This window comes from Balearica regulorum, chromosome 2 (assembly GCF_011004875.1).
Source record: "Balearica regulorum gibbericeps isolate bBalReg1 chromosome 2, bBalReg1.pri, whole genome shotgun sequence".
NCBI classification, from domain to species: domain Eukaryota; kingdom Metazoa; phylum Chordata; class Aves; order Gruiformes; family Gruidae; genus Balearica; species Balearica regulorum.
Genome location: NC_046185.1, coordinates 155,129,041 through 155,201,129, shown reverse-complemented (window position 1 = coordinate 155,201,129; position 72,089 = coordinate 155,129,041). Strand labels below are relative to the sequence as shown.

Genomic DNA, 72,089 nt, shown 5'->3' with positions numbered 1-72,089 from the left:
CCACTACGGCTGTAGGGGCCTGCTAGAACAGTGCTGCAGTGTAGAGAAACTCAACAAACAGAAAACAATAGCAACATCTTCAATCGCCAGTTGGCTAAAAGAAGAAAATCAGTTTAATTTTGGACTTCTTGTAACAGAAACCTAAATTTTTTTAATTGAAAATAAGCAAAAATATTGGATTTTTTTTCCCTATGAGAAGATAATTTTTACATAATATTTCAATTATTTATGCATCTTTGCAGCATCTTTGAATTCACACCTAGAATGCTGTGACTGTCACTGTATTCTAGGCTCCCCATAAGGCCACATGTGCTATCATCTTTTAATAAGAAGAACTGTAGTAATAAAGTTGAACATACATTCTCACCCTTGCTAATGGAAAAACTGTAATTTCTCTAAGAAAATTGAAATAACACAATACCTTTGCGGACAGTTTTAACTATTCAAAGAACCCTTGCCCCCACAAATACCTTATCCTCTTTGCAAAGCAATACAGTTATTGTAAATGACATGGCTTTACTGAGTGTTATCAAGATCCCCAAATACTGTACAAATGTTACATTAACTCAGCGTGGTAATTAATGAATGTATTTATGAAGTACTATTCTTCTAAAATGAATGATGATTGGGGTGCTGTAAGGCAAGTTTCTGAAACAGATTTTAAAATTAGCCAGATTGCTTCGGGGAGAGAAGAATAGCAGTCCAGCAAAGTTCCCACCAACTGGAAGAGGAGAAACATAGCCCCCATTTTTAAGAAGGGAAAAAAGGAAGACCCAGGGAACTACAGGCCGGTCAGTCTCACCTCTGTGCCTGGCAAGATTATGGAGCAGACCTTCCTGGAGACTATGCTCAGGCACATGGAAAAGAAGGAGGTGATTGGTGACAGCCAACACAGCTTCACTAGGGGCAAATCATGCCTGACAGATTTGGTGTGCTTCTATGATGGGGTTACAGCATTGGTGGACAAGGGAAGTGTAACTGACGTCATCTACCTGGACTCGTGCAAGGCATTTGACACTGTCCCGCACGACATCCTTGTCTCTAAATTGGAGAGACATGGATTCGATGGATGGATCACTCGGTGGATAAGGAACTGGCTGGATGGTCGCACTCAAAGAGTTGTGGTCAACGGCTTAATGTCCAAGAGGAGAACAGTGACGAGTGGCGTTCCTCAGGGATTGGTACTGGGACCGGCACTGTTCAACATCTTTGTTGGTGACATGGACAATGGGATCGAGTGCACCCTCAGCAAGTTTGCCAATGACACCAAGCTGTGTGTTGTGGTCGACATGCTGGAGGGAAGGGATGCCATCCAAAGAGACCTTGACAGGCTGGAGAGGTGGGCCCATGCGAACCGCATGAAGTTCAACAAGGCCAAGTGCCAGGTCCTGCACATGAGTCAGCGCAATCCCAAGCACAACTACAGGCTGGGCGAGGAATGGATTGAAAGCAGCCCTGAGGAGAAGGACTTGGGGGTATTGATTGATGAGAAGCTCAACATGAGCCGGCAGTGTGCGCTTGCAGACCAGAAAGCCAACAGTGTCCTGGGCTGCATCAAAAGAGGTGTGACCAGCAGGTCGAGGGAGGTGATCCTGCCCCTCTACTCTGCTCTTGTGAGACCCCACCTGCAGTACTGCATCCAGCTCTGGGGGCCCCAGTACGGGAGAGACATGGAGCTGTTGGAGCAAGTCCAGAGGAGGGCCACAAAGCTGATCGGGGGCTGGAGCACCTCTCCTATGAGGACAGGCTGAGAGAGTTGGGGTTGTTCAGCCTGGAGAAGAGAAGGCTCTGGGGAGACCTAATTGTGCCTTTCCAGCATCTGAAGGGGGCCTACAGGAAAACTGGTGAGGGACTGTTTATGAGGGAGTGTAGTGACAGGACAAGGGGTAATGGGTTCAAGCTGAAGGAGGGTCAATTTAGATGAGATGTTAGAAAGAAATTCTTTACTGTTAGAGTGGTGAGGCACTGGAACAGGTTGCCCAGAGAGGTTGTGGATGCCCCCTCCCTGGAAGTGTTTAAGGCCAGGTTGAATGGGGCTTTGGGCAACCTGGTCTAGTGGAGGGTGTCCCTGCCCATGGCAGGGGGGTTGGAACTAGATGATCTTTGAGGTCCCTTCCAACCCAAATCATTCTATGATTCTATGAATAGTGGAACATTCCCCTCTTTCCACTCCAGGGAATGTTCCAGTCACACTTGGCACTCTGGAGCTGCCAAGGTTTCTGCTTTTGGGACCAAAAAAAAAAAAAAAAAAGACAAAAAAATTAAAAATCAATTATTAATGAATACAAAAAGGCAAAAAGCAAAAAGAAGCTTGTTGCACCTTTTCAAAAAATAAGAGCAAAGAGAGGAATTCTGATTAAAAAACAATTCCAAGTGGAATCATCATTTTTTTTATTGACCACTATGACAGATGTGTACAAAGCCGTTTAACAGTAAGTCTCCCAAAACTGTCACAAAAGAGGTAAGTATCACTTGCAGAGGTAAGTTAATATATTGCAGGACTGTGGTCATGAAGGTTATGCCATCAGCTACAGAAATCTTGTCTGCAGAGGGTATTATATCAATTGTCTTGTTTTCTTTATTAGCTTCATGCAAATATGAAAACAGAGACTGCTGATCCAGAGCTACAAAGACCCATCACTTTCCCAAATGTGCAATAAAACCTACTTTAATTAATTTTATTGTCTGTCTCCTAGAGACAGGACGAAAAGGTTAGAAAAATGTGGGCACCTCTAGTTAAAGAGGCATTTGCATGTACACAGGGAGCAACACAACTTGATAACTACTGCCTCAGTGAGCTCGAATCAGCCAGAAATGGAGCTGTGCCCACTCGTATTGCTGCAAGCCGTATTAACTAGTGTCAGTGCAGAAGAGTGACAGCCACAGGTAGTGCTGATTGGGAAGGAGCAAAAGTAGACTGTGGATTTGGGATCCACTTACTACATTTTAAAGTAATTATTCTTCAGTGAAGACATCATCTTCAAAATTATCTTCCCTTCAGTGGGATTCACTTTGCCTCCCCTCCACTGAAGACAGCGGTGGGTGGTAAAATTTTTGGGAGCTGTTTTGGTCTATTAACAAACAGAATGAAAAAGAAATATCACAAATGAGAAATCTAATTTCCACAGACTATGCTGCTGGTGACAAATTCATTCTAAGAGGTGCGAAGCTATTGATACTCATGCAGAGACACTCAAAGGAGAGCTGGCCAATCAGTGTGATTAAAGTGGATAAAGCAGGTAAGTAGCCATTACTTTATCAGTAATCATTGGTGTAAACAGCAGGAGGAAAGGACAATGCTTAGAACAGGAAAATAAAGAAAAGAGGACTCATGGAAAGAAATTACATAACTGACAGTTTTTAAATACTTCTTAGTGAGGTTTTTTTGCTGGTCAAAACTCAGCTGCAGATTCATGTGGGTGCTGATTAATATACATGTATACATAAATGTCATGGTTCTTATAATATGCACCTCAAATCGTGGGTTACAACAATTTAAAGGTGGTTCCATGACAATCTCCACCCCTGGTCCCTTTGAACCAGACCATCAGGTTTAACATTGCAATGACCTCCTCCCCTTGCCCCTGCTCCAGCTTGGACTTATCCACAGAGTGCAGTCCCTTAGGGGTGTACCTGCTCCAGCTCGTGCCTTGCTTATGAGCCACAGTGTCTCCAGGGGTGTACCTGCTGTGGCATAGACTTGTCCACAGCCATAGTTGCTTTGAGATGCACCTGTTCTAGTGTGGCCTTACCCACAGCCACAGTACCTTCAGAAGTATATCTGCTTCAACATGGCCTTACCCATGTCTGCAGTCCCTCCAGAGGTGTACCTGCTCTATCATGGGCTTATCCATGGCCACACGCTTTGAAGTGCAGCATGACCTCATGCACAGCCACTGATGCTTCAAGATGTACCTGCTGTGGCACAGACATAACCACAGCCACAGATGCTTCGAGATATACCTGCTCTGGTGTGGACTTATTCATGGCCACAGACACTTTGAAGTGTCCTGCTCCCACGTGGAATCATCCACAGGTCACAAGCAAGCCCCATGGCAAGCACAGGACCCTGCCAACTAATAGCTAAACAGCAATAGCAGCTATAAATCCAATCTAGCACATTCCAATCAAACCTGTCATTATCTCAAACCCTTCAAGCCCCACGTTGGACACGAAAAAGGACTGTTGTGGTATTGCCCCAGCTGGCAGCTGAGCCCCACGCAGCCGCTCACTCACTCTCCCCTCAGCAGGATGGGGAAGAGAATCAGAAGAGTAAAAGTGAGAAAACTCATGGGTTGAGATAAAGACAGTTTAATAGGTAAAGCAAAAACCATGCACACAAGCAAAGCAAAACCAGGAATTCATTCATCACTTCCCATGGCAGGCAGGTGTTCAGCCATCTCCAGGACATCAGGGCTCCATCGCACATAACAGTGACTTGGGAAGACAAACGTCATCACTCCAAATGTGTCCCCTTCCTTCTTCTTCCCACAGCTTTATAGGCTGAGCATGACGTCACATGGTATGGGATATTCCTTTGGTCAGTTGGGGACAGCTCTTCCGGGCTGTGCCCTCTCCCAACTCCTTGTGCACCCCCAGCCACTCGCTGGTGGGGTGGGGTGAGAAGCAGAAAAGGCCTTGGCTCTGTGTAAGCACTGCTCAGCAGGAACGAAAACATCCCTGTGTTACGAACACTGTTTTGGTCACAAATTCAAAACATAGACATAGTTGCTATGAAGAAAATTAACTCTATCCCATCCAAAACCAGAACAACAAAGTACCCCTTTTGTTAATGTACGTGAATATTTCCTAAACTCAGTGGCAGAGGTTCGATCATATGTGTCATTTCAAAATGAGAAAAATATTATTGAAAGAATCAATAACTTCAAAGTTAATTCATAACTTTTCAAAGGATATTACTAGTAAGTTTTCTTTTATTCTTGTTGATGTGATGTTCTAGTCTCCTCTTGCAACTTCCTCTAAGTCTTGATCTCTGAGTAGAAGATCATGATGTGTATCTATGGTTTGCATAAAACAGAAGCTAAATTATTACAGATTCATAGAATAGTTTGGGTTGGAAGGGACCTTTAAATGTCATCTAGTCCAACATCCCTGCAATGAGCAGGTATGTTGTGTTGGTTTTGCGTGGCAAGGTTTTGGTAGTGGGGGGGGGTCTAGAGGGGTGGCTTCTGTGAGAAGCTGCTAGAAGCTTCCCCTGTGTCTGACAGAGCCAATGCCAGCTGGCTCCAAGATGGACCCGCCGCTGGCCAAGGCCAAGCCAATCAGCGCCTCTGTGATAATGTATTTAAGGAGGAGAAAAAAACAGTTAGAGAGAGCTTTTGCAGCCGGAGAGAGGAGAGAGAAGATGTAAGAAACTCTGCAGACACCAAGGTCAGTGGAGAAGGAGGGGCAGGAGGTGCTCCAGGCGCCGGAGCAGAGATCCCCCTGCAGCCCGTGGTGAAGACCATGGTGAAGCAGGCTGTCCCCCTGCAGCCCATGGAGGGGGGATGAGGGGGTGTAGAGATTCCACCTGCAGCCTGTGGAGGACCCCACGCCAGAGCAGGTGGAGGCACCTGAAGGAGGCTGTGACCCCGTGGGAAGCCCACGCTGGAGCAAGTTCCTGGCAGGACCTGTGGACCCGTGGAGAGAGGAGCCCATGCCAGAGCAGGTTTGCTGGCAGGACTTGTGACCCCGTGGGGGACCCACGCTGGAGCAGTTTGCTCCTGAAGGTCTGCACCCCATGGAAGGGACCCACGCTGGAGCAGTTCGTGAAGGACTGTAGCTCGTGGGAGAGACTCATGTTGGAGAAGTTCGTGAAGGGCTGTCTCCCGTGAGAGGGACTCCATGCTGGAGCAGGGGAACAATGAGAGGAGTCCTCCCCCTGAGGATGAAGAAGTGGCAGAAACACCGCGTGAGGAACTGACCGTAACCCCCATTCCCCGTCCCCCTGTGCTGCTCGGGGGGGGGGGCGGAGGTTGAACCCAGGAGTGAAATTGAGCCCGGGAAGATGGGAGGGGTGGGGGGAGGTGTTTTAGGATTTGATTTTATTTCTCATTCCTCTACTCTGTTTTGCTTAGTAATAAATTAGATGAATTCCCTCTCTAAGTTCAGTCTGTTTTGCTCATGACAATAATTAGTGAGTGATCTCTCCCTGTCCTTATCTCGACCCATAAGCTTTTCACTTTTTCTTCCCTGTCTAGAGAAGGAGGAGAGTGATAGAGCGGCTCTGGTGGGCACCTGGCCCCCAGCCAGGGTCAACCTACCACATATGTCTTCAACTAGATCAGGTTGCTCAGACCCCTGTCCAACCTGACCTTGAATGTTTCCAGGGTGGGGGCATCTACCACGTCTCTGGGCAACCTGTTCCAGTGCCTCGCCACCCTCATTGTAAAAAATTTCTTCCTTACATCTAGTCTAAATCTAACTTCTTTTAGTTTAAAACCATTATCCCTCTTCCTATCGCAACGGGGTCTGCTAAAAAGTTTGTCCCTCTCCAGTTTTCCTGCAGGCCCCTTTAGGTACTGGCAGGCTGCAGTAAGGTTTCCCCGCAGCCCTTCTCTTCTCCAGGCTGAACAACCCCAACTCTCTCAGCCTGTCCTCATAGGAGAGGTGCTCCAGCCCTCTGATCAGCTTCGTGTCCCTCCTCTGGACTTGCTCCAACAGCTCCATGTCTCTCCCGTACTGGGGCCCCCAGAGCTGGATGCAGTACTGCAGGTGGGGTCTCACAAGAGTGGAGTAGAGGGGCAGGATCACCTCCCTCGACCTGCTGGTCACACCTCTTTTGATGCAGCCCAGGACACTGTTGGCTTTCTGGGCTGCAAGCACACACTGCTGGGTCATCTACCGATACCCCCAAGTCCTTCTCCTCAGGGCTGCTCTCAACCCCTTTATCCCCCAGCCTATATTGATAATGGGGGTTGCCCCGACCCAGGTGCAGGACTTTATCTGGCCTATCTCTTAGATGAACTCAAATAAAGATGAACTTTATGAATAAAGAAAAAGGACAAGTAAAGTTTGGTAGTAACAGTACTGATTGATTGGTTCAGTCACATGGTTTGAATGTCACACTCTTCCACTAATCACCAGTTTAAAAAAAAATGTAAGCAGATGAAGAAACAAAAAGTGATTTGGTCTATTGATTTTCATGCTGAACCACAGTGGGAAAAAGGACCAGGTAAATTCCCTAACTCAAAAAGAATCAACTTTTCTTGTATGGAAGAGATTTATTTATTGAAAAAAATGAAATAAATCATGAAGATAAAATAGCAGATCTTCAGACAGTGTTAGATGTTGACTTCAAGAGAACTTACAACTAAGGACTTTAGTGAAAAAGTCCTGTTCTTTCTCCATTTTAATGAATTTGATATTATTCAATATTTATTTTTGCCTTTGAATGGTCCCCTACAAATAAATCAGCTACCTGTAAATGAAAGCAAGTTATCACATAGCTGAAACATTAGAAAACATGAAGATTAAAGTAGGATACCTAAACAAGGGTCACAACAAGGTCATTGTGTGCTGTGCCATACAGCAATTTCTGCTGCTATGTTGGTCCACACTTATTCTTGTGACTTGTTCCAGTAATTTTACTGGAAATACATGTGAAGCAAGAAATACGTTTGAGAGTCTGTAAGAATTGCAAAGGATGTCATGTAGTGATTAGAAACAATCTTTTCTATCTCCAATTAGCCAGATACAATATTTTAGCATATTCTGAACAGGACTGTATTTGGCAATATGCGTAGCCTGTTTGAAATGTCTCAACAAGTCTCCAGTACCAAGCCTGAGAAATGATAAAAATCTCCCACAAAATTATTTATCTGTACTGCACAGACTGAAGAAAGCTTTGTCCTTTTTATTTGGGACAGTTTAATCAGATGTCTTTGAATATGCTGGATAGAATAAAGTAAGCTTAATAAACATGCACTGGCTGAAAACTTCTTTGTAATAGCTCAATATTTGTTTCCCTTTCTTTTCTTAATGCCTTTGAAAGAAACCATTTGAAGCTCTGTGGTGTCTGAACTTCTCCTGCACTGAAGTGCGTATAGAGATGAGAAGAAAAACCAAGCTGACTATTGTGATCATGCTTTTCTTTTTGGCTTGAGAGATAAGGCTCCACAAAAATCTGCCATGTGGTACTGAATTTAAGAAGATGAGCAAAGCAATGGCATGAAGCTTCAGGCTTTCAATAATGCTCCTATATTTATATGAAGATACAATAATAGTAAGGAAAAAGTCTCTGCCCCAGTAGAAAATAGAGAGACTAATACTGTACCACTGAGTACAATGGGAGTTTTGTTATTTACCTCAGCAGAATCAGAATATAGCACAGAGAATTCTATACTATACTAAGTTCAGTAAACTCAGATATGAAAGTTAAAAAGACACTCAGTGCCAATGCCTCTAATGCTCACATATTGAGATTCGGTAGGTTTTTATACCACTTTTCCCATTATCTCTACTGTTTAAAAATCTAAACTAAGCAAAAAATAGACAGGCCTTGGATTTTTTTCAAATGAACCAGATTCTGATTTTGCTTACATTTATTAAGTCATTCCCGAGCATGACTTCACTAAATAGTTTTACCTACATTTTTTTAAAAATTGCCTAATATATGTACATATATTTGCACACATATATGCACATATATACACATATAGCTTTATTTATATAGAGAGATATACATATACATAAATACATATTGAAAGTGACATTGTTTTACACATGTTGCCTGCCTTTTAAGTTTTTTAACCTGTGATACAGTCCTGTGATACAGTGTGAAATTGTCCAGGCAGCCAGGGATTAGGTTAGGAAAGCCAAAGCGCTGATAGAAATTAGTCTGGCCGGGGACATCAAGAGCAACAAGAAAAGCTTCTATAGGTATGTCAGAGATAAAAGGAAGACCAGGGAAAATGTGGGCCCTCTCCAGAAGGAAACAGGATACCTGGTTACCCAGGATATGGAGAAGGCTGAGGTACTCAATGACATTTTTCCTCTGTCTTCACCAGTAAGTGTTCTAGCCACACTGCCCAGGTCACAGAAGGCAAAGGCAGGGACTGGGAGAATGAAGAATCACCCACTCCAGGAGAAGATCAGGTTCGAGAATATCAAAGGAACCTGAAGGTGCACAAGTCCATGGGACCTGATGAGATGTATCCACAGGTCCTGACAAAACTGGCGGATGAAGTGGTTAAGCCACTCTCCATCATATTTGAGAAGTCCTGGCAGTCTGGCGAAGTTCCCACCAACTGGAAAAGGGGAAACATAACCCCCATTTTTAAAAAGGGAAAAAAGAAGAACCAGGAAACTACAGGCGGGTCAGTCTCACCTCTGTGCCCGACAAGATCATGGAACAGATCCTCCTGGAAATTATGCTCAGGCACATGGAAAATAAGGAGGTGATTGGTGACAGCCAACATGGCTTCACTAAGGGTAAATTGTGTCTGACAAATTTGGTGTCCTTCTATGATGGGGTTACAGCATTGGTGGATAAGGGAAGAATGACAGACATCATCTACCTGGACTCGTGCAAGGCATTTGACACTGTCCCGCACGACATCCTTGTCTCTAAATTGGAGAGACATGGATTTGGCAGATGGAACGCTCAGTGGATAAGGAATTGGCTGGATCGTCGCACTAAAAGGGTTGCGGACAACAACACGGTCCCTGACCATGGCAGGTGGCTTGGAACTAGATCATCTTTGAGGTCCCTTCCAACCCAAACCATTCTATGATTCTATGAGTCACAGGCAGTATTTGAGAAATAAACATGTTCTAGCTATAAAAAGATGTTAGTTTTCAGATCTCAATGAATATTTTAACAATTTAATAATTCATGTAAGCAGTCAATGAGTCATCAGCAATTTTTTTCTACATTGTTTGAATGATTTTGGTCAATCCAGGGATGGAAAGCATGCTAGAAAGGGCTAAATTACAATGTAGAACAATTTGAACTCAAAGCACTTTTCAGTTCTGTATGTTGTCTTAAAAATTCAACCTAAGAAATAAAGCAATAAAATATTATTAAACAATACATAATTTAAAATTCTTCTTTATAAGCATTCTATCAACTTTCAATTACCACTGTATGACTCATTTTTTGTTTTAATGCAAATTGATACTGCAAAACACACATTGGTTTTAATGTTTCTTCTCAAAATTATGGGAGAAGAGTATGTGAATAATATAGTAATAGAAAGGGGTAGTGTTATTTTTCCAGTTAATAAACCCGTTTTGTTTAGCTACTCCTTAAGATTTCTAACTTTAGATGTATTTCCTGAAATACAGAAAAATGTTTGGGGCTGGGCCTGTCCCCTCTGCCGACCGGTTGCCGTGCTCCTGCCTGGCCCCATGGACACATTTCTCCCCATGCGTTGTTCATGAACTGCTTGCTTCTTGTTACTTCTTATTTGTGGCCATCACAGATGCACGACACCAGTGCTCCTTTGTGCCTGGATGACAAACTGTAAACCAAGCAAAGTTTGTCATTAAATAAGGGGAGAAAATAAATATTAAATATGTCCTTCTTGCACATGAATTTTGGTGTACAGCCACTGTCCACACGGAGAATTGCCTCAAGTAGTTACTTGAATAAAAAGCCATTGGGAAAATAATGTGAAAATAAGTACAAAGAAGAGCAACCCAGGTAGCTGAACCTGAACTACTCTTTGAAGTGCACCAGAGCCTCCACTCTGCAAAGGAGGGTGGCACTGACACAGGAGCAGCACTCACAGGCCAGTAGCTCATGTACCAAAGAGCATCTGTCCCAAGGGCAGCCGGTCGCTGGCAGGTGACTGCTGCTTTTTTATAATGCATGTTAGTACAAGATATATTGAGTATACCACTGCAGGTTCTCAAGTTCTGTCTCTGCTCACAGAATTGCTTTCTGTATCTACAAAGAAAGAAAGTATAGTTTGACTGCCAAGATATGTAAGATGTTCGGTATATAAGGAATATTTTTTACCTCCATCCACGTTGGCATTTTACACACAGGAGTTTTGGAACAAGACTCCTTTTTAGAAGGGAATATCCAGTGACTATTTACAAGGAAAAGAGAATGTTTGCTAAACTTGTTTTCAAATATTTTTAATGAGGCTACATAAACCACTCATGTTTTCAGCAAGGCAAATATATCTGATGGTACACAGAATTTATAAACACTGAAAATGATCAGGAAATTCCAAACTGAAAGAAACATGCATTTCTTTGCAGGTGAAGCCAAAAAAGTAAGTTTTAGGCATGTTTATAGTACCCTCTGATGGAAATAGGAAGCATTACAACTCCTCCACAACATTTATTTCGTTAACTGTAAAGACAGCAAAGATACATTTTGGTACCTTTTGTAACTTCATACACAGCTGAAATAAAAATTGTTTTAAAAAGGCTTAGAAGCTTTGTGTACACACAAACACAAAGCTTAACCAACAGAATAACCTCTTAGTTTCCTCAAGAAAACAAACAAAACACAATATGAGTTCTTTCCATCTAATCAAGGAGAATCCTACCCAAAGAGACATAATTTTGTTCTTTTCATTTTATACCATACCTATCTTTATTTCTGTTTCATAAGAATTAGAAAAAACACAGTATTTTTAACATTCTGTTTATTAGATTAGCTATCAGTATTCATTCCATTTGTTTGTTCAGATGCATCATTAATATCCCTCAAAACACAGGTCAAAATTGCAAAATGTCAAGGGATTTTTATGAAAATGTAAATGAAAAATATCAGAGAATTAGCTTTAACAATCAGTGCTACTTTTAAGCTTTAAAATCAGAGGAAACTTGCCATCGTGTCTTTTTTCCTTCTCACTGACTCAAAAAACACTTCAAAATTAACTTTCATCACTAATTGGCAGGTCATTGAGAAAGTATTTTACATACTGACATTAGAAGGGTGAATATTTTTGAACTCTGACTAAAACTCCATTTTGGTGTTTAGCAAAGCTTTCTTTGGAAGAAACAGTCAGTGCATTACTTTTTCCTTGGTTGTGGCAGATAGGCCCTATTCTACAAAGCATTCAACTATTGCCTAAATCTTCTTTCTCTAGGGAAATAAAAAGATGACTAAATGTCACTAAACCACTGAGAGTTACAAGCAAACAGAAACTTTAAACACATTGCTAATTGTTGTTGAATTAGGGATGTGTTATATTTATGACAAACAATAAATATCTGAAATTTTTTAATCCAGTTCAAGACTAGTTAGAGTGAAGAAAATTGTTTGGTTTTGATTCAAGCTCATACTGCTTCCAAAAAGCAGTTATAGTTATTACATTGGGAAATGTACATCTATTTACCCACAAGACACTAAGAGAAAGCAAAACCCATGTATTTTACTCACATTCACATATTTTAGCTTCATAGTGGGCAATCATCTGAATTGAAAGAATGACTTTCATACCATCAGATGTCAGCCTTTAGGGTGAGACTTCAAATAAACTGAAGATAACAGTTTTAGTGTTGTGGCCACAACTACATACGGTGGGCCAGGATGTCCTTCCTACTCTTGCCTGAGAAATAGTGAAGAAAATCTATTTCAGGATTTTCTAAAGGTATTGACTGCATGACTGAGATGATCTAACAGCTCACTACTGTTTAGTATAGTAATTTGGCTGATGTTTCAGTAAGCAGATACACCAAAATGACTGCTTTTAAATTGCCATGTGTTGGTTTTCTGCTTTTCCGCTGACTTAGTGAGCAGACTCTGCTCCTCCAGGAACCTGACAAGCACCAGGAATAGCGCAAGAGAAGTGGAAGTCTGTGCTTAAGAGTAGAGGAGAGGGCAGTAGCCAGGCACTAGCACAGGAGCGAGCTGTTAGTTCAGCCAAAACACATTGTTAAATTCACCCTAACAGAGAATTGCCCATCAGCATATATTCACCTCCATGTCTATATCGCAAAGATTACACTGCAAGATCTATGGGAGGAAAGATCAATCAAAATATACATCCTACATGCTCACCTAATCCCTTTGTAGGTCAGCAGAAAAAGGGAAAGGCACTGAAGATTTACTTTATGTTATTAAGCACAGTTCCGTGAAAAATACCGTGACAGAAAATAAAGAAGTAGGTGAGTGAACAAGTTCTTTAGGAAGTGGTCAGCAAAACTGCATTAACAGGAGCAGCTATATTAGAATTAATGAAAACTGAGTGTGCAGAAACCCTGGGAGCTCTGGAGTTCCTAGAAAAGGTAGAACTGTGACTTCATTCAGTCAAGCTCAAGTCATTTTATCTTGGTTATGAGTTCATCACCATAGAATGTACATGTCTGGAAAATTAAATGAAAGAGATACATCCTCTGTGGGAGGGCTTGTAAAGACCTTAGCAGAGCTAACCCACTGAAATCTATGAGTATAAATATTTGGAAAGGCTCATCATTTTCAGTTATACGCTAGGTACATCAGAAAAGGGGTTACTGTATCGAAAAGTCACCTAGGCTAGAGAATAGACCTGTTGCTTCTCTTCCATATTTCAGTTATGAATGTGTGTGGAAGGCACAATTATCAGTGAAGCTTCATTACGCTAGATCCTGTACAAACACATCATGTACATGAAGAATGTGAAGCATTGATAAACAAGATATAATACACTTGCGACAAAGGAAGCTTATTCCCCATTTTACAGATAGGGGAATAAAGTAGACAGTTTGAATGATTTGTTCAAGGTTGCAAACGGTATCTGTGGCGAACCTAGGAATTTTATCATAAATTCATGAGAATCATTAAAATTAATCTTATGTTACAGTTTATTACCAACATGTTATACAGGTAATTCCTTTTATCATAGTAAATTCTTTTCATGTTGCAGTTCTACTATGAGTAAGAATAAAGGAAGCGTTCCTAATGAGCTTGATAGGATTTAGATCAGTCTTCTGAAAAGTCCACAAGTAACAACATACTCTCTTAATGTCACAGATTGCTAGAGAAGTTTCATTGCCATGTATTTAAAGTACAATCTAAATAATGGATAAGGGCACGAGTAGTTCTAAGACTGCTTGTTAAAAGACAAATGTTCATAGGCATTTACAGTGGAGAACTTATTTTTATCAAAGTGATTAACAGGTGTGCTGCTTCTAAGATAAGTGCCACATTTCATAATATATCCCTTAAAACTTTCATTTAATGTACAGTGCATAAAATCAAACTTAATACATACCATTACAGTGCATTGCCCTGGATCCTGGTGTTGGTATGCTCCCATAACCGGCATCCTCCAGTTCCTACCATAAAAGCCAGTTAAAACTATCTTGGAGAAAAAGTCACATAACACTTCAACTTTTACAACTCAGAAGTCAAAAGATGATTACTTATTTATCTGAACAAAAAAATCAGTTTTAGCTGTCCAACTAACAAGTGACATTTTTGATCTCCTAAGATCAAAGTGAGAAAATTCTAGGTCAAGGCTTTTAGACTGGATGTTCACAAGTCACCTACGTCACATAATGAAACACAGAGATAGCCATTTGTTACAGCAAGGACATGCAAGAGAAAATTCTCTAAATGGACCTACTTTTGAAACATGGTTGTCTAGAATTTGGAAGTGATGGTAACCTCCAATACAGGTGCCTTCTTTTTGTTATCCACATTTGAAAAATTATCCTAAACTGTAACAGAGTTACATGTATGTTACCAAAAACATACGTGCAAACCAGAAGAAATCTGGGAAAATGAAATAAGGCACTGTCACAGCCAGTGAAAAGGGAAGATGGAGGAAATGATTACTTATGGCTAATAGAAAAAAACTTGTTGAAAAATGGATCATAAAAAATTCTCAGGATGTTGATGGTGCTCAAAACACATGGTAAAAAATGAGAATCAGGCTTTCACAGGTTTACAACCTACCACAAAGTTGTATAAATAACACACTGAGAACTGGAACCAAAAGATATCTAGATTATGTGTGTGGTCTTACAGTGAAGACAAGACTACCCAGCAAATAAAAATATCATATGCCACATTCTGACTGAGATACAAAGAAAGTGTCCTAGTCTCTCACTCAAAATACAGTTTATGAACAAACTGAAGGAAATGACATAAAACAAAGACTGAAGGTTTGGAACAGAAACAAATCATCAAAGTATGAAAAAAAGAATGAAAATAAACTTTACTCATTTTACATTCTTCAGCCATTAATCTGTTTTTCTAAGAATAATAGTGGAGTGATTGCTCGTAGTGCTTCTTTGGATTTGTAAGAAATACGAGTGCTGAGAAGATGGCAGAAGTCAGGTCCCCAAATCACAGAAGAATATTAAGGAAATCAGCTCTGCAGCAGCATTCATCCTTATAGACAGCCTAAATGCAGTTAGGATCACATTTGGACTACAAAGTTCTGGAGGTACCTGGATATAGGATTCCATGGATGGTGACACCACCCATGATTAAATCCAGCTGCTGGAGGTAATGGTATACACCCCTTCTTGGGTAAGATTTATGAAATATTTCTTCATGGTCTGTGAAAAACTAATGGAAGAAAACCTATTGTTGGTAGACTTCAATTTCTTATAGAGGTTCAAGACCCTCACTAGCAAGTAGTTAGGTTAAATTTTCTGAAGGCAAGTTTTAAAGGTGATATAGGAACACCTGGTTTTAGTGACTATGTGCAGAACAGAACTATCTCCAGTATGTCCCTGCCCCTTGATCTAAAGGATATATTCCTCCCTCTCCCTTAGTGCCAAGTCTGAACTGCATCTCTCCTTTAGGAAGAGATCAGCATGAGGCAAGGAAAGGAAAATTTGTAGTCTCCATCTACACCAGGAAGCTGAACAAGATCAGAACACAAACTAATGCATGGACAGGTCACCATCGGTAGTTTTAAGCTGCTAGCGTGCTTCTTGGCTTGGTTTTGTCCTGCGCTAACTGGTGCTCTGTGAAGCAATGCACAGACACAAGTCAGGAGAGAGAGACCGCAGGCAGGTAACTCTGTAGCATAATGATTCATGGAGATTCATTATTCTGACTCAATTATTTTTGGTCACAGATTTTCAGGGTTTTTTTGTTGGTTTTGTTTTTGCTTTTGCTTTTAATCTGATATGATATGTATAAATAGTGATACTAACAGTAATCAGAAACCTGTGCTGCTGGTGGAGAAAACTGAATTGGGTCTGTTTCTGAGCTTGTTTCTAGAGTGCAAAGCATTTTGAGAAGAAAATAGATAGGCACCAAAACCGCAGAGTTCTGTATAGCTGCTTGCATTATTTGTGTTCAAAATTTTGCTTTCCATTTACAGCAAAATCTTCTGACATCTGGACTGCCAGTCAGATCTTAGACTTTCTCTTTTCTTTCCAACACTAGAAATAGGATCAAGTGTCTTACTGACCTCCTGAAATGTATGTGAATTTATCTCCGACAGACTATTTATGTCACGATAAGGTACTTAGCTCACAGCTAGGCTGCTAGAAGGGAAACTAAATGTCATTTCCCAGACCACAGCAAATGTAACAGAACCCACTGGATCATAGGAGAACCTGCACAGAATAACAACAGAATAACAAAGAAAGGGAGCTCAGAAAGTGGAGTAACACGTATTCCAGCAAGAATCAGCTAAGAATACTTCTCTGTTTCACATATTTAAAACCTCTGATGTTCTTTAAAATGTTGGGAGAGCACATTAGATTAGCCTGCTGGGTACGTTTGTCTTGTGTGACCAGGACATAGGAAGCCACTAATCCAAGTCATATTGTTTTTCCCCCCATAAGAGTGCTGATAAACTCTCCATTAGGATTGCAAGCCCCTCTAGGCTCTGTCAGTCTCATTGTTATTTAATCCTAAATGAAGTATGTCTTATCAATTCATTCCATGCCATGACCCTGGTCAAGGTTAGACGAGGGTCTAGCTATAAAAGAGCAGGAGGTAGCAAAAAGCATTATTTTTCCTTGACAGACTGAGAAAGCAGTGATGTGCACGGAGGTAAAAATTGTTCATTGCAAATACATTTCCCCAAATATGTTCCATTTACTCACTAAGAGAATATTTTCATTCTTCAATAACACTTTAAAATGCCGGAACATGATAGTAGGGTTTTTTTTTTCCCTGTACTTTTTAAACATGAGATTAAAGCAAGGATTTTTTTTATTTTTTTTTTTTTTTAGTAAATCCTGTTTGTGGGAAATCTATTTAAATTAATGCCCCTTTTTTCAAATGTCTTTTAGAGTCAAAGAAGAAAGTGAGTCACATGGCAAAATTATCCTGCATGCTATTATCAGTGGAGATGAGCCAGCCCTCCTACTGTTTGTTGATGCATCTGTCTAGTGAAGAGGGGAAAAAAAAAGACAAGAAAGAATCCCTTCTCTGGGGAACTGATCAGATCACAATAATTTGTAAAAACCAAGAACTAGATAAAAATTACTTCTTGGGAAGTGTGTAACAGTGCTGCAGCCCCACTACATGCTTTCCCCTATAGGAATGAAAGTCTAAGCAAATCTTCTCTATTCGTGTGTTGTGCTTCCTGACTAATCAGCTATCAGATGCAAAAAACTCACCCCCTGTACTTGAGGTAAGCTGGTACACGACCCATGAAGTATAAAAAGGCCAGTAAGCTGCTAAACTGTGGCAACTTTTAAGAATCCTGTCACATTCTGCCTCAGGGGAAAGCTACAACGCATTTTATTTCATAGACTTCTGGGCTAAATTGCCACGTGAAAGCTGTGGGACTATGATCAAAGGTGTCAGCAGGATTTCACCAGGGGTACCTACTTTGTGCTAAACTGCCTTGTGCAACCTTGCTGACTTGTGCAACCAAACAGAAAACACAATAGAAGTGTTTCGTTCAAGTGACGTCCAGCATTACTAGAATCAAGGTTGCTAGTTCTAAAGACTCTTCTTAATTTGGGATTAGGTTATGCTATCCTTAGTGATAATGAGTTGGGCTTGATAGGTGGACTTCAGTACTTTTCATACCTAGTACAAACTTCAATTTGTTGGTTGGATGTTGGCCAACAATTTAATTTATTCCATGCTCCGAAGTGACAAAGCTCTGTCTGTCAACAAGAAAAATGAAGAGAACTAAGAGAGGCATGCTAGGAAACATATCTAAAATGAATATTTTGCCAAAACACTTATTCAGTTTGAATAACTAGATAGTTTATAATCTTTTTCTTAGCTGTCCTGGCAATGTCTTACTATCATGAACAAGAGGAAAATTTCATCGGAATCAGAGCCCTGTGGATCAGCCAGTCTTGTGAGTAAAGCATAGCTTTCTACAATCTGATATTTAAATACCAAGTAGATCATAAAATTAACCGTTCTGGAAAAAAAAAAAAAAAAAACGTTTTGAAGGAAAAAAAAAAATCTAAAAGCACCAGCGGGTCATGGTAACTGATTCATTAGACCTTTGAGCTTCTGAAAAACCAACTATCAGGGTCAAAAACCTTCTACTTGTATTGGGCCTGTGACTGACAGAGGACCATGACGTTACCATTAGGGAGACCGGATGGCACAACACAGCATCAGGTAGGATCAGCCAGTCTGAGTCAGGAAAACCCACAGTGGCATTCACACCATGGTCTGTTAGCAGGTTTTACTTACTTGCGTGCAACAACTAGTTCATGAAAAAGGAATATGAGGGAGCACACACTGGGGAAGGAGGTTCCTCTTTGTCTGACACTCTGTTGTCAAGAAATCTCAATGTACCACCTAGCTGTTTCTTAGGAGAGTTTATTTAGGGAAAATAACTACCTATAACAACACACCACTGTACAGGGCAGGTTCAGAGCTCAGAAATCCTAAACCATGTATTTGTTGACACATCATAACACAGCTTAAAAACTGAAAGAAGAATTGGCACTATGCCAATTGCATAAATGCATACAAGTACTTTCTCTGTATATTGACTTATTGCAGGAGATTCCTCCATGCGTGAATCAGAAATGGTCAGTTTAAGGGAGGCCCAGGACTGGCAGAGCCAGAGGGCTTGCAGGGTGGGAAGGAAATGGAATAGCGCTGTCAAGACCCAGTAATGGGTCTTGCCTTCCTTCTGCTTATCTGTCAGTGGCTTTATCAGCCCCTCATTCACTCAAACACTTCAAAAAATTTTAAAACTTTCAAACAGAAATACAAAATAAAGGCAAAAAAATTTAAATGACTCATTAATGAAAAGCGAGTGTTCAATCAAAAAGTGGTTTTGATGTTTTGCAGTATCATATCATGATGAAACTATCAATGCTGGGGTTTTTTTTTTTAAAAAAGAAAAATGTAAATTGTTCTATCTCAGCTCTTCAAACAGACAAAAGCAGTGAGAAAGCAGTGCAGTAATGTCTGTTCTATGTAGAAGACAGCAATAATAGCAAATCTGCTACTATCAACTTTTTGTTTTAATTATTCCGTACAATTCTTATTAAACCATGAAAAGAAGAAAAATTCTTTCCCCTCTCTTTTGTTTATAAAACATTTAGTACTTTTCCATGTAATTTAACCCATAATATTTCCTTTCAAAATTATCCAGTATGGATAGAAGCATGAAAATATTGTGGAAAGGTCCTGAGATGCGCATACATACTCCTTCCTGCCAGCTCTCTTACGGAGACACAACCTGTGGCAGGTGTGTGAGTACAGACAGCTGACTTGAAAGACAAAATCAAAATTCATAAAAAGGTCTTTTACCATGGTCTTGGAGGAAGTTTCAAAATCTCTCTCCTCCTTAAAGTTTAAGTCTAGATAGACTTATATATATAAGACATATATTAGTATTTTGAGAGAAAACACTACTTATTTTTAAGAAAAATAAATAGTTCATTCCTTTCATAGACTGGATCCAGAGAATGTGTCTACAGTATATTCTGTGCTTTCTGCATAGTTCATCAGTTATTTATGCAGAGCTCAGATTGGCAGTTTTGTATACATATGGCAGAAAGAGTCAAAATTGCCATTGGTTAAACGCACACAACTGTATCTAAATATAAGCCTAGAAAGTTAGCGGCTGAATATTGACATCAATCCAGTATTGGTCTGGATTTAGTTTCAAAATTTGGTCAAGTATTGTATGGTAGCATTTGGTCAAGTAGGATCCCATTTAAGAAGAACATTAGAAACCAATAAAATTAAATATAAAGGCTGTAAAATAGCTAAATTTGAAGTACAGGAAAAGCAAAGGAAATATAGATCAGTAAAGGAGAGTAAGAACAGTAGAAAAGTGAGAGCAATGCACAACGAATGTTTGAGATTTTGGGTTGTTCGTTAGCAAAAATGTTTGGATTTTGTTTGTTTGCTTGGGTTTTTTAAACTCCAGCAGTCTGCAGAACATCCAGTTTGCAACTCCAGCAAGCAGATTGTTACATGCTCTTTTCAAATGCTCATATAGTGCATTTCAGCATTCAGTTTGTTCAAACTGTAAAGGACAGACAGGTTTGTGATGTGGTACCCACAAATCAAAGCGAACCCTCCTTTCCAAATACCTCCCTTCATCTTTCATTCACTCATTACACTCGGGAATACCACTACCACCAGGGAAATATATTTATTACCTACTTTATTTTAGAGAAGGATGTATTGGTAACATATAATGTTAACTCTTTGACAAAACAAAGTTAATATTCTCTCTCTCTTCATTTCACATTATTAAAACTTTAATAAGCTGGTGGAAAAAATTCCCTCATCCCAGCTGGAGGCAAATGTAAAAAAATATTCTTTTCTGATACAAGTTTAATTTTTTGTCTTTCCTGAGATTTTTTTTCCTTCTTTTTAACAAATAACATCAACATTTTCTTAATAAAAACCCCTGCTATTTTCAGAATTTTTGCACATTTCTGGAAGGAATAGACTAATTTGGGAGAAATATTTTAGCATGGGCAACAAAAAAATCTGAAAATTTAAATATTCCAACTTTAAGATACAGAATGCGGAAATTTCATAGGAATCTCAGCCCTTTTATAGGGATTGCTGCATCTGAGCTGGGCACAGCTATTAGGAAATGCATTTCTATGGAGCTAATTTATACTAAACAGGCTCTGCCATGAGTTTGGAGTATTACTAAAGTTGCCTCAAGCAAACACTAATTAGAAATTTCTTAATTTTTCATTATTTTTCCTTAATTTCTTTCACTTTTCCTTTTTCTGGGTTTGTTTTTTTTTTTTTTTTCTGGTTGGTTGGTTGTTTTTTTATGCTTTACCTGCTGTCATATTGTAGTACTTTCTTGAGCTCTGTTTCTTATGTGAAATCAATTGCAAATACTCTGTTTTAAAAGCTCATAGTGAAGAGAATCAATAAAACTGACTGTTAATCACAAGCATATTTTTATGAATCAGCATCTTCTAAGAATCACAGAATGGTTTGGGTTGGAAGGGACCTCAAAGATCATCTAGTTCCAACCCCCTGCCATGGGCAGGGAAACCATCTACTACACAAGTTGCTCAAAAGCCCATCCAACCTGGCCTTGAACACTTCCAGGGAGGGGGCATCCACAGCTTCTCTGGGCAACAGTGTCTCACAACCTTAACAGTGAAGATTTTTTTCCTAGTATCTAATCTAAATATACCTTCTTTCAGTTTAAAACTATTACCCTTTGTCCTGTCACTACACTGTCTGATAAAGAATCCCTCCCCATCTTTACTGTAGGGCCCTTTAGGTACTGGAAGGCTGCAATTAGGTGTCCCCGGAGCCTTCTCTTCTCCAGGCTGAACAATCCCAACTGTCTCAGCCTGTCCTCATAGGAGAGGTGCTCCAGCCCTCTGATTATCTTCATGGCCTCCTCTGGACTCACTCCAACAGCTCTGTATCTTTCTTGTACTGGGGACTCCAGAGCTAGATGCAGAACTCCAGATGGGGTCTCATGAGAGCAGAGTTAGAGGGAGAATCATCTCCCTTGACTTGCTGGTCATGCTTCTTGTAGTGCATCCCAGGACACAGTTGGCTTTCTGAGCTGTGAGTGCACATTCCTAGGTCATGTTGAGTTTTTCATCAACCAACACCTCCAAGTCCTTCTCCTCAGGGCTGCTGTCAGTCCATTCTCCATCCAGCCTATAGTTGTGCTTGGGATTTCCCCAAGCCATGTGCAGGACCTTGCACTTGGCCTTGCTTAACTTCATGAGTCCTTAGAGATGAGGCAGACCTGTAGTCAAGACAAGGCAAGTCAGCAAGGCAAGGTCAGGATCAGCAAGGTTCAAGGCCAGGTCCAGGCATACCTACAGCATAACCCAGGCAAGGACCAAGCCTGAACTGAAATTCAGCTCTTGAGCCAAAGGCAGGTGTTGCATGAGTGAAGATCCCAGATGAGACTTCTTATAGGTCGTTCTCACACAGCTCATTTCACAAAAGTCTGATCCAAGTTTACACAGTGGCACCATATCTGAGGTGACCTTGAAGACTGTCAGTTAAACTGCTGGGAATGGGGAAGACACTGTAGGGCCTGCTGGTGCTCACAGGGTCATGGCACAAGTCCTGAAACTCCTGCTGACAGGTATCTGTGCTGATTTTGGCTGGGATACAGTTAATTTGCTTCATAGTAGCTAGTATGGTGTTGTGTTTTGAATTTTTGACCAAAGCAGTGCTGATAAGATGGAGATGTTTTCATTACCACTGAGCAGTGCTTACACAGAGCCAAGGCCTTTTCTGCTTCTCACCCCACCCCACCAGTGAGTAGCTGGGGGTGCACAAGGAGTTGGGAGGGGACACAGCCAGGACAGCTGACCTCAACTGACCACAGGGATATTCCATACCATATGACGTCATGCTCAGCATGTAAAGCTGGGGGAAGAGGAAGGAAGCGGGGGATATTCAGAGTGATGGTGTTTGTTTTCCCGAGTCACCATTACACGTGATGGAGCCCCGCTGTCCTGCAGGTGGCTGAACACCTGCCTGCCATGGGAAGTGATGAATGAATTCCTGGTTTGCTTTGCTTGCATGCGTGGCTTTTGCTTAATTTTTTTTTTTTCCATTATCAATTCTCTCTCCCATCCCACTGGGTGAGAGGGGGACTGAGCGAATGACTGTGTGGTTGTTTTAGTGCCTGCCAGGTTAAACCACAACAGTATCGTACTCTAGGTTCAACAAGTGTCACTATCTAAGACCCACTTGATTCCAAATGTGCTATTTGGAGGCAACTGTGAGTGACTCCGTGGGGGCTCCCATACCACCAGCTGATACTCTTTGAAGTGCTCTGCTGACTCCACCAGCATTAGAAATGCTGGAGGCAAAGGTTGGTGAAAGTGTCCTACTGAGTTATGCCAAAACTCTGAAGACATTACTCTGCTACACAGACCCTTAGTGAATTACAGCATTTCTAAATTTAAATTTTAATTTCTTCAAGTGTATCTCTAAATTCTTCCTGAAGGAATATTAAGAAAAGTTTATCTCTTGGTAATGCTGTGTATCTAGAGATAGACCCTTGCAAAGCAATGGTACAACACTATGGATCAACAGAGAGAGAGAAGAAAGGGCAAATCACAGGTAGACAGACATGGAAAAGTAATAATTAATGTTCTGTGTCCACATCTGAAAAATTATTCTGTAATCTCAATTTCCACCTGTAGATTGTTTTGATTAAGAAATACATTACAGGTGCACCAAGACTATAGTTAGTGATAGGTATAATTGGACATGCCTATTGCTCGGTGAGTAGAAGAGCAAAATCAACATCTGCAGTCCTAGCTGGAAACAACCTGAGCATAGCCAGGGTTCCAGCGTTCAGTCAGGAGCAGCAAAGGAAGGCTGGCACATGGCCCTCAACGCTGTTACTATCGACATATGTTTCTATTATAATGAACGTCAAGCTCATTTAGAAAAAAAAATTGCATCTATCAAAATTAAATGGCCAGCTGAATGTTTTCTTGTAAATGGCCTTTGGGATAGATTTTGGCCATTTAAATGTTACCAGTGAAATATCTACATATGTTAAATAGATTGAGTGGTCTCTCTGAAGTCTGTCTATGTCAGCAGTTATCCTATTTCCTCCCTTACTGAAGACCAGAATTGGAAAATGAAATATATAAGCAAGCTTATGAAGCTATGCTACTTTCAGCTCACAACAGGAGTCATAATACAGATAGTTTATGTGGCATCGCACACAGCTGAGGAGGCCAAACCACAGATCCTGCAGCAGGCAAATGCTGGAGTTTTTCTGAGGATCATTCTCTAGATACTAGTGAAGCTTTCCGAAATTATTCCTTTTATCTTTCTGCTCTTGTTCTCTGTGCTCCTTATCTAAATAAATAAAATACTTAAATGCTTGTTACCAAGATTAGTTTCATAGGCTTCAACAGTCATATCTAACGTTTAAGTTGAGTGTGTGCCTAAGTGTTTTTCTGAATTGAATCATAAGATTGTCTCCAGGGCAGATGAGCTGATATTCTGTAAGCTCAAACCCCCATGTCATTAGGGGTCAAAATTCAGTCAACATCAAGTCTATAGTGTGTATTAAGTATAAAATGTTACAAAATATATAGCTTCTGAGTACAATATCTGACTTTTGTTTCAAGAATGCAAAGATGGAAAATATTTTGATCAAGCTTACTTGTACTATATAAGTATTGATTTTTTTATTATTATTTTCTCTTTTTTTTTTTTAACGTTATTTCTTATGCCCATACAGTTTCTGTCAAGAAGCTAGAGGTAACATGCTAATAAAATACTACAGGATGGAGCATCAGGAGGAAGATATTCATATCTAAAAGACTTTAAGTCTAGTCCACCAATTCCACATAGAATGTAGACAAGAAGCAACCTGCCAAGTCACAGATTTCTAACAATCATCCACCTGCCCCCTAAGACATCTCTTCCTATTTCTATTTTTGCACACAAAGTTTTGTTGTGAGTCTAGTTATGGCAGAATAAAAAATGCCAGTATGACATTTAAAGTTAAAATATCTAGATATTGCGCTGCAAAAATGCTTCAGAGAATTTTCAGCTCCTCATTGACTTTTACCATCTATGTTAGTTAAAATCAAACATTATCCAATTAAATAGTTTCCAAAAGCAATGAACAAAAATAATGAAAAAGTCCAATTTCTTGTATAGCTACATTATCTGAAAACAACAAAATAATAAACAAAGGTATATGTGAGGTATTTCTACACATTTACAACTGGTGAGAAACCAGACTTTTTTTTTTTTTTTTTTTTTTTTTTTTTGTGAATTATTGAATCACTGCTGTTTTCCTTAGCCTTGTTCTCCAAGTCATAGGGAATTAATCAAAGAGCTATATTGGTAGACAAATAAAGAGAAAATTTGTAGAAACCCAATATTGAGATTTTTGAGTAAGCAATGACTGATTTTATTATTACATCGCATGACATACACTAAATTTCCTCAAATCAACAGGAAATATATAGATTTTGCCTGGTAAATATCACTTTTTACTCCTGTTGCTCGAAAGACTAGAACTTGAAAGAATGAGTCACGACCATGAAATTTTAGAAATTAAAGAGGATTCTTTGTTGCTATATATTTGCTTAGGAACTGAAAATGTCTTTATGCAAGGCTCAGCTATGCCAGAGGCTTTGCATATTACTCACATAGTAATAGGTGACTATACTTACATAGTATGGCGCAGTGTTGTTAAAGGCATTGAAGAACCATGAAGATTGGTGAGTTTTAGTTCCTCCTATCAGTAGTGAGAACTATAACACAAAGTGTAAAAGTATAGAGATATCTCTTTTAGGTAAGAGCCAACAATTTTCCTCAAGACAGACGAGATGATTTGTACTTTCCGTATCAGTCTAGCTAACTTACTTATAGCACATATACTGCTTTTATGAATGAAGAATTTCAGAGCGGCTACATATAAAGATGTCTTTGGTATGACATGATTTGAGAGGCTTTACTAGTAGTGTACAAACTGGAAACAAGTCACAAGACTGAGAAATGGAATCCAAATCATCAGACAAAGATCTTAATGTGGTGCAACATATTTGATCCATACAAACACACGATTTGCCTCTGTAAAAAAACAAAACCTAACAACTTTCTCCCACGAAAAATTCATCTGTATTATTGTATTATAATGTCCTCCATATTTACAGCAGCCAAACACAGTTTTCAGTAGTGTTAGAAACTGTAAACTCAGCGAAGTCCCTATTGGACTTCAGGAAGTCTCCAGAACATCTTTCATGGGGTCATAACTCCACTTGGGGAACAGCTTTTGTGGTACAGCACATGTGTGAATAAAAAAATGGGATTTCCAACTACAGAATATAATTTTTTGTTTAAGCTTTATCTGATCTGCTTTCAGTGGGTTTTGGCTCCAGTTGTCTGATCCTGCAGAAAGAGTAGTTAATTAAAAGAATTCTGAGCACAAATAGGTTCACAATATTCTATCAGAAGTCAATGACTACAGCTTATGGCTGATCCTTAATCATCTGCATTTCCTGCTTAATGAAATAGGACACAGCATGAATTCCAAAATAGCCAAAGACTAATTTTTAACAGTTCTGGAAATGAATGTTTTCAATTATTTACCAAAGACATAACAATTTACATATTTCTGATTTTTTATTTTGATATACACGTCTCAAAGGATTTTTCATCTAGATAAGTCATTCACAAATGAAAAATGAATGCCACTCAGTCATACTCAGTTCTTTGAAAGAGAGTTTAGTCATGCACATTAGCATCTATGTATTCCTTGTCATTCACAGGCATTAAAGACAAATCCACTTCTACTTAGAATTCAAGGCTGGAAAACCCCTGCCTGTCCAGTCACTGCACAGTTTCCAATCAGTAACCATTATGCAGAGTGATGCTTTTCCTCCACATCTCGCTCTTGATATACACACATACACCAGTCACTCACTGCTTGGGTCAGAGACCTGGAGTCAAACTTGCAGTCTGTCCAAGACGCTGTTGCGGATGGAGTCATGCACTTCATTAGTAAGAGAGAAGAACCAATGTATTTTATTGATATAAACAGTGAGTTAACAAAGTTCAAGGGTAGGCGGGACAGTGGTTTAACAAGATTTGATGGCAAGGTACACTTGATCATTTACTGCATAGAGGACAGGGTCAGACAAAGCTGCCAGAGAGATCCTCCTGTCGAGTCATGAGGTTCAGAAAGGACCTCCTTGCTTTCTAAACTCCATCTCAGATAGGAGTCTAGGTACAGCTGGATCCAGTTCTAGTCCCAGACTTGATCAACAGGTTGTGTCTAAAGGAATACGTAGGCACAACCAATCCTTCATATCACTTAGTGAAGATTTCAAAGTTTAGTATCCTATTAGTCATTTACCAAGGATCTGTTGTGGCAAGGAATCTCTCATGGCAAGGAACCTCCCAACATGGAGGAGCAACTTTGAGAGGCATCCTCCTCAAAGGGAGATCCTGGCGTGCAGCCCACTCCATGCGGGAGAGCTCAATGGGCTCTGGGCTGTTCACTATTTATAGAGTAAGATGACTGACTCATAGTCATGTTTGCATACCAGCAAGATGCCTGGGTTGCTGCTCCAGACAGCCATGTTGCCATCTGTCCCCCAAAGTCCAGGGTAAGCCAGATGCAGCCATCATGACCTCCACTGGTGGTTATGGCTTGTGTTGGGTTTGTGTGGCAAGGTTTTGGTAGCGGGTGGGGGCATGGGTTATAGGGGTGGCTCCTGTGAGGAGCTTCTAGAAGCTTCCACAGTGTCTGGTAGAGCCAATGCCAGCCAGCCCCAAGATGGGCCCGCCCCTGGCCAAGGCCAAGCCAATCAGCGCCTCTGTGATAACATATTTAAGAAGGTGGGAAGTTTTTTTTACATCCGGAGGGGGAAGTGCGGAGATGTAGCATCAAGGTCAGTGCAGGAGGAGGGGGGAGGAGGAGGCGCTCCAGACACCGGAGCAGAGATCCCCCTGCAGCCCGTGGTGAAAACCATGGTGAAGCAGGCTGTTCCCCTGCAGCCCATGGAGGACCGATGAGGGGGTGTAGAGATTCCACCTGCAGCCCGTGGAGGACCCTACGCTGGAGCAGGTGGAGGTACCCGAGGGAGGCTGTGGCCTGTGGGAAGCCCGGGCTGAAGCAAGTCCCTGGCCGGACCGGTAGGCCCGTGGAGAGGGGAACCCACGCCAGGGCAGGTTTTGGTGGCAGGACTTGTGACCCCGTGGGAGACCCATGCTGGAACAGTTTTCTCCTAAAGGTCTGCACCCCATGGAAGAGACCACGCCGGAGCAGTTCGGGAAGGACTGTAGCCCGTGGAAGAGACTCCATTTTGGAGCAGGGGAAGGATGAGAGGAGTCCTCCCCCCGAGGACAACGAAGCGGCAGAAACAACGTGCGCTGCACTGACCGCAACCCCCCCCCCCCCCCCCCCCCCCCCCCCCCCCCCCCCCCCCGCCGCTGAGGGGGGGGGGAGGTTTGAAGCCGGGAGTGAAGTTGAGCCCGGGAAGGGGGGAGGGGTGGGGGAGGTGTTTTAAGGCTTGATGTTACTTGTTTTTTTTTCATTGCTCTATTCTGTTTAGTAATAAATTAGATGAATCCCTCTTTCTAAGTTCAGTTTGTTTTGCTCGTGATGATAATTAGCTCTCCCTGTCCTTATCTCGACTCGAGCCTTTTGTTAACTTCTCCTCCCCATCATGCTGGGGAAGGAGTGAGTGAGCGGCCGCGTGGCGCTCAGCTGCCGGCTGGGCCTAAACCACGACAGTCCTTCAGCAGGTTGGGAAGGGGGGGAGCACACTACCACAGACACCCATATAAAGAGTCTAATTTTCAATATCTACAATAAATTACATGAAGATGCAGGCTATGGTTAGGAGTCGCTTTTCCTGAAAATCAACGTTTAGAAGAGTCATCTTGTCTAAGATGCTTGTTAATCTTAGAAATTACTAAAATGCCTGCTTTTTGGATTGAGCTCCTAAAAGAAACTTGTATGCACTTGTCTTTGAAAAGTTTCCAAACGATTGACCCAGTGGGCCAAGAAGGGAAAGAAGAATGTTAGGATAAAGAATAAAAAATTGTTATCTGTCTTCAGTAGGACACCTAACCCCTTAAAGGTAAAAAACACTGGTCTCATACCATTTCTACCCAAAAGGTCAACTACATGCAGAATGCTAACTGTGTAATCAGCGCACCCTGGTATTTAAAAGAAGTAGCAGAAAAAGGCCTCATTGTTATACTCTTCATAATGAAATCATGGAAAAGCATTATTTCAAAAATGATTACAACTAAGCTTTGCTGAACCACTATAGGTAGAGGGTTCAGTGTATGGAGAGATTAAAGCCTTGTGCAATCACTGCCTAGAGACCGCATGTCATTTCACATCAATTGGCATGATGAATCTTTTACATAATGTGAATCACAGTCTAATTGTGAGTTTGATTGCATCTACTGTTGTTCTGATCACACAACCTCAGCACATAGAGGTGAACAGGGAACTGAGCTATTGTACAGAGTTAAAGGAAGAAAGAAAGCTGTGTAGCATGAAATGAAAGTGACATCTCACAGGATATATATTACTAAAAGTTGCTGAGCAATTTAACAACTATGTGTAATATATATATTGACATCATCAAAAAAGGCAATTAGAGGAGCATCTCTTCCACCAATAGAAATATATCATTTCAGAAATCAGCAGCCTGCTGCCAGGAAGCTCAGACTGGAAGCCCTGTTGTCAGTGAAGATGCATTTAAGACAATAAACTCTCCATTAGTTGCAATACAGGCAGAATGTAACTAACCCAGGATTCTCAGAAGAGCTGGCAGAAAAAAATTGGTACAATATGCTTCGAAGATATTTCTAAAGATCAGGTTCAGTCGTGGATTTGTCATAAATCACATTGCAAAACAAAGAAAAAATCGATCCTCTATGGATCTATGCTTCTATTACCATAGTAGCTGAGACATACAAAATTTGTAATGCATTTATTTCCTATTACCATTACAACGACTGTCTTCACTTTATAAATGTAAAATAGAATATCAGTTAAATAATCAGTTAAATAATCAGAAACTTGTCCTAGACGCTACAGAAAATCTACAGAATAGCAAGTGATGCTATCCAGATGGTCAAGTAGCACTCTAGCACTCTAGTTACTGGATAGGTGCTGGACTCTAGCCCCTACTTGCTTGTCAGTGAAGCATGTGGATATGTGGTACAGGGCATTATTACATTCATTACAGAATGTAATTCTATTTCTCAGTCTTGGAAGAAGAAGATCTGCCATCTAGGACTATCCAAACTTTTACTAGGATCAAAAAGAGGTCTGATCATCACCACTGAAACAGAGCCATTTATTTCAGATTTTAGGTAGGATGCTTCACATTCAAAAGCATTTTAATCTTAGTCTTTGCATGACAGTCTACATGCAAATTCATTGTGGTTAGTACTGATTAGCTCACCTTCAGAGACCTTAAAGCATGGAAAAATAGTGAAGAAATTGCTGGGTTTGCCCAGTCAATTGCTATAGTATCTATCTCACTGTTACTGTATTTATTAACGTTTTGCCTAAATCCTTCCCTATATTTACATGGAACCTCAAAATCTGCAGAACCTGGATTTAGGAATGACAGGAGAGTCAGCAAGACATTGTAGGGGAACAATCAACAAATCTGTGTAAGGTGGGCAAGAGGAATGCCCTGGAGACATGCGACCATAAACCTGTCTTGCCTTGAGAGAAATTAACAAGATTGCAAAATGACGTCACAATCAACTTTCACAGGGACATGTTTCTGCTTTTACTATCGATTATAATGTTCAAGACGGAATTCTCGGTCCCACAAGAGCTTTAATGACACTAAATGTGGCTGTTACCCTCTTGTCTTTCACATATATGTTTAAGGCAACAGGGATTTATTTTTTTTATTTTAATCTCTTAGGGGTTTTCTACAAGGCAACCCACTTTTTCTCTCAAAGTGATTACAGCTAAAGACCAAGGAAGTCATTTCAAGCTTGGATTATGTGTAGGTGGTTGGTTATGGGTTTATGTTGCTTCAGTCTGATTTTAGGTAGATGAATGAGTAAAGCATTTGAAATGTTTCTAAAACAAACAAATATCAATAGAAATAAATACAAGTCAAGGGTTGGCATATCAGTTGACATAAATCATAACTCCAATGATGGAACTATGCCATTTTACCTCTGCTAGACAACTGTTCTGAGGACCTTGGAAATAAACTAGCACCCAGTGCAAAAGTATGCTATGCCAGCAAATTCCTCTCTTATAAAGTTGATAGCTTAGCTTTATAAGCTCTAAATGTTTATGGGGCCAATAAAGATATTTGCACTAAAATTACATTTTTAAAAAAAGAAACTCTGATCTAGCATCTTTCTGCTAGATGCCTCTGCTAGGCATCTTTCTAGCCTACATTTGAATGTTTTTGATGTGCTGACAGTCAACCATACTACTTTGCCCTTAACATTTTCTGACCCACTACGGGCTATAATTTCATGTAATTAAGTTGTGCAAATCTGAGAATGGAATTAACATTGTTCCTTGGGGATTTGGGGTCTATCTGTTAACAGGAAATTAAAATTAGAGCATCTCAGTAGTCACTACAGTGCACATTGAAGTTTACTTGGGAACTATTTGGCAAGAAAAAGTATACTGCACTACATTTCACTGTTTAGAATCCAAATATTTAACAGATGGAACATATAAAATTTTGCAGATTACTAGTTTTGAACTCTTTTTTTCTGAGGTACTTCAACAGAAGTCAGAAATAAAGCTGATAACAGTGAGGTCCTCCTTCTCAGTTATCCTACTATGAGGACTTAAAACCAAGGAAAATTTATATAACAAAAAAAATCGCAGGATTTGGTGAATACGAAAAGCAGAATATGGTCATGTAGACAGAGGGAAGAAAAAATTCTGGAACTGGGTGGTAAGAATGCCATATGAATGTCCCCTTACTTGATATCACAGATCTCAGGCACCAGCTTCGGTACGGTGGTTTTGAGATACAAAAGGAATGTGGTTAAGGTAAGAGACATTGCTGATAATGTGGATTTCATCAGGCCAGCAGCGTTTTTCCTCAATAATTTTATTGTCCCTGTCTTGCAAGGATTCAGTATCATGACGAGAACTGAAAGCACAGTCTTTTATCAGGAACAGAACACAGAATAGGCTAATGGGTAGAATAAAAATATAGGTCTGCCAAAAGTAATGACCTGAACTTCTGGATTTTAAGAGAGTTCAAATTTCCCTGAGGCAGTCTCCACTCTCCTCACATTAATGAAAAGCTTCACTACAAAAGACTCAGGAAATCACACAGGTATACCCTACAGAGCCTTACATCACAGAAAGATAATTTCTACAAAAGATATTATTACTTGTAAATGCCATTTGACTTGTCAGATACTGAAGGAAGAGTCATATGTCCAGCTGTAAACAAAGGCCACTCATTAATTAGTTTCCCAACACAAAAATACAATGAAATGCAAAGACAAGTCAGTGGCTCATGCCAGATGCCCAGGTAACAAATCACAGAACTGGACACATCTCGAACCATTATTGCTAGTATAAAAGCCATGGAGTTACTGAGAGGTAGCCAGTCAACCCAGACAGACTCATTACTGCAAGCAGCATTAAATTAAACAGTGGCATAAAGAGTCACACAATATCTCAAACTCTAACACATTGATAAGCCTATTACTTAAGCAAAATACTGCAGAGGACTGTGTGTGTGTGCCGGTGTGCATGCATTTAAAGTACTACACGCACAGGTCACTCAGACACTGCATTAAATTCAATAAATTAAACATGAATCGTTGGGCACATTAAATGAATTGCAACCCATAATCATCTAAGTAGCAACAAGGCATTCATTTAAACTGACCTAGATGGATTGTATAAAGAGTTATTAAATATAATGGGAATACAAATTACAAGTTAGAATCCCTGGAACTCTTTTCTGGTTGAAGGGATTTTTATAAGAAGTCAGTAACTGAAACTATGCATATGTCTGATATTGTGGGACCTCCTTCACTAGACACTGGCTTATTGGCGTAGTTTATATGCAAATAAGATAATGTGAGATCATAAATAATGTACCTGTGTGACAGTCCACTCTGAAATCCCATGCCTTGTCTGGGATAATAGGGTGGTCGAATACAGAACAGTACTGATGATGAGTCTATGGAACAGTCAGTTGAGTCAGGTATCTCCAGAATTTCAAAGTGGGCATATTTGGCATAACTAAGTGAAGAGGAAACGGTTTATTTGAACTTATTCTGGAATGAACAGCAGTTACTTAGATTTGTTTTGTCTTTTTATTCAGAATGATTTTGTGGTCCAGAGAAGAAAGCACTGTTCCTTTAGTCAAAAGATTTGGGGTAGAATTCATCTGACTAGATGCAGAGGTCTGCTTTTTATCTGAGTCATCCCAGTGTCCGTGTATAATCAGTAGAAATCTAGTCACTATAGCCCATGAAGTTTAAGACAGAATTCCTCTGCTCTAAAATAGACATTTAAAATACATCAGATGGATTGAATCCTAAAAAGGTCTATTTCTCTACAATGAATATAAAGGGAGGATCAGAAACAGCTGTCTATGTTACAAGTGTCTAAGGAAGATCAGGTGACTCCTATTCCTAGAATCTGCTCTTGGATTTCTTTCTAACATATTGTATGGCTCTGGAAGTCCAAATGCTATATAAAACATCAAGATTGCTGGTTTAGACTTCATTACTCTATTGATGACATCTATTAGGCAGTATCTGTACCTTTCAGACATTTATATTTACTCACGGTGACTCACACCTTTCATCTTTTTGTGCCTGTGTTCTGCCTCCCATTCTGTCTGGTTTGTATATTTACTGTGTAGTCTTTAAACAAGAACTGTCATTTTTGCATACAGGACGTAACAGGACAGAACCTCAGTATCAGATGTGTCTCTTGGCGTAACTCCATACAGGTAGCTAATAATGAATTTTAACTGTCATTGACATCATCTGAGGTTAGAAAATTCTTCTTACCAGCTAATGTAAATAGGCCATGGGATTTAAAAAAAAATCCATCTTATTCTTCACAGTGGTATAACAGAAAAATTCAATGCCTCACAGTATATCCCCAGCTGTACTAAGGTGGTGACAGTGAATATAAATTTCATGGGCAGGTTACCTGAGGATAACACAAAAAGGAATAATATAAAAACCTTGCCTAAACTTATACTTGGAAAAGCAAATTCTGAAGTGGATTGTTAAATTTATTTAAAAAAAAAACCAAACCCAAAACCCACATTGGAAAAACAGAGGTAATTTTAGACTGAACCATAACCTTTTTAAATAGAAGTTTAATTTAGTCATTAATTACTAGTTGGTCACTAGTAATACTGTCCAGAAAATCTGAAAATTCAAGAGCCAGAATACCACTCTAGTTTGCAAGTGATGTTTTCAGATGATAGCACAGAGGTGGCCTGCTCTGTGCACACCCTTCCCGGCCTCTTGTGCTTGCCTAGTGTCAGAATTCTGCAAGCATTTTGTCTGCCAACAGTGGCCACCTGGGGTCCCTCCCATGAAGTCTGGGAGTGTAGTGTGATCCTATCATCAGTAATAGATCAGGTAAGAACCTACTGAAAGCAAAATTTGGAGAATTCCAAATTAATCTAAATGATGTTCTAGCCAAAATAACGTGCTTTTAAGATGGTATCTTAAAAGAGCTTAAGAAATGTATATTTTTAATTCATTTGCAAAAAAGTAAAGAAAATATTAATTATCAAATTTAGGAGAGTTATCTGAAAATGGTTATTGCAAACATAAAAGATAAAAGGACTGACTGAGGATCACTAAAGGACCATATTTGTATATTGGTTACTTTTTAATTTCTGTGACACCTTATAAGAATGTTTTTACTTTTATAAGTCCAGTGAAAGGCCAAATTAATATCCAAGGAAAAAAATCTCTGAATAAAAGAGAAAGAAGTTCTGTTACAGAGCAAAAAATGCAAGGGATATTTAGTCAATTTTCAAAACTGCCTACAGTTCTGCATCACTAAAACAATTTACATTATTAATGGTTAAGAATTCAAATATAAACATATTCTTAGAATCATTGAATCACAGAGTCATTCCACCCACCCCACCCCCCGCCATGGGCAGGGACACCCTCCACTAGACCAGGTTGCCCAAAGCCCCATCCAACCTGGCCTTGAACACTTCCAGTGAGGGGGCATCCACAGCTTCTCTGGGCAACCTGTTCCAGTGCCTCACCACCCTCACAGTCAAGAATTTCTCCCTAATATCTAATGTAAATAATTTCTCCCTAATATCTAATGTAAATTGACCCCCCTCAGCTTAAACCCATTCCCCCTTGTCCTATCACTACATGTCCCTGTAAACAGTCCCTCTCCAGCTTTCTTACAAGCCCCCTTTAAGTGTTGAAAGACTGCAATAAGGTCTCCCTGGAAGTTTCTTTTAATTCATACTAGACAAGATTACAAAGAAAAGTTATTCAGAAAGGTATTCAGACAGGTTACCAAAAACAAGCATGGTGGCAGAAGAAATGTTGTGGCAGTAACTGTAATGTTGCACATTTAAGGCAAGAATAACTTTGACTACTTCAATGCACTATAAATTACGATTTAACAGAAGCCAGCCACAGTAATGAGCTATGTGTCACTGCATGACCTCAGTCAAGTTCAATGTCCATGAAAGCAAATGAAGCAATATTACACAATAAAAAATGAAATAAAGATTATTATAATGTCATTATGTGTCGTGGTTTAGGCCCAGCCGGCAGCTGAGCGCCACGCGGCCGCTCACTCACTCCTTCCCCAGAATGGTGGGGAGGAGAAGTTAACAAAAGGCTCGGGTCGAGATAAGGACAGGGAGAGCTAATTATCATCACGAGCAAAACAAACTGAACTTAGAAAGAGGGATTCATCTAATTTATTACTAAACAGAACAGAGCAAAAAAAAAACCAAAAACCAAGTAACATCAAGCCTTAAAACACCTCCCCCACCCCTCCCCCCTTCCCGGGCTCAACTTCACTCCCGGCTTCAACCTCCTCCCCCCCCTCAGTGGGGGGGGGGGGGGGGAATGGGGGGAGGGGGATGGGGGTTGCGGTCAGTGCAGCGCACGTTGTTTCTGCCGCTTCGTTGTCCTCGGGGGGAGGACTCCTCTCATCCTTCCCCTGCTCCAAAATGGAGTCTCTCCCACGGGCTACAGTCCTTCCCGAACTGCTCCGGCGTGGTCTCTTCCATGGGGTGCAGACCTTTAGGAGAAAACTGTTCCAGCGTGGGTCTCCCACGGGGTCACAAGTCCTGCCACCAAAACCTGCCCTGGCGTGGGCTCCCCTCTTCACGGGTCTACCGGTCCGGCCAGGGACTTGCTTCAGCCCAGGCTTCCCACAGGCCACAGCCTCCCTCGGGTACCTCCACCTGCTCCAGCGTAGGGTCCTCCACGGGCTGCAGGTGGAATCTCTACACCCCCTCATCGGTCCTCCATGGGCTGCAGGGGAACAGCCTGCTTCACCATGGTTTTCACCACGGGCTGCAGGGGGATCTCTGCTCCGGTGTCTGGAGCGCCTCCTCCTCCCCCCTCCTCCTGCACTGACCTTGATGTTACATCTCCGCACTTCCCCCTCCGGATGTAAAAAAACTTCCCACCTTCTTAAATGTGTTATCACAGAGGCGCTGATTGGCTTGGCCTTGGCCAGGGGCGGGCCCATCTTGGGGCTGGCTGGCATTGGCTCTACCAGACACTGTGGAAGCTTCTAGAAGCTCCTCACAGGAGCCACCCCTATAGCCCATGCCCCCACCCACTACCAAAACCTTGCCACACAAACCCAACACATTATGGTATGCCATTCTTTCATCAAGGGGGCCAGGATTTCACCAACTGAGTTCATCCTATATCCCTAGCACTAGTGCACAAGGAATAAATACTTTTTGCATCGAGGTTGTGTGGCACAGCTTGGTCAGCAAATAACATCCCATTTAAGTCAATGCTAAAACTTTTATTGCCCAAAGTAAATTACTGCAGGTCTCCAAAATAGCCTATACTGTAGTCACCCTTCATGGCAGGATATTATTCTGAGTTAAATTCTATGTTGCTGTGAAATTAGATTGGACTTACCCAAGGTGGATAGTTTAAAGCTATCTTGGGTGTCTTTTTATTCCAACACAGTCATCCTGAGTGGTACAGCTCCCAGATTTAGACAGCTAAACTTAGATGTTTACATGCAAGCTAAGCTCCCATTACAATCAATAGAGATCTAATCAGATAAATTTAGTGGAAACGAGAGATCTATTCAGTCAACCCTAAAAGAGACAGTTACTTTTGGATAATTATTTTAGGCGATCCATAGAATTTTCCTCAGCATAATATCAGCGCAGCATTGCCTGTGCAATGCAGTCTCAGGACCCTTAGTTAAGTAATTCCAGTATTATCTCTCTGCTATCTAGGCTTGGAAATTTCAGTCTCTATGGGTTAAAATGCTACTCTCTTAATTTATTCGCTTGATTTGATTGCCTTATGGAGCACTAGAAAGAATCACATATGCAGTGCTTATTCATTTTAATCTCAATTTGAAACCTCAAACTTGAAGTTTGGTTTATGCACAGAGTATCAAGAGAAAGACAAACAAAAAGTGGGGAAATATAACACTCTTTCCTGACTAAAGTTTAGTTTCCACAAGGTGAGACATAGTCTCCTAAAACGTTTGGTGCATAAACCAAAACCTGACATTTCAGCTAGTCCTTCACTCTCCTGGCTGTAGAAAACACTGTAAATTCCCTCTTAGTCTTTCACCACAGACCAGGCTGCTCAGGACTTGCTTTCAGGCTACCAGGCGGCTCACAGCAAACAGTAACACAGCTGCATGTTCTTTTGTATAGCAGGAAACTGAGAGATGGAAGAACAGTAAAATGGAATCAGAGGTTAAACTGATAGGAAAGGAAATGAAGCCGTAATCTGAAACAAAGATTTCAAGACTTGCTCAGAACCTGCAAATTGGTGACATCATCTTGTCTCTTCACGCCTCTTTTTTTGGTCCAGGAAAATGATGCAGAGATAATGGAAGTCATGGTCACAGTAGTAATGTTATTAATATTAATATCATCAATAATAATACTAATAAATAAATAATACATATTATTATCATGAAGATTACATTAGATCTACCAGAATCGACCACCAGTGTGTACATATACACACTGCCCTCTGTATCAAACATCTCTCGATGTTGCTATAACAATGCTTTACAGTTATCTGAATCCATTAGACTTTCCAACAGTGTCTTCTCCTGTGAGAAACTTCTGTCTCTTTCTACCTTCTTTGATACCTCTCCAGCAACCAGTATAGTGACACATGTTCAGCATCCCATGGGCAAATTCTCTGTACAAATCTCTGGAAGACCGTGCAGACCTCTATAGATCTATAGCAGCATTGCACAATACAAAGTGTTAGTTGGCAAAGCTATATCAAGACATACTCCAGACAGATAAAAAAGTTACCTGGTATATATATGTATATTATAGGTATATATACCTATAATGTGGTTTATGGATGGTATGTGAAACTTTTGATCTACTTGCTTATTTTAAACAACTGACAGCATCGCATGTAAGTTTCTGTGAAACCGGTGGCATAGAACTTTGTAGACACTGATAGGTGAATTAGCTTCTAAATTTTATCTGTCAGAAAAGTTTGGAACGGCTATCTGCTACTCAGGGAGATTATGGCATTATAGAAACTTGAGTCTGAAAAGAAGACACTAATCTACAGCATGAGTTTTAAAATTTATCCCAAAGAAAGGGATATTTTTAAAAAAAAATTTGGATACCATGCAAATCACTTTTATGTGAAATTTGAGAAGGTATAATTACCTATTTAATATTAAAATTTATCATTCTCTAATATTACATATATGTGTTACAGTTTAAAATAATGTGCATTTTTCTTATATAGATACACCTATAAATAGTTTCTAGGTGATAATTTATTGCAGATAGTACATTTCACACAATCTCAGAATCACAGTATAGTTGCAGTTGGCGGGGACCTCTTATGAGGGTGTAGACCAACCCTGCTACTCATTAGAGCATCAGCCAGAGCAGGTTGCCCAGGACCATGACCAGAGAGCTTTTGAGTATCTCCAAGGATGGAGACTCCACCACCACGGGCACCCTGTGCCAGTGCTCAGTCACCCTCGCAGTGAAAAAGCGTTTCTGATGTCCAGAGGGAACCTCCTGTGTTTCAGACGGTGTCCACTGCCTCTGGTCCTCTCACTGGGCTTCTTTACACCCTCCCTTCAGGTATGTAGGTACATTGATAAGATCCCCCCTGAGCCTTTTTTATTGAATGGAATTCTACTTAATATTAGCATCTAAAAGTTAAACTTCTAGTCTAAGCAAGCCATATAGACTCTGAGTACTTAGGCCTACTTTCCCTGTTAATGTATTTCCTCAGCAGGGCAAAAGCTAAAAAGCTGAAATGAGAAACTAAACTAGGAATAGTGACTGAGCACTTTCTGCAGGCTTCCAGCATTTAGGAATGGTAAATGCTTGTCAATATTAATTTTAGAAGAAAATAATTTCATTCCAATAAATGCAATAACTCTATAATGAGACCAGTTCAAAAGAAAACCAATTTTGATAGCAGTTGTGAATGCTGCTAGAACCAACAGACAAAAATCTATTTTCAATAAGCATGGGGGGAAAAAAAATCTTGTTTTGCTAGAACTTCTTTCTACATAGTACAAGAAAATTAGTTAGAGAAGTGACAAGTTATCAAGTGATTATAAGTTAGCAGGTGATTATCAGGCAAAGAGTTTTACTCAGTTGAGTCAAATGCACATTTCTCTGATCGCATTTGAAGCAGCATATTGTGCACACGATTGCCTGCCAACGATTCCACTGGCAGAAGGATCAAGTCCTAATTTGCTTCAGAGGGCTGCCAACAGGATGACAATCTAGCCTTGTGTTTTAGCACTGACTAGAAGATTAGCCTGCCACTAGAGAAAGGTATTTGACTAGCTACGTACAAATCATTTACAATGCATTTTAAACCACGTTTATACATACATTATATGATTCATTCCTCCAGTTTCTTCTTGTTAGAAATCATGGCAGCATTTTGCCTCCATCAGGGAGAGCAGGTGAACAGCCCCAGCCATTCCATGCACCTGCATTAATGCTAAATCAGCTCTCATGAATTGTGCATGAGATCCAATATGTTATAGTCATTAACTCTGGCACAAAGTAAAAAAGATTCTTTCGACAAGACTTTCCTTTACCTTGTCAGGCCAGAAATAAAAACTACAGAAGGTAGTGAATCAGACCCTAAAGATTTTTTTTCCTTTTACTTGTACTAAAGAAGGAACATGTTTAAATTAAGAAACTACAATTGCAGGAGGAAGGAAGAAAAGATGAAACCGTGACATATAAGCATTATCTGCAATTAGTTTAATATAAAATTTGCTCGGTTGTCCATGATCCATAACAGTAACTGAAGTTTTAGAGTACATTTATATCCATTACAGGAAGAATAAGCCTTATAACCTACATTCATTTCCTTAGTCCACTAACTGTGTTTTCTCCCTGAAAAAATTTAATGTTGCCATTAAATGAAAAAGAGTCCATCAGTACAGCGGTTGTTCGAGTTTCCTCTCTTCTGGCTTCAGCCAGAAGCTGCTATAGCTCAGTTAAGTGCTTCCCCCAAGTGTCCACATACATCACATACAATCAATCTTTAAAACCAGTGGGTATGAATTGAGTTAAGCTGATTTTCAGTGGTGGTTACAGACTCATTTTATCCAATATCGCAGACTGAGGATAACATAGGATCAGTTTTACAGATTAAATGCTTCACCCACCAAATTGTAATGTCATATCTCAGTTATTATATAAAAAGTTGATCACTGTTCATCTCTCTGGTTTTTAATAATTATTTTTTTTTTACTCCATTTTATTTTGGTGATTTGAGCCAGACAGGTGACTTCTCCCTTAATTCTTTTAGATTAAGTTTGCAGAGATTGTTTAGTGTGCCACTATAGATACAATTAATATCATAGGCAACTTTGTATAGCACAGTTAAGTGTGAAGATTATTCAACGGCCATGCTTACCAAAGTAGTGGACTGATTTTTCACTTCTCCAGATTGAATATCTCCCCAGGCAAATCTGTATTATTCCATTTCAGGGGAAACAAACAAACAAACAAACAAAACCCACAAAAACCAAAACACACCTTGTTTCAGTTTATTGAATTGGCCTGGAATGATTCATTTTGAGCCAGTTACATAACAAAATTATTTGCTCCATATTGTCGCCTTGTTATATCTGAATTTTAATAGGAAGCTCTATGTCCCACTTTTTCCTATGCTTACTTACATCTTTTATTGAGCATCAAGCAACTCAGAATGGTATCTGGGTGCATTATTTCAGCTATCATTCTCCAGAAAGACTGACCAACACAGTTTATAGCACCTCAAAGGCAGTTTGATGACAGAGCAATGTAATTGATTTAGGTATTTTGCAATTGTTTGCTCGAATCAATTCATAGTTAAATGCATTGGCTCACTTTAACAACATGAAAAATATTCTGAATCAACAAAGTCAAAGAAAATTATTACATTTACATTTTCCCTTTAGAAAATAAAAAGTATCTGTGTAAAAATGTAAAATTATCATTTTTAGTTGCAAAATTTGCTTTGGCAAAACACACTTGTGCACTTGAATATTACAATCCTCTCAGTAGCCAGATATTTATTATGACCTTTTTTATGCTAGCCTCTCAGGAGTTTTCAGCATTGTTTAGATGATAGTGTTCCTTGATATTAGCACTCAAAGTCTACATGTACCAAGTTTGTGATGAATGTGAGTATGTGTGGATGTGTGCGTGAGAAAGAGAGAAAAAAAGGGAGAATGTCTTTGAAAATCGGATTTGCCTTTAGGTGACAGGTTTCTGTCTTATTGGCCTTTCCTGTTTCTTTGTGTAGTAGTCTGGGAATTTTATGAAGTCAGTATTTTCCTGTAGTTGCTGAAATAGTGAAGTTTCAGAGCTTCATAAAACACAAATGCCATTGCAACTGAAAAATGGTAAAAATGGGTATAAGAAGCAAAGAAATTTAAGTCCCAGTTCAAGAACCTGGTTTTGTCTGCTCAAGGGTATGATGCTGTGAGAAATGGAGGGAACAGAGGGAAAAGAGAGTTTACAATTTTAGGAAAGAATTAGCTTCTTAATGATTCAACTGAGTTTTAGAAATATCACTGCAGGCTTAGGAGGATTCAAAACAGAATTTTTGCAGGACTAATTTCAGTTACTTTTATAAACATTATCTTTCTATCTACAGCACAGTGCAAGGTGTGCTAGAAAAAGAGCAATACAAAAAATACTGTTCTTTGGTTTTGGTTTGGTTTGGGTTTTGGGGCGGGGGGGGGGATTTGTTTGTTTGTTTGGGGGTTTTTTTGTTGGTTGGATGGTTTAGGTTTGCTGGGGTCTTTTTTCCTAAAGTATCACTTGTTTCTTTCTCACCTCAGAAAATGAGACTTCTGTGATTGTACCATGTGTTGGTCCATCTGGCCATGTTGTAGTCCTCTGATAATCATTTCAAGCTAATTTCAAACACATTGGGCAGGGAGAAGAGGTCTAAAAGATATAAAGAGCTTGGAAGGTTTATAAAAAAATCAGTGGCTTGAAAAGGAAGAGAGAAAAAATGAATATCCCTGGAGAAGGAAAGACTTCTGTGCATGAGATCAGGAGCTCAAAATACATCAGCAAGCAATCCACACACGCAATCCAGAGCTAAAGACAGCATGTATGCCTAGACCTTGCCTAGACAGTTGCTGTAGGAGATGTGGGCAACTAGAGGTACAGCAGAAACTGGAGGTAGTACAGAACATGGCCAAGAAAATGTCGTGGAAGTGTCATGGAAGAGCTCCGAGTAATTATGAGAAAGAAAATGAAAAAATCTGCAAAAGATCACATTTTCTTAAATCTGCTGCTCATGGAACAACTCATTAGCAATTTGCTAATTTCAGAGGAAGGCTCAATAGAGGATTCAGTTCTAGTATCATTCATACTGCTTTCTTAACAGAACAAAGGGGTTTTTTCCATATTCTTGAGGGAAAAAGTAAATTAGGAGTGTACCATACCAAGTCTTATGAAGTCCCTTATACAAGAATAGATTCAACAGTCATCATTTCTATTATCCTCTGCATGGAACTGTGAAATTTCCTTCTCCTAGCAGTGCCAGTGCAATCAGGGACATGAGAAAGCTCAAGAAGTACAGTTCCTCTGAAAATGAAAAGAAATAACAAGAGAGATCTGTGGGGGCAGGACAAAGGGTTTTACTGATTAACATGGGATGTAGAACCTCGGTTCAGTTTCCACATGACTTTGGACAACTCAAAAGTCTCTAGGTATCTATTTCTATTATCTTTAGAATGGCAGCTAGTTACGCTCCTGCAGTATCTTTGAGGAGCCATGATTAAGGTACCCATCCCTAAAATCAGAATAATATCATTTCTCTCCATCACAGGAATTATGTAAAAAAAAAAAGTACGTTGATGATGATGATGAAGCAATCAGATACTGCCATAATCAGCACCTTAAATTGCATTTGGATGGCTGATGTAGCCACTCCAGAGGCAAGCAACAAAGAAGTGTGAAAGAAGTTCTCCGTAAAAAAAAAAAAAAAAAAAAATTACTTTTTAAAAGGTGCTGTTAGGTTTCCTCAAGAAGGAGGTGATCTGAGTCTCAGTTTGACACTATACATGCTTGCAAAGAAATCATCATAGCGCAGTTTCCTGATGGTAAGTGTCTGGTTTCTTGTGTCTCCTTCTCACTGCAGTAGCTCACGTAACCTAACTCCACTTCTCCCAAGCTGTACTGACACTTACACAGAGCTCTAACTTTCTTCTGCGCCCCGCTGGCGTCTACGCACCCAGAGGCTGGTTCAGAGCCGTGCACACACTGAATGCCTGGCAAGCACACATGGGCTGGGTGGTCACCTGGCAGGCCAAGGAGGACACTCTACTTTTGTAACTCCTATATAATCCTTTTCTCACTGGGTATTACTGGTATTCTTCTCTCTTGTCATGTTTCTGAATATGTAGCCTTCAAGTTGAAATTCAAACGCTAATAAGGGAAGGTCCTAACAGTCCAGCTGCCCCATAAATATATCACTGCCATTGCTAGTAGCGGGCTACAGGCCTCAGACTGGCTTTTCATGGTCCCAGGACTGAAGCTCAACAGGCTTTGTTTGAACTTGGCCTGCCTGGGACTTTTGGTTTAGCTTGTTTAGATTAACAGCAATATTTTCTACTTGAACAGGTTGCTATGCCTCATTAGTTTTATTTTTGCTTATCTTTTGATGGTACAACCACAGCTTTTCTATAGATAGAGTAACAAGTAATTCCTCTGTGTAGAGTGAAATATTTACCACTCTAGCATAACGATGTAGTGGTAGAGCAGCACAGGGATGGTGTGATAGCAGTGGGAACAGAAACAGTGGAGAGGAGGCATGGGGGTGGTAAGAAAGAGGCCACAGGGTAGCACTAGAGACCTCAGGGATGAGGCAATTCATCAATGATCAGCTAAAGAAATGGACGTATGGAGCTGCACAAAACTGGTTTTATGGGTAACAAAGAAAGCAAAGAAAAAACATCTAAAATCTTTAAAACAGTTTACATCATACAAAATTTGGACGTAATATGATGTTGCGAACATTAACAAAGAACAGGGTGCAAATCTGTGTCAGAAAACATGAAAACAGCCCAAAATGAACCCAGAGTGAGGAAGAAACCATCAACATGATACTTCCCTGGCAAAGGGAAAGAAACTTCACTCCTCCCAGCAAAGAATGTAGGACACGGAAGCTTTCTGCAAGCCCCTGCTCCTTGCCTTCCTTGTGAGAAAGACTGGACCCATTGACTCAGGGCCCAGAGGGGCAGTGGATGGGCGTGCATAACAATTTGAAGCGTATTATTACTGCTGAAACCTTTTTGTAGTAGTATTCTTTTATTTTGTTCCTTTTTCTGCATTAATTAGATGTAACAATCCTTTTCATTATTCTGTTGAGATTTCAGTTATACCAACAATAAATTCTTGGCTTTATATATAAGGTGTGTTTCTTTTTTGCATTACAAGATTTGGAATTTAGCAGAGTGACAGACAAATGAATACAATAATTACATAAACTCTCTTTCTTTACATCCCAGGCTTAGAATTGAAATCCAATTGCATCAACAGAGTAGAATTCACTCTCTCCTACCTTTTTTTTTTTTTTTTTTTTATTGATACAGCTTTCTGCTACTTAAGTCTTTTGTCAAAGATTACAAGCGCTAAGCCTTCCTTTCACAGCATCAATGTGGATACTTTCACATCAACAATCTAAATAGCAGCACTAATTCAGCAACAGAATAAGAGGCTAGTGGGTTATTATATTTTAAACTGAATTAAGGGAGATTTACTTCAGAATGTAAGAGAAACTTTAATACAAAAAGAATAGTTGAGATTGGAATAGATTAGATGTGAAGGTTGTAGAAAAGCTTTGTAATTTGAGCTTTTTAATTTCAAGTTAACCAAGCTACTATGAATGAATAGTTCAAATGGAGTCAAGTCTGAGTTGGAGCAGCAGGATGGAAGAGTTGGCCTCTTCAATCCTCTTTCTGCTCTTTTTTTCTCAGATAATTCTATACATAATGCATTAACATTTATTTGCTAGGTCACACTTTTCCCTTTGTTGTTGTGCCTTGGACTAAGGCTAGAAGTCTTTTTGTTTTGTGGCACAGAATGCAAAATAACATGCAAAACCACAGTGCCAGATATGGAAACTATTGTGAAAAGCAGCAGCTAATGCTTCTGTGAATGACTAAATCAACCAACTACCCCTGGATGTATAATTTCTTCATCTCATTTCATAGGACCTCATGAACTGTAGAATTTTTATTATTGCTTTAAGACTCTGAGCATCCTCCTTGTAACGATGACACAGAGGAAGAATTTAGTCAGGGAGTTTCTTCTGCAGTGCATGTATGGCTGAAAAGCACAAAGTAAGGTTATCTGGATTAAGGCGTGCTGGTTTTGCATGGGATAGAGTTAATTCTCTTCAAAGTAGCTGGTATGGGGCTGTGTTTTGGATTCATGTGGAAAACAGTGTTGATAATATGGAGATGTTTTCGTTCCTGCTGAGCAGTGCTTACACAGAGCCAAGGCCTTTTCTGCTTCTCACCCCACCCCACCAGTGAGTAGCTGGGGGTGCACAAGGAGTTGGGAGGGGACACAGCCGGGACAGCTGACCCCAACTGACCACAGGGATATTCCATACCATATGACGTCATGCTCAGCATGTAAAGCTGGGGGAAGAGGAAGGAAGCGGGGGATATTCAGAGTGATGGTGTTTGTTTTCCCGAGTCACCATTACACGTGATAGAGCCCCGCTGTCCTGCAGGTGGCTGAACACCTGCCTGCCATGGGAAGTGATGAATGAATTCCTGGTTTGCTTTGCTTGTGTGCACAGCTTTTGCTTTACCTATTAAACTGTCTTTATCTCAACTCACAAATTTTCTCACTTCCCCCTCCCCCCTTTTACTCTCCTACTGGGTGGGGAGTGAGAGAGCAGCTGCGTGGTGCTTAGCTGCTGGCCGAAGTTAAACCACGACATAAGGGTATCAGGTTCAGGAAGATATTTAGTTAATGGTTATTCACTGTAGGAGACAAATACAAGGAACAGAAAAAGTTATCAATCAAAGACGGAAGTACACAAACGCTATTGAGCAGCAGATCACTGAGACCTCACTGCCCAATGGGCCATTTAGGACCCATGTCCTCAGCAGTTGAAAGGGTCAGCTAGCACTTTGGAACTGATATGAAGGCAAACAACATGATTAGGTGTCTTATAGAAAAGACCAAATGTCTTATGGGATATTTGAACAGCCTGGTGGGACTGCATGAGATTTATTATGGGGTATTTTGAGGAGATTGTAGGAATATGTAGAGCTTAGCATGGGATGTTTAGGGAAAAGGACAAAGGGATCAAGGTGCATTGGGAGGAGCAGGCATGGTGAAGTGAAGATGAAGGCAGACTAAAAGGGGGCAAGTCACAGGTACACCGGCTGTGTGCTGTGTACTTTGTACACAGCTCAATGCTGTTGTGTGGCCTGGCCTCTCCATTAAACTCTATTTCTACCTACTTTATGTGCAAGTGTGCTCTCTATTCTGAGCATGTGTGTGCATGTGTATGCTTGTGTGTGTGTGTGTGCACGTGCTCTGCTATTGAACTTCCAGCTGGACCACCTAGCAAATATAAGGTCAGCATCTGGACAGGCCCAAGGGCTGAGTGGCTGACACCATGAATGGAAGAATTCCAGTGGTGGATCCGGTATATTTAGGGTTTCACTGTACTGATGAAACAGCAAAAAACATGCGCAAAATGTCTGAGCATCCCATAGGCCTCACATTAGTCTTTTCTTGATAAGCACTAGTGTAGTCAAAACACAGTATACAAAGAAGCTTGTAGACAGTTATTAAAATACACATAAATCAATACAAACTTGTGATACACTTCAGGCTTATGGCAATATCTTTATTGTCTCCACAGGCTCTACTTTGATCTGACTAAAAAAGGTTTGAAATAGTATAAGAAAATACTTAAAATTTGCTCGGTAAAGCTATGGGAATAGGTTTCTACCTAAACAACTTGACTCATCTGCAGTGCTAAAACCAAACATTGAGTCTGTCACAGCTGGAAGAGGTGTGACCAATATAAATTCTTCGGGCCTTCTTTTAAAATTGACATTTAAAATGTAGGTTCTAGATTTCAAACATGAAAACATGCAAAAAAAAGAAGAATGGTCTGACCAGTGGGTAGTTAAAGAAGTAGATTTTATATTTTATTTATAGAACTGATAGCTTTTCTTTGAAAATTTTTTATGGTATAAATTATATTTCCCTAGTACAACACCCTTTGTTTTCTGTTATTTTCAATTTGTCATAAGACAAGAAAAAACCCTAAACACTTTTTTTTTGCAAGTTACATGCCTTTTGAAGTACAGTATTTCATACTTTACTTTTTATGTAGGCTGAAAAGCCACAAATTTCTGTGAGAACAAAATACTCATCCAGGAAAAAGAAACTTGTACAAACATGAATGTGCATTATAAGGTATGAGGGGTCCCTCTGCTGGAATTCTATGTTATTCCAGTCCTGAGACAAATGCACACAAAAATCCACACCGCACAGTCCAAACTATTTCTGAAGCATGCAGCGAAGAAATTACTACTTCTGCTGGTCTAATTACAGCCATTTCTTAGACTGTTGTAATACGTGCTGATATGGAAGACAATAAAATGTATCATCACAGCCATTTCTGAGGAAAATGCATCAGCCATATTCATGTGCTTTTAAGCTGTTGTAGAGGCCTGTAGATTTCAACTTCAGAAAAAGTTATACAAGTTGTAATGCATCTAAGCTACCATTTTCAAGGACCTCATGCTAGTTGAGCACTGAAGATACGTCAGTCAGAGATTTACTATCCAGTTTTTCAGAGTGTTATAAAAGTCTATACAGAAAATCAGGTTCAGCTGCAAAGCCTCCTTTAAAACTACTCAAAATCTTAATCCCAGATGGAATTTCAACATTATAATGCTAAACCAAAGAGTTGTGACAATTAAATGGAAGAAACTTAGGAGAGTATGAAATGGTCAAATAGCAATGATAACTGGAACACCGATATGTAACATGCAATCTTCAGAAAAAATATAAAATTAGAAAGAGTAAGGTAATATGGGTAAAGCCAATCTGTTTGTGTCAAAATTATTTTCTGAGCAGAACTGTAAAAGATTCCCCTGGCATAGTGCTACACAGAGGATTGGAAATAGAAACAGAGAGATCTCCTGCCCATAATGCTATCTAATAGAGCAATTCTGCTGGGAATTGTGGCATGACTGGAGGGAAGAGGGTACAATAGAAAGAACAGGCAAAAGTAGTCAAGAAAATAAAACTATTTATTTCAGAAGAAAAGTAGTTTATGGACTTAACCAAACTATAGATTTCAGAGACCAAAAGAAGGAGGTATCTTGTAGTTTCTGGTAACAGTCAGGAATACACTAGCAACAGAGCCAGAAAAGCTGGGAGCTGCCCGCTGCTATAGCATATGCTATCCAACATCTAAGAGTAACGCAGGTATGGCACAGAACCGCCTGACTCCCTGCAGTGAGGGTCCATTGCTAGCACTGACGAGTACCTGAAAGTATATATTGAACAAAAATAAAAGAAAATGTATGCATTCGATGCAAAGAATCGAGGAATTCTTTAAACTGTTCTGTGCATATCTAAGTTCTTCCAGATAGTGATAGTTGCTGAAGTGCTTCTCTACAACAACCTACTGATCTAGCATAGGTCATGTATTCTCATATGAATTTTCAGTGTAGTAGGAATGTCAGATTTCACCAGAATGTTTCAACATACTAGGCTGAGGTTTTCCCTTTGTACATAAGATTCATTCCAAATATGTAAAAACAACTTGAGTTTCATTTTCCTCGTTTTATCCAGTCATTTTGGGGATAACCTGTTCTCCGTCAGAAACTATTTGTGGTTTTCTATGTACTATTACTGCTATGTAAGCATGATGAAATATCTTATAAGGTGTTCTCATTTCCTGTTGGATGTTGCATGTTTTATCCATTTCAGCTGGCACAGTTCATGCAAGAGAGACAAAGTGGAAAGAAGGAATGAACAAAAAACATGCTGGATGCAAATGAAAAGCCCTCATTTAAGATCGTAACACCATAATTCAGTACCACTTTGATGTTTTTTTAAGGAGTTGTAAACATCACATCAACCTGTTACAACAGAGGTTTGCTTCTAGGAGTTATGGTGTACGTGAGGAAAAGGTCTGTTCTGCCGCTGATGGCACGGTCTAGCAGAAAATGCTATTTAAGCACAGCCTGTTGTTTCCAAAAAATCCCAGTTTTCCTGATCCTTATTCAGCAAGAAAATATCCTCTATTCCCTTCTTCCTTTTCAGTCTAGGGCAGCTAGAGAAAAGATTTGTATTTAAGTTGGATTCTTTGTAGAAAAAAAAATAGCTTGGAGAAGTCTTCAGGTCAGTACATACTACCTCGAGGGCGTGCAACACAGGATTCGTTTGGAGAATAAGAAACTTTATTTCCTGGAGCATTTCACAAAATGTCAAAAGGAACATATTGCAGAAACAGTCTTGGCTGCTTGCTGGGCAGTTTTATTTGGGCTATTATCAGTGTACCTGCTGAGGTTTGCTGCGAGGTATTTCTTTCCCCACATATGTATAATATGAGTTTTACAATATTCAGAAAGGCTATTTCATGTTACAGTCCACTCCAACTGATTAGACAAAACATATCCTTTATTAGACACATTCAGAAATACTCCTAAAGTTATTTACAAACAAACAAACAAACAAACAATCTCTAACAGATTAGGAAAAATAAGTTTTAAGTACCATTTTAGGGAAAAATGTATTTAATCTTTCTTATAGGTTAGTGGTTACATATGTGAATTTACAGCTATGTAGGACAGGGTTGGTATGTCTTCCTAGACAGAGCAAGAAAATTTTCAGATCTTGGCCTTCTAGGGTTAAAAACATCACGTAAAGAGCAGGAGACATGCTCTGCCACAATAAACCATCACTCACACGGGGCCTGCTAAGGTTCCTGCACCAACAGGGCAACTGAATGTAGTTTGGAGGCACCCTGGATCCTCAGCTGGCCTTCTGTTCTGTTTTGGCCTCAGTGAATGCATTCTCTTCAAATGGGAGCAAGAGCACAGAAACAGGAAGGGAAATGGTGTTGCCTCATCCCAGCACAGATTCACTTCTTGTTCCAACACAGTTAGGGCACACACTAAGAGGTAAGGGCAAGTAATTGCTCTGCGGTGTCTGAGCACAGCTGAAGAGAAACAAGAGTACAAGTGCCATGGAAAATTTATCCACTTGAAGAATAGAATAGGCCTTATAAAGACTAAATCTTTTGCTATTAAATTCAGTCTTGTAGTCCTAGTTAATCTGAGGACCTTTACTGAAACACATGGGACATTATTATGTTTTTAATTAATTAAATATACAAATGAGAATATCCCAGCATGGTGAGATTCAAGCCCTAATTCACTAGATCCAAATATAAAAGAAAATTATTTCCTGACTGAAGCTACTGTGCACTCGCCTGGAATGCATATTCTACCTGTCACGTATTCAGAGATGGGAAAACAGCTGTTATACAAAAGGGTATAACACTCAGAATAAATATTGGGAGCTGCAGGATGAGACAAGTATGGAGATGAATCATTGGGAATGTTTTGCTGAGCCTTTGTCATTGAATTCCCATTTATCTAAAGCACTCAGATGGCAAAAAGCACAGTGACCATGTGATAGTTTCAGACTCTGGCTAGTTGCATTCAAAGTTAAACGTTTGACCTCCTATTCTGTAGCTCTCTGATTGCACTGCTGGTCTCGCAGAGGCCCAAATCTTTGACTAAAAAACTGTTTCTCCATGCTTTTGTAACTTGTTCAAGTAATTTTAACATCTTAGCAAGGCTTTTGACATGGTCTCCCAAAGTATCCTAATAGATCGGTGAAATACAGTTTTGATACACGGGCTACAGGATGAGTGGAAAATTGGCTGGGCAGGCTCAAAGGGTTGCAATCAACAGCATAAAGGCCAACTGATAGTGAGTTGCTAATAGTGCTCCTCAGGAGTCTATGCTGGGGAAAATACTTTTAAGATCTTTTTTAATGATCTGAACAGTGGAAGGGAGTATACTGCCAGAAGGTTTGTAGAGAATATCAGTGTGGGAGGATGGGGCCTGTACACTGGAGGGTGGAGGAATTTCACTGAGAGGAATTTCAACAGACTAGAGATATGGACAGATCTCCTCAAGTTCAACAAAGGTAAATGGAAAGTCGTACTTTGGGTGGAATAACCCTACTCAACTGCACACGTTGAGTGCTACCGGCTAGCAAGCTGCTTTGCAAAAAGGACCTGTGGTCCTGGTGGGTATGAAAATGAGTCAACATTGCACCTTTGCAGTGAAGAAGGCATACTGGCCTCCATTAGCTAGAGTTGGTAAGCAGGTCCAAGGAAATTATTATTCTCTTCTAATCAGTACTTGTGAGAACTCACCTGGAATACTTTGTCCAGTTTTGAGCTTCCCAGCACAAAAAAGATATTGTCACACTGGAACAAGTTCAACAAAAGGGTTGCCAAGATGATTAGGGGGCTGGAGCACAAGATACATGAGTAGAGGCTGAGAGAACTGGACTTGTAAACTTGAAAGAAAGCTAAGGGGAGATCTACAGCTACTTAAAGAGGATGTGGAGAAGATACAGTCAGATTCCTTTTAGAGGTGCAGAGTGAGAGGACAATTGGCAATGGCCACATACTGCAACAAAGGAAATTCTGACTAGTAAGAAAAAAAACATTCACAATGTGGGTAATCAAAAATTGAAAAAGGGTGCTCAGAGAGGTTGTATCACTGGAGATACTCAAAATTCAGCTGGAAACAGTCCTGTGAAACCTGCCCTAAGGCTGGCCGCGCTTTGAGCAGGGAGTTGGACCAGATGAACTCCAGAGGTCTTTCCCCATCTATTTTATTATATTAAGAAGATAGATTCCTCTATAGACCAATTTATTCCATCTGTTCTGGGATGACATGACTTACCCTAAAACATTTACCTCTCCTTTGCCTAGAGAAGCAGCATCAAAAATAGCTTATATAACTGCTAACTTGTAGATGGTAATTATTACACAAAATAAATTAATCCTTTAGTATTCTTCATCTAGCAAATTGCTTATAAAGAACCTCTATACAACTGGTGTGTTAGCTATTTAATGCCCAGAACAATCTGTGAACTTAAAAGAGAAATTCTGGAGAAAAACAAACTTATTCTTAGATGAATTTTATGAAGATTAAGAAAACGAAGGAGCAGTAATTCTATAAAAATATACTTTCTTGTTTACAAAATTAATTTTAGATATAAAAGTCCATAGACTAGTAAAAATCACAAGCTACTAGTCTATGTATCAGAAATTATAAATGTGTTACAGAACCACTCAGCAATGATTTCTTTAGACACTTACGCTTTTGAATAGATCCATTAGGAGATGGCTTTGGCTAAAAACCTCAAACACTTGACAGCTGAGATGATTGATCAAAGAAAATGAAGTTGATCAATTTGAGAATAATAGATTTATTTTAACTCTTAAGGTGATCTTTTTCTGGAGCAACTAAATAAGATACTTTAAGCAGGCTGATCATCTTTTATATATTAGTGAGGTTGGATCCTAGCCTAAAGCTACAATTTTAGCTGCCAGACATCTAAGCCTAAGCTACTAATTGTAGATTCCTTTTACATCGATAAACAAATAAACATTTCAAGACATCAATCCTGAGAGAGTGTCTAAGTGCCAATAAATCACATTCTGGAGTTACCTATTTACCTTCATCGATTGTTAAAGAAACCTCAGATGAGTAAGTCAGACAAAGGGCATATTAGTGTTTTGGGTCAGGACCATGTTTCTAAAACAAATCTCCTGATCGTAACTGGGGACAATGCTTTCATCTGCATCACAGAGTCATATTGCCGCATGTGAAATTAATTCCTTTGAGAAGAGAGTAAACCAGAAGATACATTCCAGGATCACAACTGAATACTTCTTTGCTCATTATTTGACAGAATGAGACTAGAGGTAATCAGGAATAAAAACCCCAAAACTTGCATAGTGTAGATGTCCACTCCTCAGAATTAATAGTTTTGGTTCTACAGATTAATTCCTATTGGTTGCATCATTTTCTAATGAAGATATAGCCCATGACTGAATTTTAGCCCAATACATTTAACAGAAATTAATCTCATTTTAGGAATCCAGTCCCTAACAACTTATTCATGTTCAAGACTACTCATTTATTTCACTATGAGGGTACAGCTTGCCATCTAGTTTTCAGAATCAGATGTCACCGAAGAAGAAATATGGACATAAAAATTTTTATCTGTAAATATTACTGGACTGAAAGTCCCCATGAATGTCATACTAACATAGGCTTCAAGAGCCAATTGCTTCCCAGAGAACCCTTGGGAAAGCAGTATTTTTTCTTCTTTTCCTCTCAAGAGTTCTTAATGGTTCTGTCTCCCACTGCACAGGGAATCTGAAAATAATTTTTCTATGACAGACAACGCAGAAGACTATGATTTCTCTATTTTTCTTGCTCCCCATGTTCTTCAGTGAGATCCTGTCTTGTAGGCATGATAATAATTCTAATGAACTATTAGGTGATTAAGCTTCACATCAGGGAGGAACAGTCTGTCAGGTCTACAAGACTTGAAACAGTTTCAAAAGTTGTAGACTCCTGATATACAATTCAGAAGAAAGTAAATGATAAATGAAACAATTGAACCAAAATTATTTTACTTACTGGAAATATCACTGGTAGATCACAGGGAATTAGATGGGGGCAGAACTCACTGGTGATGGATTTAATAATTAATTTCCATATGACTTTGTTGTATGTTTATATTTAAATTACTGCTTATATTTTTGTTATAATTTGCTTCATTTTTTCAAAGTTTATTCAAGTTTTGGTGTTCCTTTTACATTCACTGTATCATAGATTTGTATAATAAAACAAAATAACTCCACTTATTAAAGATGTACTTACTTTTGTCAGGTGACATTATTAGTTTTACCTCTCATGACATAATTTTAAAATGCATATTTTGTTATTTTTGTTATCCAGCGGAAAGTATACACAGCAATGGTGCTAGCCATTCTATGAGTTTTTCAGTCAAACTACATAGGCCAGTGAGAAGGCTATGCAAGTCCTGTGCCTTACTAAAGTAAAACCTAGACGACTTATTTTTCAACTCAGTTATATACCAGGAATATGAAGAATAGCCATCAATTGCAACTGGCAAGATTCCTCAAGATCAGCGAGTGACAAACACATCAGTCCTACATGAAAGACAGCGTTTGGACTGCAGCCTTGAAACCAGGTTTGAGATGGTCAGTAGAAATTATGAGAATCTTGTAATGCCACAGGTTGCAACTCTTCCAAATGTACGGCTTCTCCTAAAGTATTCAAAGGTATTCTCTGGGGTCTTGAATCCCTCACGGACCAAATCAGGCAGCTGCCCTAAGGGTTACAAGGTTTTCTTCCAGGCTACACAGCCCAGTCCTTCCTATTGAATTCAGCATATAGCAAGGAAATGGCCAGGGCTACTCTGGAAGGAAAAGAAAGTAAATGTGTCAGGCTTTATCTCAATCTGGAGTCATGAAGTGTGGGGTAACTGTGAAATTCCCCAAGTTTCGCTGTTAAGTCATGGTCAGAGAAGTTCCACTTACTGCCAGGAAACCCACTAATGGAATTAAGTGAATTTAAAAAAATAAATAAATAAAATAAATCAACCCATTCTGTAATTGGCAGCAATGCAGTGTACAAGCAATTTTCAATTTCATGAAATGGAACTATAAAACAAAACAAAAACTGAGCTGGGCATTAAAAAGCTTCTGGAAATTATTGTCAAGTGAGGTGTCCAGCCACTGGTTAGAGTAAAGTGAAACCAATCAATGCTACTCTGAACAAGAAAAAATGAAAGTTAGGAATTGAACATTATGATTTTGCAGAGTGAAAAAAAAAATTCTGTTAGGCAACTGGAACAATCTAAAGCATAAGAAATTAGAAAGTTTGCTACATAAGATGTTTTAGCTATGTATATATAGGCAGATTGTATATAACTATCCATGTCACACTAGTACCACTGCTTTCAAAGCCCACAGGAAAGCTGACTGAACTTTTATTACACAAACATAAGTTTTTCTACTCAGAATTAAAGTTTTATTTTAAAAACTTGTAGCTTTTTCAAACTTATTTATTGGTTTTCTTACCACCTTCAGGCTGTATTTATCAACAAGTTGTGACTTAAGGATTTTTAAGATCTGATTTTCCTCTGTAGTTAAAAACAAACAATGACTATTAAAGCTTGGTTTAAAAATTTTAATAAATGCCATTCTCAAATCTTCTTGCAAATTACTTATTTTTTCTGTACAGTAAATCAACAGTGCAACTAATAGTTTTATGTATATGTATATATTTATATACATATACAGCAGTTTATAATATCTCACAATTATATATTCACCATTTAAAATACCTTCCTGAATTCTGATAACAGCACAAATGAAAATAAACATATCTCATTTATCTTTGATTAAGAGATATGTAAATCTGCTACTTTATGCTGCTTTGAAAGATTCTGGAATTTGGGGAAAATTGTATTTGTAGCAAACTATGAAAATCATAAAGCTTTTAAAATACCTAATAATAAAATGCTATTTCAAATACCTCTTCTAAAAACCCATTAACAACTTTGTGCTATATTTTTTAACTCATTGAAATTACATTTGTTATATATTTTCTATTCAGAAATAAAAGTTTCATATTTTAAGTTTCTAGGTTGTGTGAAAAGTCAGGTAGAGATTTCTCAAGGCCAGACTTTATAAAATGCCTTTGTAATGATGATGCATTTCCCCCCTAAAAAAAAAAAAAACACCACCAAAAAAGATGACACTCAAACTTGTGATCGTCACTGCAAGTCGAGACAGAGCTCCTTAGTACTGACAATCTAAAAGATTAAGTAGACTATGTATATCTTCTAAATGTCCATTTCTGGGAACTGAAAACAAACTGGCTTTATTCTCTCCACATTTATTACCTCCACTTCCCATTCATTTTGCACTGAAGGTAAGCTTTCCTAAAGTACCAGGACTGCAAGGAGACAGAAACTGCAGAGTGCTTAATATATATGTAGCAATTTAAAAATTATCTTCTATAATTTTGCCATCTGCAAATGATTAAAAAATGTTTATGAAATTCTCATTAATTTAATTCAGTCTTGCTGTACAATCAATGGATGGAGGTAGTCCAAACCCCCGTATTAACAGGTCCCACACTACCTTGGTTCACTTGCCACATTGTGAAAAATCTGTTTTATTATACCAATGTACTTGCCTTGCGTGCATCACTCTGTAATTTAAGCATGCTGCACACCTGCACAAGTGCCATAAACCTAAAATATTGTATTACAAATGAGGCTGGCACTGTCTGGATTATGAGGCTGCACTATGTTACACAGAGGAGAGTTCTGACCTTAGGTCTCCTACATTTAGGTTGCAGGTTTACTCAGTGGGCTTTACATAAATATGAGTGATTTGCTATGAATTTTTGAAGAAGTAAATCCCCCTAAGTTTTCCCAAAAAAAGCAAATGAAGGTGCTTAGTCTCTGGAGACTTTCAATTACACTGTATGGCAGCAAAAATAAGGGATTTGGTTTTTATTATGCGCTCAGCTAGTTTGTTAAATCTACAGATAAGAATGGAAAACAGGAGAAGCAGTCATCGTAACAGAAACAATTTCAGATGTGTCCTTACTCTTCCGCTATATTTCCATAGACACAAAAACCCTCATTTCTGGAGATGTACTTGAGAACTGAGGACATTAAATTTTCACTGGAAAAAAACCTTTTCTTTTTATATTGTATTATCCATTCTTCCTGCTTGCCCCCCTTTCTTTTTTAATCCTCAAGATTTTCCATGCAATAATTAATTTAACTACCAGCTTCTAAAATGCTGGAAGTCCTCATGACATTTCTAGTTTCATTCACCATTTAAATGTCTGAAATCATGTAATGAAATTTCCCTGCAGGCGAGTGGAATCTTGTGAATAATGGAGTTTTTTGAAGTTACAGGTTAATTCACACTGACCAGCTATTACAGTGTACATTACATATACATTCAGAAGAGGGGAAAAGTAGCTGTAACAGTAGGCAGTAATGTCTGCTTCTATAAAAAGGATTATTTTGGAACAATTCCAAAAAGGATTGAATTAATCTTGAATTTATGCATTATACAGTTATGTTCAAAACTTCGATTCGGGAAGCCTTAGAGATGCCTGAATTTAAGAGAACCTCAGCTTTTTGATATTTGTTTATTCCAGCCTTTTAATGTTCTCCTGTACTCTACTGAGGCTGTCCAGCATCTCTCTCATGTTTAAGCATGGCAGGGATCCAGTGTCGGAAACTCTCAAGGGAGTCAATCAGATACGCTTCGGGAAGACAAAATGGACCAGCTTTCTGGAGAAGTCAATGAAGTTTGCTTTTAAAGCATATCTGGGGAAGAAGAGCGCCTCTTCCCCTTTGCATGCTAACAAATGAAACACTTCTTCTTGAACTGGGAGGCTACGCACCTCTCGCATTGCCTGTAACTGCCTTAGTAAGCAGGGGGGGCAGGCACAAGACTTAACTAACCAGAACACTTAAGACAAGTTGGATGGTTATGATGTTCATCTCTAGTTGGTTAAGCCTTCCCTAATCACCAGGTTATGGTTAATTCTAAACTGAGGGACATCACCCATGTTTCTGGCTGTTCCTCTGTACACATACATTTCTTTGGAATAGAGGTATCAATTTAACATAGCGGTTAACATTCCTACTTGGATGAGGGTGACGTTCTGTTATAGCATCACCAATAGTTTACTTGAGGCCAAGTTCTCTGAGCATCCCTACTGTCTAACCTTTGCAGGTCATGGTTTGATCTACCACAGGGTAACGTTTAGGAACACTGAGCCTTTCTAGCATTTGGCAAAGGGAGCCCATAAGCAACGTTGACAGCCCACTCTGTGGAGGACTCTGCCTTAAGTCTCCTAAATCCACCAACTCATATACCACAGCCATATGTGATGACTTAGCCCACCACACCACCTGAAAACCCCCATTGTCCTGTGCCCTACCTACGACATGCCTCTGCAGGGTCTTCGCTGCATAGGCACACAGCATCTTGCATGTGCAATCACAATGAATGAGAGATGTCAATTAACATGAACATGTCAGCCAGCCAGCAGAACAAGTAATAAACCTTCACTCTCCTCTCCATGTGTACATGGTAGCCTCAGGAGAAGTCTGAGATCAGCACCAGCACGCTCCAACAGAAAACAAGTTTACTGATGTCCAGTGAGCGAAGAAGATGAAAAAGACAAACAATGCCTGCCCACGTGGGCCCTTTATGTTTGTAATCTACACTGTAAAGCAAAATAATTCTTCTTTCCCAATAATTGGTCTTGAATCACAGAATCATAGAATAGTTGAGGTTGGAAGGGATCTCTGGAGGTCACTTTGTCCAAACCCCTGCTCAAGCAGGGCCACCTAGAGCCAGTTGCCCAGGACCATGTCCAGATGGCTTTTGAGTATCTTCAAGACTTCACAACTTCCCTGGACAACCTGTGCCGGTGCTCAGTCACCCTCACAGTAAAAAAGTGTTTCCTGATGCTCAGAGGGATCCTCCGGCGTTTCAGTTTGCACCCATCACCCGTCCCTGGTCCTGCCACTGGTCACTACTGAAAACAGCCTGGCCCCATCCTCTTTGAACCCTCCCTTCAGCTATTTATGTACACTAATAAGATCCCCCCTGAGCAGACTCTTCTCTGGGCTAAGCAGTCCCAGCTCTCTCAGCCTTTCCTCATAGCAGAGATGCTGCAGTCCATTAATCATCATGGCCCTTCACTGGACTCTCTCCAGTATGTCCACATCTCTTTTGTACTGGGGAGCTCAGCACTGGACACAGCACTCCAGGTGTGGCCTTGACAGTGCTGAGTAGAGGGGAAGGATCACCTTCCTCAACCTGCTGGCAATACTCTTCCTAATGCAGCCCAGGGCACCCTTAGCCTTTTTTGCTGCAAGGGCACATTGCTGGCTCATGTTCAGGTTGGTGTCCCCCAGGACCTCCAGGTCCTTTTCTGCAAAGCTGCTTTCCAGCTGGGTGGCCCCCAGCATACACTGGTGCATGGGGTTGTTCCTCCGCAGGGACAGGACTTTGCACTTCTCCTCGTTAAACTTCATGAGGTTCCTGTCAGCCCACTTCTCCAGCCTGTCAAGGTCCCTCTGGATGGCAGCATGACCCTGTGGCGTACCAGCTGCTCCTCACAGTTTGGTGTCATCTGCAAACTTGCTGAGGGTATACTCTGTCCCATCATCCAGTTCATTAATGAAGATGTCACACAGGACCGGAGCCCGTATTGACCACTGGGGTACTTGGCTAGTTACTGGCCTACAACTAGACTTTGTGCCACCGATCATCACCCTCTGGGCCTGGCCGTTCAGCCAGCTTTCAATCCACCTCGCTGTCTGCTCATCCAGCCCATACATCAAAAGCTTCTCTGTGAGGATATTGTGGGAGACAGTGTTGAAGTCTAAGTAGACAAGATTCACTGCTCCACCACTATCCACCAAGCCCTCAGGATCCTTCACATGGATTTTAAATCCTGCCTCTTTTCAACTTATATTAACCTATTTCTTTCTTTATTTGATGGAAAGCAATGGAACTTGCTGTGTGCCTGGGAATCTGGCTGCACATGCAAGTGACACCTGTCTCCCAACTGCAGGAGTAAAAGCACAGCTCAGTAAGAAGCAGTCATGACCCATCTCAAGGAAGAATGCCCATATTTCCTTTTTAGCTTAGTCTCAGAGTGTACCTCATGTTTCAGATCTATTTTAAAGCAGCTGACTTCTCCAGGTACCGTTTCTGGAACCTTTGTGCCCAGCTCAGGAGCTCAGACTTCACATTAGGAATCATGCAAAGGTAAAGAACATGACGAGGCTTAAGAAGTTTGTGGGGATTTGAAAATTGGTAGAGTTTTCCTATTAATAACTTTCTTCCTAGTTTTAGTTCTGTTTCTGTATTTGATTGGCCTTTCTGCTCTTTTATTCTTTTCCAGAGCAGGAATTTTATCTGCCAAACACAAAACATGAGGTTTTCTGATGAGAATTTAGTGCTTTTCCACCATTTTAATACTCCCATAGGGCCGTATAGGTATTTCATGTATCCTGTCATAAATGTCAGTCATTTATATTTTCAACACCAAAGTACATGGCTAAATCCATCCATGTTTTAATTGCATTTACCTTTAAATAAGTGAGAAATTATACAGAATTTGGTGGGAATTAAACAGCTAATTGAACAGGATATTAATTTTAAATTTTGAATGATGAACTGTTACACTCTGCTGAACAACTGAACTGTATAGCTAATCAACGGATTTTTCAAAGAATTTTGCATTATTTTCTGACAGAACTGAGATTTTTAATAAGAACTAAGTGCTGGCAGGGCTTACTTTCATGCACATTTTCATACAAACAGGGTGGATTCAAAGTAAGTTTTAAGAAAAGGTACAAGCTTAGACGTGGCCATAATTTTTAAAATAATTGATTTTTTTCATATTTTAATTATTAAACCCATGATTTTCAGAGACTGGGTGATCAGCACTTCCAGGAAGCCAAGCCTTTTTGTAGTGCCTCAGTATGGATGCCAAAATGACAACAAATAAAACGCTTGGTATTACAACATTGGTAAAGAGATTATATAAACCACAAACTTCTTCCAAACATGAACTGAGGAATATCTGGCACATAGATCTGTGTCGTTGCATGAAAAATTGTACACAGAAAGGAGTGAGTGAGAATTCTATGAGAGAGGCAAAAGCTTCAGGAATAGAAAGCAGTGAGTATTAAAAGCTATGGAAGAAAATGATACCAAAAGTGGTAAGGATTAACAATTCTCAAACGAGGTTCAGGCACAACCAGAATGTTTAACTAATCCGACAGTTTGTACAGTTATCTTAATTAGGGGGTGACGTGGTTGTGAGAACATCTGAAAAAGAGGCAGCTTTTATTTTACTGCCATTTTCAGGCTTTTGGATCACAATTCAATCTGGCAGTGTTAAAACATTCTGAAGGATGTCTCCTCCAGCCCACACCTTATAAAAATATGAAGACACTTCTAAAATCACCAAACCCAGCCTCCAGCTCTGGCACACATTGGATTACATTATACTTTTCATCACCTTATAAAGCTTGTATGTTACTACAAAATATACCTTATGACAACTCCAATTAGAAAACTGTTCCAGAATCCAAGAGCTCCAGAGGTTGGAAACCTTCAGAATGACAATTAAATATCAGTATGTTTAAAATGGTCCCTCTATAGCAGAGTATCTCTCAAAACAGCTGTGCTAAGTACACTGGAAGATCTGTCCCTAATGAAATCAGGAAACCATCAGTCATCTGTGCTATTCTTTAAATATAGGGAGGTTCCTTCAGCTTCTTACAAATATGAAGGCACCTGACTTGAGATCTGAGGAGTGACATCTTCAGGCCATGTCCATAACTGTCCCTCTCCATAATCTACCCCTGCCACCTAGTGACACCACGCACTCAGAGCTTCAGTATTCAAACAATATCTTGCTTTCAAAACAAATAGAACATTGGTATGCAATCACCTTTGCATTTTTTTCCATACTAAAATGTAGCATGCTGAATCAAGACAATACTGATGGCCAAAAAAACCAGAATTAAAACCCCATCATCTTAATGGCAGGTTATTAAATCACCATTGGTCTTCTCCTTTCACTCTCTGTATTCTTACATATCTAATGTCCTAATTGTTACAAAAATATTACAACCTGTTACAAAATGTCATTTAAGTTAAAGTGAGACAATTTAATAAGCAACCGGAATTTATTTCCCATGAAGCATCAGGCACCCATAGCTGTCAGAAAATACTAGCATGCTCTCCTCTTCCTGGTAAATATTTTAGGTTTAGGGTTTGTCATTCTGAGCTATGACAAATTTGCAGGACGAGCACCTTGTGGAAACCAAAAAGAAAAATGCGTACTGTGTAAACGCGTGCATGGTTTACATCCTGCTGCAGCTGTCTCCACTAAGAATGGTACGAGTGGTTAAATTCTGATAGGAAAGAGCTTATCCATGTTCACTTTGCTGAGTCTCCAGAGAGCTGACTTTTCCTGGCTACGCTGCTAGTACGAGCTCTCGCCTAGGTTTTTCTGCTCTGCCCTGTAACAATATTCAGGTAGCTTTCTGCAGACAGCCAAACCTTCTGTTAAACTCCTCCAAATCAGCACAATCCTAACTTTCCCTGTGGACATTCTTCTAGAGATAAAAATTGAAGTACTAAGGAAACAAGTGATAGCACACAGGTCATCAAAATGAAGTCTGGATCTTCCAAGATCTTCCAGATCTTCCAAGTTCCATTGGGGTACCTTAAAGGTGATTTATAACCTACATTTATACCAGGCCTAACAAGGGTTAATAATTTGCTCACTATCCACCTTGAACTAGTGAAAGTAAATTTTTTTTTGAGAGCTTTGATGCTATTGTTTCATTTACAGGACTCTAGTTTGAAATTCTAAGCGGTGAGGTTAGCTGTTTAACTTCCAAACTTTGGGGATTACTTTTTCCTGATCAGCAGGAAATGACTTTCAGGCGTGGCTTTCACTTTCTGCAGATACACTTTACACGGTAAGGTGTGCCTTTTCAAAAAATCTAGTTCACACCCACACTAAAAAGAAAGGAGGCAGGGTGGAGCGGAAACACCTCTCCCACACACATCGGGATCTTCCTGTGCAAGGAATTTTCACAGTCACCTAGTGATACTGATAGAACTGAATTACCTCACTTGGAGAAAACTAGCTGCTGTTTCCTCTGGCAAACCAGCAGAAAGGGCCCAAAACATAAGAAAAATGTGGTTCTTATGTTCAATACATATTCTGTGAAATATTTTTCTTTAGTTAATTCTTTTACAGGTCTTTTTGTTTGCAAATGCTTTAATTAGAAACACAGCAGAGCAAAAGTTTTATGACATCTTTGCTGAGCATCTTGTAAAAGGAAAAACACAATAGAGGGAGAAAATGTTAAAGGAAAAGAGCATTTCAGATGCCTAGCCTCAGTCCCTCATGGAGTTCCAGTGCACAAAAGGAAGGGGCAACATTATCCTGAAGTGTGAAGCCTAATGTTGAAAGCTAAGCAGTGTAGAAAAAAAATGAAGTGGCAAATTTTCAAACACAGAAATCTGTCAGTCATCTTTCAGACCAAGAAATGCTCATCAATCTAACAACAATGTAGTAGTATCTATGCTTTTCTCATTAAGATAGTCTAATTTTACAGGGAAATACATTTTTTAAAAAAATCTGATATTGAAAGATTTTTAGGTTCAAATAAAATTATTTACACAGCTAGAAAAAATGTGATGTTTCCTCTCTTCATTTTCTTGCTGGCTTTTTTTTTTTTTTTTTTTCTTCAAAAGAACATATTTGAACTCTTTTTGTAGGTACAGTAAAATTTTAGAAAGAATAGTTATGATTTAGTCACGAGATACTACACAACAATCACCGTGCATCTTCTATTCCGTAGTCCCGATCTCTCAAGAAGCCACATTAGGTGAAGGAAGAAATGACAAAGATAAGGACAGATAAAGAAAAGACAAAGATAAGGAGCAAGAGCAATATTCATGCAACACCTCCTCCTCCCCCAAAATGCCTGTGGAAAGTCTTTTCAAGGTGTATATGTATATTTTCCAATTTTTACTGATGTTGAATCAAAAGCAACTGTGATATTAAATATCACATGAAAAATTTTAAAGATATTTACATTAACATATATAACACGTATGCTAGAACCTGAAACCTAACCAGCATGGTTCCCTATACATAGAGTAATATATATTTAGCACCATCCAGACTATTTAAAACATTTTACAAAGTAACTCGGTTCAAAGGGAAATGAATATTTTCAATCTTACAAACAGGACCCACCATTTTAGAATTTCAGAACTTTCTTTATATGGTTGTTCATTGAAACTGAGTATCTAACTAGTAAGCAATTTTCTGTGCTGAATGCTAAGAAATGCACGGTGAAGTTTGCACACAACTTCAGTGGTCTAAAATTTCATTCTTGAAATTTAAATTAGTAATCAGGAAATTAACACCTTTCTTATTTTTTTGTTAGGCATTGAAAAGTCAGCACATCTGAATATACACGAATCCCTAAGGTTTAGGTCCACATCTGTAGCATTGTTAGGTAGCCAGCAGCTCACACTGAAAGGTGTGATCACACTGAAACGAGCAATCGAGTCCAAAGATGTTCCAGCTTCCAGTACTATTCTGTTCCCTATGTCCTCTTTGTCCTGTTACCACTGCTCTAGATTCAATCCTGGCATGGCGTTATGCTGAGACAGCAGACCCTGAATTTTCCTAGTGACTGTATGTATGTTATGGTAAATATTTAAGCCCTGTATCCAGAATCTATTGCTGAAGAGATATTCATGAAACATCTCCAAGACAAGATAAAATGAGGCCTGTCTTACCAAACCCATCTAGCTACTTATTCTCAGAAAAGTGGCAAAATTTGCCCTTAATTCCAGATGCTAGGTTTCTTATTACAATTCCTGAAGAGTTATGAATGGCACCTAGAGAATAAACATCCACTAGCAATAGTAAAGTAAAATCATTGAAGCTGGGGAGGTATTCTGTAAAGGGACAAATTGACTAAATTCTACAGATGGAAGATACAAATACGATCTTACTGAGCTTCCAGAAGCTGGATGTTAGGTATCTAAAGTCTTTTAAAACTACAAGCCAATTCATCTAAAAAAAACCTTCTAAAAACCTTTTTGTCTGCAAGTAATGCAGTGCTTAACATATAGACAAACTATCACAGAGAAACTTTGGGCAGTAAGACGAAGGGGCTCAGACAGGTATGAAATAACAAGAACACTACATCTGGATGCTAGAGTTGCTTTGCGTTTTAAGGGGATTTAAAAGCCCCAGGGAGAAAATTTAATGAAAATACAATATTATGAGTAAGACATTTTCTAATTTGGTAGGGATTAGCTCTCTTAGAAGTTAATTCTCTTCAGTACCTTTGAATACTGCAACCTACAGTCTATGAAAAACTTATGCTGATTACTTCATAGAACTTGGTGTAACACATGTAGGTATGTAAATGTGTATGATGTATGTATGTGTGCATGTATGCATTTGTATATTAAGTTTGAAAGTAAATATAATACTTGTGGAATTGTAAAGTTAGATGTTCACACAGAATGAGTGCAGTTAAACTTTTTTACTGTTATGTTCAATATTACTTATACAAGCAGAAACCACATGGAGTAAGTTATATGAAATTTTACATTCATAATGTAAATACAGGAGACAATATTTGTTCATATTGAAGAACAGCAAGTTTTATATTTTCTCACCTGTACGTGAATAGATACAAACTGTTAACTTGAAGTTGATATAAAATCAAGTAAAATAAACACAACCATTTTTTTCTACAGACTTTAGCCATCTAGTTTTCATCTGTTTGAATAAAAACTTTAAAATGTGACCACCCACATACTACCTGGAAATCAGCATACCTGAAGAGATGGAATACTGAAAGAAGGAAGTTTCACTTTGCATCAGCTGCTGAGAGGAGGTGGTCAGGGATTTGCAGAAGTGGGAGAAGAGCCTTTAAAAGGGACTGAGACAGCTGACAGAATGGTACCCCAGGAGCCCTACGGAAGTGCACAATCAGGAGCTGCGTATAACCCACAAGGTACGTTTCTTTGATTTTATTGCTGATATTTCTAGATGAGATTAATTTACTCATTTCATTTTTCATTTTTCCTTTACTAGTATAATACAAAATGAGTTTTATGAAAACAAAATCTGACTAAAATATAACCTTACATTTAGAAGTAATTGCTTTAAATCATGTTACAAGTTACAGGTAACAAGCTTACAGATATTACTATGCAGCACTACTGCTGGGGAAAAAAAATCTATTTCTTAATTTATTATTTAGTGGGCAATAGTTTACATTTAGTTAAATTTACTATGGCAAATAATACCAGTTTTCTAGACACTGTATATGTTTATCTGTATAGAAACAATGGGAAAATAAGTATTCCAGAAAATCAGAATTGGATTTAAAAAAAAAAAAACACACACAACCATTTACATTTTATATTAATAGTATAAAAAAAGATTTCCTTATATGATTTTTTTTCCTATTTATACATTGGATAAACATAGTTAACTTTCAAATGTTCTACCATACAATCTGCACTCATTAGGCCTATCAATCACAGCACATCAGTAAAAACAGAGTAAAAGTGACAAGCAGGAGTAAATGACCAACTGGGCTCATATGAGTCTACAAAACTGCAAAACCACCCTGATTCCATTGAGCCTTCTGTCTTCTTATTGTTCCAGAACTAGACAATGTATTGCCCCAGGAGCTGCTTCTTCCTCTTAAGTGTCTGCCTTATTGCTACATCCCTTGGTAATCCCCAAAGCAACAGTCATCAGTGCTTTGAAAGCGTGCAGTGGAGCGAGCTTTTAAAGGAGATTGAGAAACTGGTAAGGCAATGTGTAAAGTATAGACACAATCTATAGATGTCGTTTTCAACCTTTCTTCAGTTTAGGTGTAAGGAATTCTTAAATGCGTAATAATTGCCTGATTACATTTTCTTTTACATTATTAAAAAATTCTGAGCCAGATGTCCCTTCCCTACAAAGCCAAAAATCATCAATTTAGTTTTTTTAATTCAAACTCATCCTGTTGAAAATATGACATTTGTTTGTCTTCCCAAGAAGAGCTCCACGTCCTCCACACAGAAGTCCCATATTTTAGAATACACAGTCATCTGTGATTCCTGCTAATTAGCATCAACTGAAACCATAACGTCATAACTTACTTTACCATGACATAATCCCATTCAAAGAAAAGGGTATCCACAATCACAAATTTTTTGGTACAAATATCTCTGAAGGTGTTTTTGGAAATTGGCTATGTGGAAAACATGCTTCCTTTCCCAATTTGGCTTCTTTTGTGGCCTGCCCTTTCCAAAACATCATACAGACAGAGCTCCCTGAGAAAAGGTGAAATAGGTAAGAAGCAGCTATTTCTTCCATTTTTCTAGGCTTAGGAACATGGAAGTGAATGAATCTTTTTCACACAACCTCGTGAGATATATAGTGTCCTCTACTGATGTAGTCATTCATAGACTTCATTGTCAAGAGACTGATTAGTGAACTCTTCTATGAATTGTTTCCATAACAAACCTGGTTTTGCACGTGCTTAAAATTTATACTCTAATGTTTTCTTTAAGAACAAGAGAGGCTTTTCTTTGGAGTGTGAGGAAGTGAGCAACGAAGATTTGTGTTTCCCTGAGCAGATGCTAAAAGCAGTAAGTAGAAAAAGATATGTACTTCACATTCTCATTGTAACAGCTCTACCTCACACTGACTATGCACCTTGCCATGAGACATTTACATGAGAATTATGACATCCTGAATTACAGGTTTAAATAATAAATCTGACCGTTGACTTTTCAGTCCAAATTCTTTTCCCTGAGAGGTTGGTTACTTAGAGAAATTGCCATTTTCTTGCTTTTCCTATCATTTAAGTTACGACAGCACTTTTACAAGAAAAGGGTTAGATGCTTTTCTGTTAGTCCTGCTGTCTGAAGTGGAAAATTAGTTGGAATCAGTCTGGTAGCCTGGAAACTGCCAAAACTTCATGCCAACTTCAGTTTCAGTCAGAAGCAGACCCCATAAAAGTAGCGCAGGGGTAATTTGATGTACTACCCAGCACAGCCATGCACTTTACATGCCCAGTTCGCTTTCAGTCCAGGTCTGCAATGCAACAACATAAGGTGGTACTGGGTTGAGAGCGTGCTACTGCACCAAAGCAATTCGTTCAGCCCGCTTCCAGCTCCTCTCTTCAATGGAGCTTCTAAAACGCAACCATGGAACAAAAGGGACAGACAGCGTTATCAGCCTCTTTTGTATTTCCATCTTCTCTGAGACAGAGGGAGCTCCCCTTCATCAGATATGTCCTGCGCTTCAGAGGAAACAGCTGCACATTCTCAATCTGCTGTCTTGCATCTGACTTCAAAAGATTTGCTTTTAACTCTTGGCCTCTTATTGACTATTCCTGGTACATTGTACATATCCAAGAATATCAATGCAGTCCAAAAATGCAAGATATACTTACATTACAAAACAGGGGTCCACCTTATGACAGCAAAAATTGCAACTGGAAAATGCACATACAATTCCTGATTTTCAAATAAATACTGTCTTAGCAATGAATATTACTTTCTATAATTTTTGTACTAAAAAAATTAGAAAAGCACAAGAAAATGGTGAAAATTATTTAAGAACTTATGATAAATGGACTCAGGCAGTTGAAAAATATACCATTAACTGAAATTTAAGTGCAAACTTCAGAAATCAAATTTGTCTATATTTGGTTTTTGTCATCACAGGTTAAATATGATAATGCAGCCATTGTTCATATAGTGCATGAAATTGCTGAGTTTTTCAAGAGAGCAGACACTCCTTTTCATAATAAGAACATTTTTCTAAGAGGAATGTATGAAGCTCATGCTCAGCTCAAGACTTGTGTAAGTATATTTTTTTTTTTCTTTTTTTACACTGCATGATATTCAATTCAGATATTCATGGTGAATAAAATTGATAATATATTTGCTGAAAATGTGATGATAGAAAACTTTAAAGACTACACTTACAAATAAGGGCACCTAAAGTATCTGTATGCAAGTAATGGCAGGCATCTTCCAGCAATTTTACTGACCTGTATGATACAAGCAGTTTTAAATTCACACATATATATTTATGTGCTAATTTTGAGATGTGATGCCTAAAAATGTGGTTAAGTCAGTATTTAAATTGCTGCTTCTTAAAGACTGCACTACTTCTACACAGAATTACTTATTACTCTCACTAAATACCAGTTTCACGTGCTTTTCTTCAACTGTTTATGATTTCTGTCAAGACAAGCTAACATAAAGAATTACATGCAAGTTGTACGCAAAACACTTCAGAAAAATATTTAGATCTGCATTCAGCCTATTTCAGCTGAGCAAACTACCTAAACATATGTGCAAAGAGTTCATTCACTTGGGGTCAGCGTAAGAACTATCTACAGAGGGTGAAGCCTCAGATTTACTATAGCTTGCCTTGCAACTAATGCCTACGCCAGGCAGCAGCTCTAAAACCACAGTGCTGCTTCTGATCAGGCCAGACCCCAGGACAAGATGTGTATAACAAAGGACAATAACTAGTGCTAACTTAAGCATGTTATTTTTATTTTTTTTTAATGAATGAACATAATCACATAGGTACGTCCATAACATCGTATGTCACGTGATCACCAGTTATTCTGAAATCAGTTTCCTTCAAAGACAGTATACATAAACAAAACCACTATTGTCACAGAACAACAAATAAATAAAATAAAAAAATCCATAGACTCCTTACCTTGCTTTGAACACTGACATATTCATTTCCTGATCTCTTTGTAGACATAGCAAGTGCGTGCTACACTACCTTTGACTTTAACAGATCTAGCAGGCTTGCATATGACAGAAGCATTACAACACTCATGACCGTGTCTGTCAGAGGGTACTGGTTTACTGAGTCATGTTGAACTTCTATTTTCTTCTCACTGTTCAAGCTAACAGTTTCTTTTCTTTTCCGTTAAAATAACAGCTGAAGTCCAGACTTAACGTAATCCATGAATCCATAGTGAAAGACTGCTTCAAGAAAATGGACAAATTTGTGGCCAGGGTAAGCAGGCTATTTCTTTACTTCCAGCTCACTTTAAGGGATTTTAGACACAGAAGAACTTCTTACACAGCCAGGCCCACTGCTGAACAAAGCTGTACGAATCTGTGGGATTGTGCCCCATTACCAAGCACTATGGATTTCCACTCACACAAAATCTTTTGGCCCACATCCATTTCAAGGTCAACGTATCATCACAGGCTTTTAAACAAACCATTTAATTTTAATTCAATACCAAACCCCATAGCATTCTGTGCCTTTTTAGAAACACTTTACATCACAAGGGTCAGTATTAGCCATGCATCTGATGATACTTATTTCACCTGGAAAAGCGATGATCATTTTATCTACCAAAGAACATTTGAATGTTAACTAGACTTTCTAAAAATTCTTAATTTTTTGTTAAATTTATTTTGAATAAATTATTACATGCTTGTTCTCAATTGACATTTTGTTTGCCATAATATTGGATGTCATTTTTTACAAAACAGCTAATAAACATTTCTTAATAATCTTTTCTTCACAGTCAAATGATCACTGCGCTTGGCAAGAGATCCATGCACAATCCAGAGAGGTACTTCAAAGAATTGAAAACTACTCCTTCAAGAGAAGAGCAACACATTAGCAAAGTCAGTTTTCATCAAATACTTTGAGGATCTACTATCATATCAAGATAAATTGTCCTATTTTTCTAAAAATTAAAGAAGTATACACATAGTTTCTATTTAAAACTATAAATTGCTTAACTTATTTTTGTCAAGATATTTTTTCTAAATTACTATAATAACTTTAGCCTTAATAAAAAGGATGCACAAAAGCATGTAAATATGTTCATGTTTATTTGTTTTACAAAAAAAAAAAAAGGGACACGCGCACACATTTTTCATAAAATAGCTATCATAGATACAGCCCTCCAAATCTTGTGTTCAGGCTAAAAAGTGAGCATATCAGTCACATTACTTGATTTCACAGAACATTCATCAAGTTATGGGAATATGAACCTATGACAGCCTAATGCTTTTCCAACACACATCTCATACCACACATTTGCACTGCTGCACTTTTACCACTGCAGTTGCAAGGCTACCTAGCCATTCATGTGTGAAAAGATATGCCTGTTTCCACAATGCTGTGCTGCCAGGCTTCCAGAACCATTGATGAAGAATTCTGAGGTTTCAGTTTGATCACCTATATGTAAATTACATATATAAAAAAAACCCCCAAGAACAAACCGAACAAAAACCTCTTCATTCCATTACATAGACAAGACCCTAAAAAGCAAAACACCTTTAAATGCTTGCATGGTACCTAATAGGCACTGGCAGCACTGCACACTGGCACGTTTTTCCAAACAGCTCACTGATTATTTGAAAGCCTGTAAAAGAAGATAACATCTATGCAACTGACAGTTTTGAAGAAGAGAAAGGAGAGGTACTGTGAATGAACAGTGTTTCATAACATCTTTTGGCAGTGAGATAAGCCTTATTCCCGTGGTTTCAGATTTCCAGGCAGTGTTTTTCAACCTGCCTCTTCAGAGAAACACAGATGTTAAAACAAATCAGAAGACTTTGCAAAAGATTCTCATATTCATACTTAATTTAGATTGCACAAGGATGAAAAGAGTAAAAATATTTGTAATACCATATCTGTTTCATTTTCTTACCATTCTTGAACTTTTTTTTTTTTTTTTTTTAAATCTGGTTTGAGTCTTCACAGGCAGCCTAGCACCTCATTTCAGTATGACTTCCCCAAATCTCCAAGATCTCCTCAGCTCTCCTTTCAAAAATTGCTTGGGAAAAAATTCCTGTCTTTTAG

General features: G+C 39.2%; 1 long non-coding RNA gene across 2 annotated transcripts; it reads right to left on the bottom strand.

Moving 5' to 3' along the window:
* Nucleotides 1-21,798: 21,798 nt before the first annotated feature.
* LOC142600616 (uncharacterized) lies at nt 21,799-70,832 on the bottom strand. 2 transcript variants are annotated; one of them, XR_012834205.1, is made up of 5 exons: nt 69,969-70,832; nt 66,056-66,193; nt 26,718-26,786; nt 25,465-25,545; nt 21,799-22,040 (listed from the first exon to the last, which is right to left on the bottom strand). It is a non-coding gene; the product is annotated as an uncharacterized LOC142600616 (long non-coding RNA). The 2 variants fall into 2 exon arrangements; XR_012834206.1 differs by lacking the exon at nt 66,056-66,193.
* Between the last annotated feature and the right edge of the window lie 1,257 nt (nt 70,833-72,089).